Genomic DNA, 72,089 nt, shown 5'->3' with positions numbered 1-72,089 from the left:
CAATCAACGCATGTGACTGTCAAGTCACTATCAACTGCTCTTTTAAATTTGAACATCCGTTGAAGCTTCAATGAATCATCCGTTGAAACTGTGGTTGATCATCCATTGAAGCTTTGGATGATCATCCGTAAAAACTATATGAATCATCCGTTGAAGCTTGAGTTGATCATCCGTTGAAGCTATGTGAATCATCCGTTGAGACTATCTTCTTGGCAGTTAACTCTATTTCATTTATACAAGATTACAAGGCATATAATATTTACAATTAACCAACCTATCTTGCATATCAAAGTAGTAGTCAACATGACTTAAACATTGTGCAACATCTAGTTCACAAAGGAATTATAATATGCAGGAATACGCTACTAAACTTATTATTACATAAGCTACTCTTTCAACGGATGTTACTCTTTCAACGGATGTTGAAATGATCATCCGTTGAAAGCTACAAAATCACTTAAATAAAATCTACTAAGTATTTTGTTCAAGTTATCATCAAGTACACAATATATTCCTAATATAAAACATTGATTGTTGAATTCTCAAATAGGAACCACACACATACGATACTACTCCATAAATACATATCTACCACATACTGATTCTTGATATGGAATTGTTTAACATACGAACCGTTAAGCCTTGTATAACAGAAGACCAATATTTATAACCATTGAACCCTTGGTCTTCTACATCCTGATTCTTTCCTTGGTTGAAAGTCGATCTTCCTGTTTACCTTGTTATACCTTCATGGTATTACGAATCACCCTATGCTTCAAGATAAATGTTGTTAATGATTCAGCTTATTAATTTACATTGTTTATCATTATAGAATTAGATTTTTTTTAAATATGGACCAGATTTATGGTCGGACCAGATTCGTGGTCATGATAGGCCAATGTGTGCCTTGGATCCAATATAGAGAGCAAAGTTGTCATGCCCCCAACTTGAACAACAAAATAAATATAGCTATTACAAAATTTTAAAAGAAATAATACAACCAAATCCAAGATCTTATAGTTTAGGGTTTGGAACAGCCCAACACTACCAACTATTACATCTGATTTTAAAAACTGAGTCCTCACACAAACTACTATCACTTATTCTACCTGAGCTCGAACATAAGCATCAGCATCACAGGTCTTACGGGCAGTCTGCTTGAATCTAACCATAGCTGCTAGCTGTAATATCAGGATAAAGCAAGGAGTGAGTCAAATGCTCAACAAGTGCTAACAGTACGATACAAAACATAAATCGAGATATACATTAAAGAATGACAATGGAAAGACATAACCAATGATAACGAGAGATAAAACTATGCGCGATGGCATCATTTTGCTTGTATCAAAACAATTTTAAAATCATGTCTTAATCAAAATCATTTTATGACGCTACGGATTACAGCCGGTGATCAGCCGCGAAGTAATCCCGAACCTCGCTGGGTTCTAAAACATTAATGGGAATCCCTAGGCAACTTTTAAGCCTAATATAAGTGTGGAAAGGACTCGCGTCTCAGTCCAGATCCACCATTCAAAGAAAACATTTATCCCCCTTTGGGACTGAAAACCCACATTTTATTTATTTCAAAAACACTGATGCCGAATTATAACTAAAATCTCTTTTTACAGTAAACATTTTTATCAAGGGATTATAGATTAACTCGAGACACGGGGAAAATGATACTAACTCTCAGGGCCATGATTCACAAAACTTTACTCTATTATGGTAACTAAAAGGTTTTCATATGTCAAAACTTTGACAAGAAAATTTAGTGAGGCTAATGGATAATATGAAGGGGTAATGCCAAACTGGGCTTAAAGCAATGGTTTCTCGTCAAGGTACAGGTGTTGGATCATCAAGAAGATAAGCTTCATGAATACTAAGGGTGTTAAGGTATGAAGAAATGATCTTTAGCTCAGGATATATCAGAATTGTCAAGCTTTAGGATAAGAAAGAGGGGTATCAATCAATGAGGAATCACTTTGATAAATATTCTGGCTTTCGGGATTAAAGGTAAGTTTCTATAGGGATTCAAGTATCAGGATGAGATATCAATACTTAGGAATCATCAGCATGTTTATCAAGAGGATCAATTAAGTAATATAACAACTCTTCATTTTATCATGGCATTTAACTATCATGAAAAAGACTTTTGAACTACTTGCAATACGTACTCGAGGGTTCATGGCATCTCTATATAACTCAAAGATAAACAAAAGATATGTTTGATTTAAATATATCAAAATGACTCAGGATAATTGCATCGATATATATGAACTATTTACAGTAAATACGAAGGTCAAGTTGAATCACTTGCCTTGAGAAAGGCTGGTCTGGACTGACTGTTAGGAGCAACAACTGGAGCTTCACTCGACCTTTATGGCAAGTTTTCCCTCGTCTCGAGATCCTACATAAATAATAATAATCCTCATTATAATATATTCTTACGATCTTAACCTATTTACAACCCAAAATTTAACACGGATGGCACTTAGGCCTATATGCACTTAATTTTATATTCACTTTTAAATTACAAATGTTCACACATAGCCACATAATCACATATTATATATTAATAACATCATATATACCATAATGCTACACTAGGCTTGGATGATCTCGACTCACAACTTAAGTCACTTGGTCGCTAAACTAGACAAAGTCTTCTAATTTTGGCTTCCTAACTCGATGTGCCTTTACTAAACTATCCAAAACCTATTGACCCTCACTTGTGCCTTTTGCTCTACTGACCTTGTACTATCTTACAACTATGGTGGTCGACCTAATACTCACTCCTAAGTGTTCTAAAACTATGTGATAAGTGAAAGTGCTCACTGGTGCAAATTTTAGAATGATAACTATGGTTTCTTGAGTGCATTAGACACTCTTAAACTACAAGTTTTCCATCAAAACTTTTACACAAGACTCTCATGACCTAAGGTCATCTCACAAACTTGATGTTTGTCAAGGGCCTGGCTTGGGCCTTCTTGGGCCTAAGCTAAAAGTCCAAGGTTCCCCTGTTTTTCTGGGCAGAAAACGCCCTGACTTGAATTAACTTGCGACACATGGTTCTAACTCATATCCTATGAACTATGGTTGGAAAAACTTCGCTGACACTCCCTCTAACTAAGGCCCAACAGGGCCTAATGAGGGACTACCCATGACATGGTCAAATCTCCCTATTTCTAAGTTGCAACAAAACTGTCCCCTGCTGCTGGACAGATTTTGTTGTTCTACTTGTGCACCTAACCAAATGACATGCAAACCTCCAACCAACTCCTAAAACCTTTTTTATACTCCCAATACTAACTTCTGGTGTCTTGGGCCTCAAAGTGCACATCAATGACATGGTCAAAACTCACTCTAAACCTCAGAGTTCTAAACTGATTTTCTGCAGAAACTATAACTCTCCTTTCTCCAAGGTTTTGACTTGACAAACTCAACTACCAACAACTCAATACTCAAACCAAGACTTAAACATGGTAATCTACTGAACTAACTCCCTTATTCTCAAAATAACCTTGGGTGAGATCATCCTTACCTAAGGTACAATTATGGCAAAACAAAAGAAACTACACTTCACAACTCACAAATCTTCATGCCTTTGAAACAAAAAGATATGCATTTTTATTAAAAGATAATCACGAATTATTACCATGCAACAAGAAGCATAAATAAATATTAACACACTATTCCTACTGAAATTAAGGCTCACTAACAAAATCTTTCCAAATGATTAAAATCTTATAACATTCTAAGAGAAATCCACATGCATGCATGTCTTCGGGTTTTGCAAACCAAAACAACATATTTTCTACATATATTCTATCATAAAATTGACATGCAAGCCTAGCATAAGCTATACCTAGATGATCACTTAGCATGCAAAGTGTTTTATCAAATTTTCACCATAAAATTCAAGTCATTATCACATAAACATGCAAAAATTGATTTAAGCAACAAGAATAGTCTTAAGGACCATTCATTCGGCTCCCATATGGTCATGGCCGAATGAAATGGATGGTAATGGCCATTTAATCATCAAGAGTTTCCCTCTCAAGACTTGGAATTTCTCCATTCCTTGTAGTCCTCTCAAAAACAACCCTAAACTCACAAGAATCAAGGTTGTATTTTGAGTTTCACTAAAACCTTTACATGCAACCTTTAAACTTAAACTTTTCACTCAACACTCTTTGAATTATGTATGATCAAGATATAGGAAGTAACATTTACTTGATTGGAAAGTGGGAGCTTGAATGAAGAATGAAGAAAAGGGAGGGGGTATGGCTTCGGCCAAAAAAACCGAGAGGAGAGGGGAGAGCCGAGAGGAGGGGGGAGGAAAGGAGGAGTGTGGAAATGGTGGGGTGAAAGTGGAGTAATAATCATGTTAGTTTGGTTTTTATTTGACCAAAAGTGAGTGGATTTGAGATTTTACAAGAGTAACCTTTCAACATAGTTAGGTAGATTTGCATGCAAGGACAAAGTGGTAATTTGGTTAGTAGAATGAAAGTGAGTGGGGTTGGAAATGTCTTCCTTGCCCCTTAGTTGAATTGGAAGAGTATTTGCATGCAAGGGTAGCCATGTAATTTGCTAATTATAACAATTAACATTTATAAAGATTTAGTTTTATAAAATAAAACACAAGTTCAAAAATTATAAAATTTATACTATAAAATAACTTGGATTTTTAGAAATTTTATAAAATCATTTTCAAAATTTGTGAACAAAATACCTTTTAAAGGAAAATTTTTCCAAGGCTTAGAATATTCCTTATAAATTAGAAATAATGTAATTAAATAAACTCTTGCTTTGAAAAATCATATACTACATAAAGCAAATTTATAATGCAGAAATTTTTCACTCACACCAACGTACAATCATTGAATATATATGCATTCGGCTTTATAATTACACCAAATTCACAATTAATATTACAAAAAATGCCGGTCGTAACATCCTCTCCCCCTTAAGGGATTCTGTCCCCAGAATCTAAGAGAACAGATGAGGATACCGGGAACACATATCAGACTCTAATTCCCAAGTCGATTCTTCGACCTTAGGGTTCCTCCAAAGTACTTTCACTAACTTTACCGACTTATTCCTAAGACTCTTTACTTGCCAGTCGAGTATTTTGACTGGTTGCTCCACAAATGACAGGTCTGCCTGAATTTCTACAGGTTCATATTCTATCACATGGCTAGCGTCAGGATTGTACTTCTTAAGCAACGACACATGGAACACATTATGTACATGCTAATACTGAGGTGGTAAGGCCAACTCATAGGCTACCTTTCCCACTTGACTTAATATTTCAAAAGGACCTATGTATCTAGGTGCTAACTTCCCTTTCTTGCCAAATCTAAACAACCCTTTTCTTGGTGACACCTTCAACAAAACAGCTTCGCCAATTTGGAATTGAACATCCTTACACGCTGGATCCGCATACTTCCTCTGTCTATCTTGAGCAGCAAGCAACCTTTTCTGAATTAACTTGACTGTGTCATGCAGCTGTTGTACTAATTCCGAGCCGAGAATTCTTCCTTCTCCTACTTCATCCCAACTTGTTGGTGATCTACATTTTCGCCCGTACAAAGCTTCGTATAGTGGCATGCCGATACTGGAATGATAGTTGTTGTTGTAAGAGAATTCAATCAATGGCAAGTGATCGTCCCAACTACCTGCAAAATCAATTGCGCAATTGCGCAATATGTCTTCGATTGTTTGAATTGTCCTTTCACTCTGGCCATCAGTCTGCGGGTGGTACGTCGTGCTCATATTCAACTTTGTGCCCAGACATTCCTGAAATTGCTTTCAAAATCTCGAGTTAAATCGGGGATCTCTGTCTGAAACTATTGATACGGGTACTCCATGCCTCAGTACGATTTCGCGCACGTACAGATGAACCAACTTGTCCAATAACGACTTCTCGTTTATTAGAAGGAAATGCGCTGACTTCGTAAGACGATCAATTATAACCCATATTGCGTCATGCCCGGATTTCGTTCGCGGTAGTCCTACTATAAACTCCATAGTGATATTTTCCCATTTCCATTCTGGAATCTTCAGGGGCTGAATTAATCCGCTTGGTCGTTGATGTTCTGCCTTCACCTTCTGACAAGTATAACACCTCGCAACCCATTCTGCCACGTCTCGCTTCATATTTGGCCACCAAAAGTTCTTCTTTAAGTCTCGATACATCTTGGTGCTTCCCGGGTGGATTAAAAATTTCGAATTGTGGGCTTCATGGAGGATCTCATTCTTTAATTCAGGTACATGAGGAATCCATATTCTGGAAAAGAACCTTAGTATCCCTTGCTCATCCCTTTGAGTATTAATCTCCTCTCCAGATAACTGATTCTTCTCTTCTCCATTACTTTTTTTTGACATTTCTTTATCTTTTCCACTAGTGTTGGCTGAAAAGTCATTGCGCGACAAACTTCCTCAACTTTTCCACAATCACAAAGTTCCAGTTCAAATCTCTTGATTTCTTCAGATAACTCCTTTTGTGTTGTCATCTTATTCAATCTCTCCTTCCTACTCAGAGCATCGGCCACAACATTCGCCTTTCCAGGATGGTAATTTATCGAACAGTCATAGTCCTTGATCAATTCCAGCCATCTCCTCTGCCTCATATTGAGCTCTTTCTGAGTAAAAATATACTTTAAACTCTTGTGATCCGTGTAGATTTTACATTTCTCTCCGTAGAGGTAATGTCTCTAAATCTTAAGTGCGAACACTATGGCGGCTAGTTCCAAGTCATGCGTCGGGTACTTTAACTCATGCGGTTTCAACTGTCTTGACGCATATGCGATCACTTTACTGTGTTGCATCAACACACAACCCAAACCCTTATGTGAAGCGTCGCTGAAAATTACAAAGTTCCCTTGATTGTCTGGAAGTACTAACACCGGAGCTGTTACCAATTTCTGCTTCTACTCTTGAAAGCTATCATCACATTCTGCACTCCATTCAAACTTTTGATTCTTTCTGGTTAACTTGGTCAATGGCGTGGTGATTTTCGAGAAATCCTTGACGAACCTTCTATAGTATCCGGCCAATCCTAAAAAACTTCGCTCTTCCGTAGGAGTCTTTGGCCTTTCCCAACTCATAACTGCCTCAATCTTTGCTGGATCCACTTTAACTCCTTCATTTCCAATGACATGCCCCAAAAATTGAACTTCTTTTAACCAAAACTCACATTTGGTAAACTTGGCATACAACTTCTCTTGACGAAGTATCTCTAATGCTATCCAGAGGTGTTGCTTATGTTCTTCTTCCAACTTAGAATAAATAAGGATGTCATCAATGAATATCACGAAAAATTTGTCCAAATACTTCTTAAATACTCGATTCATCAGATCCATAAATGCGGCCGGAGCATTGGTCAATCCAAACGGCATTACTAGGAATTCATAATGCCCATATCTGGTCCTGAATGCGGTCTGGGGAATATCTTCTTCCTTGATCTTTAATTGATGGTATCCCGATCTCAAATCAATCTTCGAAAAGCATTTTGCTCCCTTTAACTGATCAAAAAGGTCATCTATCCTTGGTAGTGGGTAGCGGTTCTTGATCGTTACCTTATTCAACTCCCGATAGTCTATGCATAATCGCATACTCCCGTCTTTCTTCTTTACAAACAGAACGGGTGCTCCCCATGGCGACGTACTTGGCCGTATCACTCCCTTATCCAACAATTCTTGTAGCTGGCTTGCCAACTCTTTCATTTCTGCTGGTGCCATCCTATATGGGGCCTTTGAAACTGGTTTCATGCCTGGAGCAAGGTTGATCTCGAACTCGATTTGTCGATCTTCTGGTAAGCCTGGTAATTCGTCGGGAAACACATATGGGAACTCGTTAACTACAGGGATATCTTCCATGCTGGGGCTGCCTTTTTCCGAATCCACTACATAAGCTAGGAATGACTCACAACCTTTTCTAAGTAGCTTCTTGGACTAAACAATTGTAAGAAATAGTTGCTCTTGCCTCTGCCCCTTAAATACTACCTTCTTTCCATTCTTCATCTTTAAATACACCTTCTTGGTCTTACAATTAATCTGAGCGTTATTCTCTCCTAACCAATCCATTCCTAAAATTATGTCAAACTCTCCCAACTTGAAGAGTATCAAGTCGGCTGAAAACTTATACCCCGAAATATCGATCTCACACTTTGGACAAAATTGGTTCACAAGAATCTTCTCTTGCTTCGCAATTACCACATTTACTACCTCACTCATAATCATTTTATCACATTGGAGCTTATCAACAAAAGTTTCTGATATGAAAGATCTTGTTGCTCCCGAATCAATCAATACTTTAGCTTTAACATTATTGAATAAAAGTGTACCTGCTATCACCTCCGAATTCTGAACAGCATCCTTCATCTTCAGATCAAATGTCCTTGTTGTTGCTTGCGGGGTTGGTGTAGGTGGTGGAGGTAATGCCAATACCTCGGCTGGCACGCTTGCACTAGCACTTGCCACATTCATCAGAGCTTTGACTGGTCCGGTTGCCTTGCACTCCCTAGCTATGTGTCCATTCTTCCCACACTTGTAACACGTAACTCCTGGCTTCGGCATCTTGCACTCATTCGCCAAATGTCCCTTCTGATTGCACCTGTAGCATGACATGCTCAGCTTATTACACACTGCGGGGTGCCTTCTTCCACAGTGCTTGCATTCAGGCCTCTGGAACCTGTTTTCTCCAACTTGCCCTTGGCTTGCCTGATTGTTCCCCTTCGATTCTTGCCTTTTACCCAAATTTCCTTTCTTTTGAAAATTTCCGCCCTTCTGGAAACCAATCCTCTTTATATTCCGATCTTGTGAACTTCCTGCTTCAGACTTTTTTCCAAAAAATGGAACCTTCCTCTTCTTGTTATCCCTTTCCTTCCTTGACTGCGTCCCATTATTCTCAATCAGAGCAGCTTTCTGCACTACTCCCGCGTAAGTTTCAAGCTCAAACATAGCCACTCTATCTCTGATCCAAGGCTCCAATCCTTGTTGAAATTTCTTTGCTTTTTCCTCCTCAGTGCTGGTATACTTCGTCACAAACCTTGACAACTCAGTGAACTTCTTCTCATACTCCAATACAGTCATGTTCCCTTGCTTCAACTCAAGAAATTTTAGCTCCATCTGATTCTGCATGTACTTAGGGTAAGACTTGTCCAGAAATAACTTCTTAAATCTCTCCCAAGAAACCTGCTGAGTGACTTCCATAGCTTTTACTGATTCCCACCAATAGATGACTTCTCCCTTCAAGAAGTAAGTAGCATACGGCGTCTTCTGATCGTCTCCTAACTGTACCAACTCAAAAGCCCTTTCCATCTCCTTGATCCATGTGTTAGCTATCACTGGATTAGTGGTATCATGAACTGCAGGTGGATTCACATTCTGAAAAGCCTTGAAAGTGACAATCTGTCTAGGTGGTACTGGTGGTTCAGGTGGTTGGTGTGGCTCACGGTTATCTTGGTTTTCAATTCATTGTTGAAGAGTTAGTTGTTGTTGAGCTATAGCATTGGTCTGCTGTTGCAAGGTTTCCAGTAGTCGAAGAATGTTTGGGTCTGTGGTGGATGTGGTTGTTGGGTTCTTCTTTTTGGGAGGCATGATCCTGAAATAAGAGTTGTGTCAAAAATAGATATGAATGATAAAATGATTCGAGGGTATCGCATGGCATTCTTATTTTACATATGGGGTCAAGTTTCCAAATTAAGCAGATATGATGATAAAAACGTAAAATAACAGTTGAGAGCAAATGGAACAATAGCACATAATTATTAAAATTTTAAAGGTCACAATATATAGGATTAGGACAAAGTCTGATTTTAGGAATAACAGGCTTATTTAAAGGAAACAACGGAAACAACTGGGGATTCCACAGAGTTTGATGGTACAACAACATGAAAGGTGAACGGAAAAAACTAAGGCTCCACTCCATCTGAATGGGGCTTGGTAGTCTTTTCCTCTCGAAGTGTCTTCACAATGCTCTGGAGCTCATCCGCCACCATCTGAATGACATACTGGATGGTACGGTCCCGGTGCGCTGGCATCTCCTCAAGCTTAGTATTGACATACTGAACCAAGGTCTCAAGTCTTGTAGTCATCTGCTCCTTGGGCTTCCCTTCGTAGTATCGGCTGTCCGGATACACGTTCTTCAGTTGGTCTATCAGTCGGTCGTACTTGCCCTGAAGCATGTCGAACTCGCGTATCAACTCAGCATACACCGTGAAAGCAATAGTGTCGTCCGAACCAGAGGATGACGAGGAATGCGCCCTTTACTGATAACCAATAAGAGGAGTATTAATAATAAATTTACTTATCCTACTCTCTCGCATATTATCTATATCCTACACACATAGCCTATAACCTATTTGGGCTGTCCAGGGACTCTAAACCGTAGCTCTGATACAAAAACCTGTCACGCCCCCAACTTGAAGAGCAAAATAAATATAGCTATTACAAAATTTTAAAAGAAATAATACAACCAAATCCAAGATCTTACAGTTTAAGGTTTGGAACAGCCCAACACTACCAACTATTACATTTGATTTTAAAAACCGAGTCCTCACACAAACTACTATCTCTTATTCTACCTGAGCTCGAATATAAGCATCAGCATCATAGGTCTTATGGGCAGTCTGCTTGAATCTAACCATGGCTGCTAGCTGTAATATCAGGGTAAAACAAGGAGTGAGCCAAATGCTCAACAAGTGCTAACAGTATGATACAAAACATAAATCGAGATATACATTAAAGAATGACAATAGAAAGACATAACCAATGATAACGAGAGATAAAACTATGCGCGATGGCATCATTTTGCTTGTATCAAAACAATTTTAAAATCATGTCTTAATCAAAATCATTTTATGACGCTACGGATTACAGCCGGTGATCAGCCGCGAAGTAATCCTGAACCTCGCTGGGTTCTAAAACATTAATGGGAATCCCTAGGCAACTTTTAAGCCTAATATAAGTGTGGAAATGACTCGCATCTCAGTCCAGATCCACCATTCAAAGAAAACATTTATCCCCCTTTGGGACTGAATACCCACATTTTATTTATTTCAAAAACACTAATGCCGAATTATAACTAAAATCTCTTTTTACAGTAAACATTTTTATCAAGGGATTATAGATTAACTCGAGACACGGGGAAAATGATACTAACTCTCAGGGCCATGATTCACAAAACTTTACTCTATTAGGGTAACTAAAAGGTTTTCATATGTCAAAACTTTGACAAGAAAATTTAGTGAGGCTAATGGATAATATGAAGGGGTAATGCCAAACTGGGCTTAAAGCAATGGTTTCTCGTCAAGGTACAGGTGTTGGATCATCAAGAAGATAAGCTTCATGAATACTAAGGGTGTTAAGGTATGAAGAAATGATCTTTAGCTCAGGATATATCAGAATTGTCAAGCTTTAGGATAAGAAAGAGGGGTATCAATCAATGAGGAATCACTTTGATAAATATCTGGCTTTCAGGATTCAAGGTAAGTTTCTATAGGGATTCAAGTATCAGGATGAGATATCAATACTTAGGAATCATCAGCATGTTAATCAAGAGGATCAATCAAGTAATATAACAACTCTTCATTTTATCATGGCATTTAACTATCATGAAAAAGACTTTTGAACTACTTGCAATACGTACTTGAGGATTCATGGCATCTCTATATAACTCAAAGATAAACAAAAGATACGCTTGATTTAAATATATCAAAATGACTCAGGATAATTGCATCGATGTATATGAACTATTTACAGTAAATACGAAGGTCAAGTTGAATCACTTCCCTTGAGAAAGGCTGGTCTGGACTGACTGTTAGGAGCAACAACTGGAGCTTCACTCGACCTTTATGGCAAGTTTTCCCTCATCTCGAGATCCTACATAAATAATAATAATCCTCATTATAATATATTCTTACCATCTTAACCTATTTATAACCCGAAATTTAACACGGATGGCACTTAGGCCTATATGCACTTAATTTTATATTCACTTTTAAATTACAAATATTCACATATAGCCACATAATCACATATCATATATTAATAACATCATATATACCATAATAAAACACTAGGCTTGGATGATCTCGACTCACAACTTAAGTCACTTGGTCGCTAAACTAGACAAAGTCTTCTAATTTTGGCTTCCTAACTCGATGTGCCTTTACTAAACTATCCAAAACCTATTAACCCTAACTTGTGCCTTTTGCTCTACTGACCTTATAATAACTTACAACTATGGTGGTCGACCTAATACTCACTCATAAGTGTTCTAAAACTATGTGATAAGTGAAAGTGCTCACTGGTGCAAATTTCAGAATGACAACTATGGTTTCTTGAGTGCATTAGACACTCTTAAACTACAGGTTTTCTATCAAAACTTTTACACAAGACTCTCCTGACCTAAGGGAATCTCACAAACTTGATGTTGGTCAAGGGCCTGGATTGGGCCTTCTTGGGCCTTCTTGGGCCTAAGCTAAAAGTCCAAGTTTCCCCTATTTTTCTGGGCAGAAAACGCCCTGACTTGAATTAACTTGCGACACATGGTTCTAACTCATATCCTATGAACTATGGTTGGAAACACTTCTCTGACACTCCCTCTAACTAAGGCCCAACAGGGCCTAATGAGGGCCTACCCATGACATGGTCAAATCTCCCTATTTCTAAGTTGCAACAAAATTGTCCCCTGCTGGACAGATTTTGTTGTTCTACTTGTGCACCTAACCAAATGACATGCAAACCTCCAACCAACTCCTAAAACCTTTTATATACTCCCAATAATAACTTCTGGTGGCTTGGGCCTCAAATTTCACATCAATGACATGGTCAAAACTCACTCTAAACCTCAGAGTTCTAAACTAATTTTCTGCAAAAACTATAACTCTCCTTTCTCCAAGGTTTTGACTTGACAAACTCAACTACCAACAACTCAATACTCAAACCAAGACTTAAACATGGTAATCTACTGAACTATATCCCTTATTCTCAAAATAACCTTGGGTGAGATCATCCTTACCTAAGGTACAATTATGGCAAAACAAAAGAAACTACACTTCACAACTCACAAATCTTCATGGTTTTGAAACAACAAGATATGCATTTTTATTAAAGGATAACCATGAATTATTACCATGCAACAAGAAGCATAAATCAATATTAACACATTATTCCTACTGAAATTAAGGCTCACTAACAAAATCTTTCCAAATGATCAAAATCTTATAACATTTTAAGAGAAATCCACATGCATGCATGTCTTCGGGTTTTGCAAACCAAAATAACATATTTTCTACATATATTCTATCATAAAATTGACATGCAAGCCTAGCATAAGCTATACCTAGATGATCACTTAGCATGCAAAGAGTTTTATCAAATTTTCACCACAAAATTCAAGTCATTATCACATAAACATGCAAAAATTGATTTAAGCAACAAGAATAGTCTTAAGGACCATTCATTCAGCTCCCATATGGTTATGGCCGAATGAAATGGATGGGAATGGCCATTTAATCACCAAGAGTTTCCCTCTCAAGACTTGGCACTTCTCCATTCCTTGTAGTCCTCTCAAAAACAACCCTAAACTCACAAGAATCAAGGTTGTATTTTGAGTTTCACTAAAACCTTTACATGCAACCTTTAAACTTAAACTTTTCACTCAACACTCTTTGAATTATGTATGATCAAGATATAGGAAGTAACCTTTACTTGATTGGAAAGTGGGAGCTTGAATGAAGAATGAAGAAAAAGGAGGGGGGTATGGCTTCAGCCAAAAAAAACCGAGAGGAAAAGGGAGAGCCGAGAGGAGGGGGGAGGAAAGGAGGAGTGTGGAAATGGTGGGGTGAAAGTGGAGTAATAATCATGTTAGTTTGGTTTTTATTTGACCAAAAGTGAGTGGATTTGAGATTTTACAAGAGAAACCTTTCAACATAGTTAGGTAGATTTGTATGCAAGGACAAAGTGGTAATTTAGTTAGTAGAATGAAAGTGAGTGGGGTTGGAAATGTCTTCCTTGCCCCTTAGTTGAATTGGAAGAGTATTTGCATGCAAGGGTAGCCATGTAATTTGCTAATTATAACAATTAACATTTATAAAGATTTATTTTTATAAAATAAAACACAAGTTCAAACATTATAAAATTTATACCATAAAATAACTTAGATTTTTAGAAATTTTATAAAATCATTTTCAAATTTTGTGAACAAAATACCTTTTAAAGGAAAATTTTTCCAAGTCTTAGAATATTCCTTATAAATCAAAAATAATGCAATTAAATAAACTCTTGCTTTGAAAAATCATATACTACATAAAGCAAATTTATAATGCAGAAATTTTTCACTCACACCAACGTACAATCATTGAATATATTTGCATTCGGCTTTATAATTACACCAAATTCACAATTAATATTACAAAAAATGCCGGTCGTAACAAAAGTTGTGAGCCTTGCTCGGGGTTAGTGCGTGACTGATCAGCAGCCTAACCTTGGTTTTTAAATATGAAAGTGAATATCCAATTCTAATCATTGCTTATCAGGAAACTTGATTCCTTATATCGTTTCAGTTGATCATTGTTAAATCTCAGTATTGTCATTATGACTTGTTGAGCTAGTTAGCTCACTCTTGTAAATCTGTTTATGTTATTTTCCAGTTAAAAAGGAAATTGGTGGTAGCGAGGATCCCCAGACAAGTGTACGAGCTAAGTTTCCAGATTGAGATGGAATAAGCTAGCGGGGGATGTTTGTCTTAGTTATGTTTAAAGTTTGTAAGACTGTTTTAACTTCAAGTGTAAGATAAATAAATTGGGAAGTGGTACGTCGTAAAATAAATAAGGTTGTAGCTTATGGGCAAACATTGAACTATTTCGATCCATGGTTATGGTAGGTAGGGTCAGTGCATATATTATTTTCATAAACAGGTTTAATATGGTGTGTGTGTGTGTGTGTTTATGTATTGTGGACCCCAAACTTTTGACCCGGGTTTAGATGGGGCCACAAGATCCACGACCAAATTCTCTCAAAATCGAAACACCACACACACAAAACTGTCCAACAAATTCTCTGGATGTGGTAATGATCAACACATCAATTCCAGATTCTCCATCTCTCAAATTCATGGAGGAGCCAAAATTTCAAGCAAGTGATCATCATCTAATTCATGATTTGTTAGATCACTTGCCATTTCTTTCTCAAACTATTGAAGGGTCTGTGTAACAAAATTTAAAATCAATCTCTGCAGACTATTGAAGTGATCATCATCTAATTCATGATTGTCCTTCAACGGATATGCTTCATAGCAGTTATCTGTTGATGACCACAACTTCAACGGATATCCCTTATTCATTGACAGTCACTGCACCACTTGATATTTCTAAATTAGTTACAAGTGCAGATGATTTAGTAGTCGTTCAATCACTCTTAAGTTTGAGTGAAGGGAGTGAATTGAGTGAGAGGTTGGGTTGCTCCCAGGCAAAAGGAAAGGAAAAGAGTGAAAATATGCATGTTATTTCTTCCAACATGGAAAAATAGATTTAGAGGAGTCCCGCCTTAGATGGTGAAGGTGAGGGTGTGAAGGTGGTGAGCCAAGGGGAGCCCTTGATGCAAGAACAGAGAGGTAATGAGAGAAAGGTAGGTAATGGTGATACAAGGATGGAATTCATTGCAAGTGAGTCAATGATTGTCAGTGATGCTGAAAAAAAGAGGCTATATCAACAAGAATATCAAGTTGTTATCGATTCTATTTCTTTGGATGCTGAGACTTTTACTCACCCTATTACAGCCTATCAACAATTGGCTGCTCAGGGAAATGAGGAGGCTGAGAGGGCACTCAATCTAGTACACACAACAGCATCGATGTAATGGGCTAAAGATGCTTTGTCCTTTCTACCTCCTATAGTTGGTGACAATTTTATGTATGATGATGGTGACAGTGATGGTGAAAGCTATTGGGATAAAGGTGATAGGAACCTAGGGGAAGATGAAGGCCCTAGTTCTTCTAATCAAACTCCAATCTAGATGCTCAGCAAGGAATGCAACTATCATCATTTTACCACAACTATGTTCAAACTCATCAACCAAACTTAGTCATCCATTCAAGCCACTACAGATACCAGCACCAAAGCTCTACTTGAATCCCATCTTAAGTATTTACAACTGCACAAAATTCAAAATCTTAATCATACTCAAGATGTGGATAATATAAAGAATAATATGGATGATGTGAAGAAAAAGCTGTCTAAAAAGATTAAAGAAAAACTTTCTGAAGCAACAATAAGGGAAGTACAACTCAAGTTGAGAAAGGAAATTGATTTGTCAAGCAAGGTTGAGGCCCTCACTGCAAGATTATCTAAAGTTGAAGACTTTATGGCCAATATATTGGAAGGAAAAGATAAGCAAACTCAACTACTTCAACAGCTGGTGGCTGCTCAAACTTCAACCCCTGCTCTACTTGATGATAACAAAAATAGGGAGAAAGATGTGCACATTCAAGTCAGTAAAGTAATATTTTCAGTTATTACTATCTCAAAGCCACCATTCTTGGACAATATTGATCTAATCAACCTAGCAGCAGATGAGTTCAAGATAAAAGAACAAAGGCAAAGGATAGTTCAAAGAATCTCAGAGGTATTTGGCTCAACTACTACTCAAGACAAATTTGTAAAGAACTCTACGTAATTAAAGCCAATTACTTTCAAAGAGATGAAGCTAGGGAATTGTGAAAGAGGACAAAATTCAATAAAAAAGCAACAACCTTCCATTATGGTTTTGAAGCCCAAAAATCATTCGTCAAAATTCTCAAGTAAAAACCCAATGGACCAAGCCTATTCACCTCCTAGACCTAATGAAATGAAGTTGTTGGGGAAATCAATTGAAAGCTTCAAAACTACCAAAGACTCCATACTGAGGAGAAGGATGGAAAGGATCTATAGACATATAAAATTGATCTGTATAATGAGTGGTCACCCTCAGTTTGGAGAAGCCAAAAAGGAAAAGAAGCTAAGACTAAGAAAAAGCAGGCTGCTAAAGAAGCTCAACAGAAAAGTGAGAAGCCTGCTACCAAAACTGAGAGTGAAAAGTAATTGAATGAAGAAGAACCCAAGCCAAAGAGGGCTAAAGGAAATAGAGTCAAAGTCAAAGATAAAATGCTAAACAGTGCTACTAAAAAGGAAACTGAGCCAGTTCACCCTACCACTTCAAGTCAACCAATTGTGCCCACTGTGGATCTAGTTGAATTCAAGATTCATCCAGATATCAACTTTTATGGTGAGCCAATTGTACCTAAGGATGAACTCATCCATAACATCCCACTTCCCACAAAGAATAGAAATACAAGAAGGAAGAAAGTAGGAATCAAGTCAAACCCACCTCAATTCAAAGCCATCTCCAAGCATGAGCCTACATTCAACAAGGAGGATCAACTCTTTATATGTGACCTCAAAGAATTCTCAGATATCAATCTTTATCTGGATGATCTAGAAGAAATAAGGGGGATTGATGCTTCATACAAGCTACCAGAAACATTGATATTTAGATATAAGGGTGGGAAGGAGATTACATGGCATTGGATATAGAAGGAGTTGAAAATTAAAGATAGATTCATCTATGACAACAATGCAGAGGATGATAACTCAATATAGACAGGATTTGCAAATAATCCTATATCCATTGAAACCAGTACGAAGATAGAAGACTTGACATATACACAATGATCTGGAAAGCTACAGTGAAGAAGTCGTCAACAGAAGTTCGAAGGAAGTTCATTAATATGTTCATTCATCGAAGGAATAAGGTTAAAGATATTCGAAGTAGCAATCTGGATTGGTGTGAAGGTCATAAGGGTTTAAGTGAAGCTGATTTGATATGGTAGAAGACTTGACAGTGAATTATATAGTCTATAGTATGAAGGCCTGAGAGCGGAACTAGTCATCTATGAACCAGACCATTGCACTAGGCGTCAGTGATCCGTGAAAGGAAACTAAGTACTATCATTCGAAAGACTGTCAAGTGAGATTCGTATTCAAGAAAACTGTTCGAAGATTGAAGACGAAGCTCAGAAGATAGGAAGACATGAAGTGGTATGACTCAGGAATTTGCATAGATCAAGTTTAAGAATGTATAAGAAGTCAAGTACAAGCTCAAAAGGAATCCAAGTCAACTTCTATGAGTTGCAGGACAATCAAGTGGAAAGAATTGCAAGAAGAAAGTCTTTACTATAACTTGGAGATTGTTCCAAGGAAAATAAACAAGAATTCGACTTCTACAAGCTTGGAAATTGACTTATGCATCTAGAAGTCGATTCTAGGAAATGCTAGTCGAAATTAAGGAGTTGCAAAATGTTTCTAAGTAAAGGAAAAGGAAGAAATCGACTTCCATGGAGACAAAATCGACTTGCACAAGTGTGATGGGAATACTAGTCGATTTTTCTTCCTAAGAATTCGACTAGTGGAAGAAAGCTTGAAAAATCTAAGTCAAATGTCTCCTTGTATAGCAATTCGACTTCTAGCTCTAAGGATTCGACTTGTACAAATTCGATTCTTGCAAAGTCGATTTCTAAGGAGTCTAAACTACTACTAGTCGAATTGTGTAAGAGAGTAATTCAACTTCTGAGGTGTTGGATTATAAATCAAGGTCATTTCCTCTCTTGAACTCCAATTCGACTACTGAAAATCAAGGCAACTTCAATTCGACTTGTGGATTTCGACTACTGCACATGTTCAGATCTATTTACTTGGACGAGAGCTTGCCATGTCTCCCAGTCTATTCACCTACCTATGTCTATCAGTTCAACAGTGAATTGAATAATCAATCACAATCAGAAACAGTGGCGTTGCTCTCGCTTTTTGGAGATTCTTTCTATCAAATCATCAATTTGTAAAGTGAAATGCTGCTGAATTATATACAGAATTCTAGTCTTACATAGGAACACTCAAAAGCATTAAAGCCTTGTATTGATAGCTTGTATCCGATAGGTTATATTGCATTTTAGAGTGATAGTGATACACACATTTGATAAGTTATCTTTTGTAGTGTATAGAGTTATTGTTGCTTTGTTTACGTTTGTAACAAAGTTTGTAAGCAACCCACTCGGAGATTTTTCTTAATAATATAAGATCAATCCCCCAAAGCTCTTGTGTTTGTGTTTGTTTTTCATAGTATCTTTATCCGCTGCGAATTTATTTGAAAAACGAACGATAATACATTCACACCCCCCTCTGTATTAACCTAGTGGACCTAACACATGGCCTCTCTACTGGGTTCTCAATGAAGATTATAATGTCCTAGTAAAGGTGTTCTCTGTAATGAAGAAAAATTTTGGATTCACCAAAGTGTCCAAATCAGAGGTACTCAGCAAGATCAGCCAAATCAGACAAAGCTGGAAAGATCCAAATACACTACCTAGCATTTTGACTATCCTATATACTGGTGATAGAGTGCATTTGAGACCGTACTGGATGATGGAATTTAGAGATGAAAAGTCTGTCATAAGATTTTTCAGACTTAAAGACCAGCTGTAAATATCAAGTAATTATACACTCAAGAAAATGTAGGAGATGCTGGATATCAATAATGAAAATGAAGCTGAATTCTTCAGAAAACTTTAAAACCAGATTGAGGAGAATGATAAGAGGCTGTGAAAGAGGATAAGGGATTTAAGAAGAAAAAAAGATAATCAGCACAGTCTAGAGGAGCACCTTGAAAAATGACATGTAAATACTCTCTACTTTCTTTGTTCAATTTTCAATTGAAGTAATTTGCAATTTATTTACTGTTTACTGTTTTCTTTTTAATAGAGTGTTTTTTATCATCAAGTTAACCTGAATTTACGCTTATAATTCTATTAGACATAAATTGGGAGAGATTGTTAGGAATATGTTGCAGGCTTGATGATAACTTACCAAAATATTCTAAGTAGATAAATTAAATAAGTTTGTAACCATCAACGAATAACCATAGTTCTCTCTCCGTTGATGGAGTAGCTTATAGTCAAATAAGTTTGTAGCACATTTCTGTATACAACAAACAGCTTAGATGTTTAGAAGTTGTAGTGAGTTTGAAGTCATGTTGACTACTAGCAAGATATACAAAATAGGTTGGCTAATTGTAAATAGAAGATGGCTTGTAATTTTGTATAAGTGAAAGAGTATTAACTGCTAAGGAATTCATCTTCAACGGATAAACTTAAAGCTTCAACGGATGACTCAAGACACCTTCAATAGATAAGCTAATCAACTGATATTTGTTAAATCTTTAACAGATATTCATATGCAAGCATCAACGGATGACACTATTACAGCATCAACGGATAACTGAACATGGTGTCAACGGATGATGGTGAAGCTTCAACGGATAACCAATTCAATAGCAGTTGACAGTGACTTGACAGTCACATGGGTTGATTGTATACAAAAGGAATGTGGCAACCTAGATTCAGGTTTTAAAAGATAATTAAGCATTTCCATTTTTATGCAAAACAAGGACGTTCAAAGATGCAGTATCTAACTGGATTGCATTGGATAGAGAAACAAAGAAACATGTGATTGGATCTAGCTGTTAGGTTTTATATTTTTATCTTATTTTATATGTAACTTGGTGATATATAAACCAAGTGTAGCAAGTATTTAAAATTAAAAATTGCAAGCAATTTTCTAGAGAGACTTTGTAAGCTATATCTTTGAGCACTCTCGGTTTTTGGTTGTAATACTTGTAAGCAGCTATATGCATTCTTGCATCATAGAGATCTTCTCAATATATATATAGATATATTTGGTGGAAATAACAATCCACCAAAAAGTTTTTAAACATCTGTTTATTTACTTTATGTTCTCGAATACTATTATTGTTAATCCGCACTCAAGCATATTCAAACACAGTTATATATATTTTAGTAAGAATTTTTCAAGGTGTCAAAATCGAACCAGAATTTAACCCCAATCTGTAATTCTGTTGATTCATTTTTAGGGTATAACATGTGACACCAAAGAATTTTTGGATATTCAACTCTTCTTAGAAGAATTAGAAGAAGTGATAGGAATTGATGCAGGAATTGATGCTACTTACAAACTTCCAGAAAGTTTGGTTTTCAGATACAAGGGTGGTAATGAGATAACATGGCTATTATATAGGATTCTTGAGACATACTAATAATTATGAAGACATACAAAATTATGAAGAGAATAATCGACAGAACATAAACATTAATAATCAAATGTCTTAAAATAAAACATTATAGTGTTGTCTCTACGACACAAACACTAACAATCTCCCACTTGCACTAGAGCCAATCACCCATGTATTTAATAATCATGGAACTAGTACGACCATCGTGCTTCTGCTGCAACAAAGCCTTAGTCAGTGGGTCTGCAACATTATTATTACTATGCACTTTACATGTATATTTCCTTGATTATTAATCTCATTATTAAGGTGATATTGCCTAAGCACATACCCAAAAAGTCTCCTTGGATGTTTTGAATACATCAATATATTCGGATTCCATTATAGAATCATTATTGTTCTTGCTATGAACTATTCCAGCTAACATCACTTATATCTAGATAAAACACAAAACTAACATAGACACATTATCATCCTTGTCTGTCCAAAAATTAGGTTTCGAAACTAGCATCAGTGTAACCCGTGTAACCCTTTACAACCAGTTCCCTATCTTCTCCATACAGATAAAATAAATCTTTAGTCCTCTTTAAGTACTTAAGAATATTCTTGACAACTATCCAGTGACCCTCACCTGGATTAGACTGGTATTTGCTCATCATGCTCAAATCATACGAAACATCAGGACAAGTACATATCATTACATACATTATAGATCCAGTTGCTGAAGCATATGGAACTTTTCTAAGACGGCCCTTATCATCTAATGATTTAGCGCAGTTATCCTATAATATCACTATCTCATGAGACATCATGACGTATCCCCTATTTTCCTCTTGCATTCCAAAATGATGCAACACTTTGTCAATTTATGTATTATGACTTAGGCCGATTATTCTCCTTAATCTATCTGTGTAGATCTTGATTCCTAATATATAGGCAGCATCGCCTAAGTCTTTCATCAAGAAAGTATTTCTCAACCAAGTCTTAACAGCCTGTAGAGAAGGTATGTAATTCCCTATTTGTTATAGGTCATCTACATTTAATACTAGGAAGGTAACTTAAATACCATCTTAGCAAACTTTGGATCAACAAAACCCCCAGGTTGTATCATATATATATCATATTCAAGGCTCCCATATAAGAAAGCGGTTTTGACATCCATTTTCCAAATCTTATAGTCAAAGTAAGTAGTTATTGCTAGCAAAATCCTGATGGACTTGACCATAGAAAGTAGTGAAAAGGTCTCTTCATAGTCTATACAATGAATTTACTTGAAACCTTTTTCACTAGTCATGCTTTTAGGTCTGTACTTTACCATTCACGTCAGTTTTCTTCTTGAAAATCCACTTGCATCTTGGTAGGTGAAAGGCTCATCATTATCCGTAAGCATCACATCACCATCTTGAGCCAAGAGAAATCCATAATTTCTCTCGGGTTCATGGTGAATCCTATTAGATCTATGAATAACATGTGTTTTCTGAACATAAGTACTTTCAACATTTTGATGTACATCTTGATCTTGTTCCAACTCTGCTTCAATGTTATCATGTGGTTCTCGATCTTCATCGAGATATATTGTCCTCCCACTGGTTTTCTTATAAAGTAGTTCTCCCTCAAGAAATACAGCGGTCCAAGTAACAAATACTTTATTCTTGGAAGGATTATAAAAATTATACCCTTTAGTCTCAGTTGGGTATCTCACAAAATAATATCTATCTAATTTTGGTCCAAGCTTGTCAAAGGCTAAACGTTTCACAAATGCTGCATGTCCCAAAATTTTTATAAATGACATGATATGACATTTCTCAGTCCATATCTCATATGAAGTCTTTTGAACCTCTTTAGTCGAAACTTTGTTAAATATATATGCATCCGTTTCTAGAGCTTAACCCCAGAAAATGATTGGAAGGTCCGCTTGACTCATCATCGACCGTACCATGTCCAACAAGGTATGATTTCTCCTCTTAGAATCGCTATTCCATTGAGGTGTTAAAGAAGGAGTAAGTTGTGATACAATATCACACTCCTTCAAGAAACTCTTGAATTTGAGGCTTAAGTATTCTCCTCCACGATCTGATCATAAACCTTTTATATTTTCCTCTTTTTGCTTTTCTACTTCGGCATTATATTCTTTGAACACTTCAAAAGAATCGGATTTGTTCTTCATAAGACATACACATCCATATCTACTGAAGTCATCAGTAAACGTTATGAAGTGGTATAAGCCATCCCTTACCATCATATACAATCAACCACATACATCATAATGTATAAGTCTTAATCGTGCGGTGGCCCTTTTACCTTATCGGGTACAAGAATCTTGAGTCATTTTGTCAATGAGACAAGGTTCTCATCTTTCGTATGATTCAAAATCAAACCTATCCAAGTATCCATCTATATGCAACTCATAAATACGTTTCTTAAAATATGGATTAACGACAATGCTAGAGGTAATGTTTGATTTGAGTCATCTTAGAACATATAAATTGTTAACTAATTATGCAATATTATAAGCCTTATCATTGAAATAGAATAAACAAACTGTTGTTTATTTAAATAAAATGAAAAACATTTCTTGTCCTGACAAGAAATCAATATAATGTCTCTGCAAAAGGCAAGCACGTATTAACAATTTACCAAGTTCTCAACTTCGCCTTATAAGAAAAATTAGATACCGTGTTACTCCAACTAGAGCAACAACTTTTGCTCCAATTCTAACCCGATACATGAAGATTGACCATTGATGGTTTTCCTTCTTTATATCTTCCAACTAAGCTCGAAAGTTTAACTTCCAATCATCCAGTTATTATCATAGAAGTGACAATTGTCTTCTTTAGTAACACCACTAATAGGCTTCAAAATCCCTTTTGGGATTGGACTTCTGTTTGACACTGAATAAAATCAAATCTTAACATTTCCTGTCCAATTTCCTTTCCCATTTACATTCCATGTGTACACCATCAATATGGACGTAGTTCATGCCTTTACCATGTTGTTCTCAGCAGTTTTAAACATGCCTCACAACTCAATGGGTATTTTTTCTATCTCATTCATTTTGTTCATAACAAACTGAGAATAGAAGTTGTTTAAATATTGCTTGATCAAATCAAGTTGGGCCTCTAGACCAATCTTGAAACCCAAAATATTAAGGTACGTAACTTATCATCTTTAAAACATTTGGTCCAACCGGATGTTATTCTCCCATTTATAGAAATTTATAGTGCCTTATTATTGTCAAATCTTTCTTGACGATCCTATCCTTCAAACATCCTTTGAAGGTGCTCAATCACATTATAAGCATCAATATGATCTTGTTGCTTCCAAAGCTCATCACTCATAATTGCAAGCATGAGACATGAAACATAAGTTGCATAATCAATTTGCGTCCGGTAAGCATTTTGTCCAGCACATGTTTAATTCTCAGCTAGAAGAAATAAGGGAGGGGTTTGAGTGACATCCTTGAACCTGAGGATAATCCTCGAATTCCCATGTTAGTTAAGGAAATTATTTCATGTCAGCTTGTCCTTCTCAAGGTCTATTACATAGAGAAGTTATTTGTGTTATTTGTCATTTGATATCTACAATATTAAAGTGCATAAAATGAATTAGTCTACGAGTGACCAATTAAATTATGTTCAAGTGATTATTCAAATATATTTACAATATATATTTCCCACTATTTTTATCAAATTAATAGGCCTAACTATTAATTCGGAAAAAATATCTTCTATATTCTTTCGAGTGAACCAAGATCCATATTTCACCATGCATTAGGTCAGCTTTGGCTTTTCTCCTTAAACATGATTATTTAGGTAGACAACATTTGTCAATTATATCAACCATATAACTCTTGGATAGTTTGGTGGAACAATATTTGTTCATATTTATTTAATAAATCTCGCCAAACTCTATGCCTCTAAGTTCACAATCCTATTGTGGTAACTTAGTTAAGTCAAACCCAATAGTCAAAAAGTATCAATATACTTCAACACATCTCCCACGATAGATAGGAATACTTTGCTTTGGAGAACCCACTCCTTATCAATCTAAGGGTTAACGCATTGGACTCATTGGATGGCATGTGATCAACTTAATATTAATTTTGGGATCTTGTTAATATTTCGTGAGCCCGTGGGGTTTACCCAGTGCACACCCAAATGGTAGCGGTTGCGGATTCCCAACGATAAAATAAATAAATTAAAACGATCATGATCCCATCATAAAGAGATTCCTAATTTTTTCTTGAATAAAATACTTCAAATCAATATTCGTCAATGGTTTAATTTCCAGGTAGTGAGGGAGTCACAACGGTCTCACTTAAAACTAACAATCTTACAAGTTCAATGAACCCGCTTTTGACAAAATCGCCCCATATCAGAAATAAATAAAAATCATATTTTATTATGTATTTCATAAACACAATAATCCTATAATCGTTTGTTCATTTTAAAATCTTGAATGGTTACAGATTTTATCTTGTTTAGCAAGCATGGCATGAGTGTCCTATCTAATATATACATCCTTAATCTAATTAAGCATGCATCATTAAACTACTCTACACATACATTCATCATATGAGCATATATATGTAAAGTGCAATAAAGTAAACGTGGTTGGCTATGGCTTCATTCTTTGTGATCTTTATCAAGCTAATGACAAAGATCTAGGTCAATCTAAGGTGGAAAATAAATACAAGCTAACTATTACATGTCTTCTTTCTTGAGATGTCTCTTCCTTGTATTTCTTCCTTGGATGGCCTCCATGTGAGATTACCCTTCCTTGATATTTAAATTTTCATGTCTTCATGTACATTACAAGAATGAAATATAAAAACTAACCTAATGAACTTACAAGAAGAACTCGAGTTACATTCGAGATTTAATAATTACAAGATCAAATGACATGCAAGCCGTGTTTAAAAAACCAAAACCATTAACCTAAGGTCATAATCCATAACCATACACCATGCTCAATTATAATATTTGTTCAATAACACACGTTTTCCTTTATGAAAAGGTACTCGTTTGCGAAAATCGGACACCAGACCCAGATTTTAGCAAATTTATTGTATCCGATTCAGAATCATATCAAATATGATTCTTATAATAAGAACAAACACAAATCATGTAGATATTATTATATATACATATTATATAATCATCATATGATTATACAACTCACATGAATATCATATATTAAAAACATATACATATATACATAATAACGTGCAAAATATACAAAATTGCATACATAACAGTCATGGCAGATTGTATACATGTTATAATCGTAAAACCAATCAACAAATAAAAGAATTAAACATTTTTCACAAGTAGCTCTGATGTCATTAAAGGGTTTCGAGGAATAAAACGCAACGGAAAATTTCATTAAAAACATGAAAAACCAAAATTTTCAAAACCCACTGCAGGATCCATGCGAAAAACAGATATTTAATTCGTAGATCAGATTGTTTACCTTAAGAAGCTTTACAAATTGGTTGACTAATGGAGATCCAAAGCTTGTTCAATCACCATGCATCCCGCTCTCGCGATCTACACTCTATTGGTATCCACACGAATGCTTGAACTTAAGGATTGGATGTCTACTAGCACAAAATTATCTCTTCTTACTCTCCCTCTCCATCTTCTCTCTTGGTGGCTAGGGTTTTTAGTAAAAATCTAATGTTAAAAATCAGCCACAACAAATATTATATATAGAGCTAAAAAATGAATTATAACTCTTAACTAATTATGAGTTATTATTAATTTGAAATTACTATTTGTTTAATAATTAGGTCACACTTAATTATTTAGCAACTGAATTTCATAATTAAGAGTAGTAAATTCGAATATCATTATTTATAATATTAATTAAGTCATACTTAATTAATATTATAAATAATTCGAATTACTTTAATTTAATTTAATTTATATCCAATTTAAATTAAATAATCCTTCAAGCATTCTTTGTGTTTGACCCTATAGGTTATTATTACGTTGGCAACGAATATTAAATCTAATTTAAAATCGTAAATAATGAGCGTCATCTAGTAATACACCATTTCTGCCCAAGTAATAATAACTGAATCGGTGATCGATTAAACCTTTCGTGAATAATGTAAAATGTAATATAATCCTTTTAACCACATATTATAGATTAAACTAGAGGCATGTAATGTATCATCATCATCATAGTTTAATCTCGGTTTTCTTGATCAATCAGTAGACTATCACATCAAATCAATATTTGAGCGTGGCCACGCATTTCCTAGCTCACATAAGAGGCCAATAATATCACTCCTAAAATTAGGAGGGTTAAATCCTTTCTAGATAATTCATATTTCTCATATGATTCATAATATACCCGAAATACACTTTTTTCATTACCCAGTCAAAGGTAACTTTTAATGGAATCCAAGTATATTAATTCCCATATAAAAATATAATGATTTCAAGTCTAAAGATTATTACATCATTATCACATTGAGAATTACTTATCACATAACACACATGTAGAATTTCACATTGGGTCTGTCCAGCACTATGTACATTTATAGTTGCCTGTGTTTTTTACTTTAGTATCACTATACCTATGATCAGTAAGATATGATCATCAGTCAACAAACACACTAGTCTTAATGCATTATTATTGTCCCTTAATAATAATATACGACTAGGGGCATTTAGGAATATTGATACTATTCTCATAATCTCATTTCTAAGTCACGTATTTAGAGATATAGAATTCATATCATATTTTAAGGATATTTATTAATCTAACATTTGTATCGTAGTAAATTAAGATGTAATAAATTATAAAGGGAATAATTGATAGTTAATAAACATTAATAATCCAAATGTCTTAAACTAAAATATTATAGTGTTGTCTCTAGGGCACAAACATTAATATTGATATTGCTAGCCGATGACGCTGTATCTTCGTTTAGCAGTTGGTGGTTCACTTTCACTTAATTAGAATTACATGGCATCGAGTATTTACAATTAATCACCCTATTCTAGATTATCCATTGAGTCAACGTGACTTTTGAATGAAAAATAAAATTTCTATTTAAAACAAAGAATCTCATAAGAAAGTGTTGCAAAATCCTCATCAGTTGATGGAAAACTCCTTCAACGGCTATCCCTCAGGATGTTTAACCGTTGAAGGCTACAATTTGACTTAACATAATTATGCAATGTGATTTATTTATCATCAGGATTTAGGCTTGATTCCTAATAGAGTGGTCTCATGTTCGAGTCCTCATCCCTTCAATCGTATTAAAATACTTAACGTGATTATGTTTGTTCAATCGTATGACTACGTCTGTCGTTGATATCTTAAAGTACATGGTATCAGAGCTCGGTAATTAGAAAATTATCTTGGGTTCGAGTCTGGCTATTTAACATAATATAAGAGGTCGGTTTATGGAGTGGTCTCATGTTCGAGTCCTCCACCTTTAATTCATATTGAGATACTTAACAGGATTATGTTTGTTCAATCCTTTTACATTAAGGTTTTAGACGGACTATTACTTAATATAGTATCATAATTCGATTTTGGAAGTTAATTCGGGTTTGAGTCACCAAAAAAGAACAAGGCTAAATACAACTGGATAAATTCAACCGAGCTAAATTCGACCGAATGCTGTTGAATTTACGGTCAACCTGATTATTTGACCAGGTACGGCTAAATACAACCGCCAGCGGTCGTATTTAAATCTTGTTGAATTAGTGCGGTTGAATTTAGTAATAAATGTGACCGGTAATTTTTACTGTTTAATATGACTGATTTATGTAAACGGTTGAATTTGACCCTGCCAAAAAAATGGCGAGATTTAGTATTAATACAATCGACCTACTAAATATCAATCCCGTATGTACGACCGATTCCAAAATTGATCGTATTTAGTCGAAATTAGCTAAATGCGACCGATTTTTGACCATTAGTATTTAGTCATTTTCCTTGTAGTGAGTTTTGTTACTATAATTTATGAAGTGGTGTCGGGTTTGAAGTGAAGAGTATAAGATCATCTGGGTTGTTCTGATACTGACACCTTAAATTTTAGAGAAAGAATTTTCTTTGCGGGATCGCCTAATTGGTTGGTTACTCACAATCAACTTGATGTTATCTATAATGTATTTGAAAACCGATGTAGGTGGTATCTTAATTTGTCTTTTTATCTTATTGAATTACTCTGATCTGAAATAAGAAAGCGGGTAATCACACTTTAGTCTATAGCCACTTGAAACAACTACTTGGACATCATGGATCCAACAACACCTGCAACAAGTGTAGTAGGATCTCCAAGAACTGCAGACACAATTAACTGCAAAGCCAATCCAGCCATCTCATAAAATTTCTTTACTTTCCCATTGTTTTTCTTATGATGGTTCTAAAGAGTTCCCTTCAAACTCGGAATTCATGTTTCCAACTTCATATATGTTGGAAAATGTGGGTATTGAGCCCCACATTGTCAAGTCATTTTGAGTCGTTCTTGAGTGGGTGACGCTTGGAGTATGTTCTCCTCCGTGAGAGCTTTCCGAGGAACTTTGAAACACTCAAAATGGTTAAGGGATGAATGAGATGTGATCATCTAAAGTTGGTCACTTGAAGGTGAAAATGTTGTAAATAAACTTGTATCCCACGTTGAAATGGAAAAGGGGTTTCCATTGCTTTATATAGCTTAACACTTTAGTAGTGTCTAAAAGTGTTACTAAGGTATTGCTCCATCTCCTACGTGCGCGCGCAGGGGGGTGCAAATTGTGGGATTTTGAGGGGTAATCCGAGGCTTGCGAAGCCTTCGGGCTTGCCCGCGCGTGCGACGTGCAGACACGAATATAGCATAAAATGGGCCCGAATAATCACGGACTAGTTTTGCTAATTTTATTTCCACTGGGCTTGGGCTCAAATAATTATTCCAGTTTTTGATACGGATAATTATTATAATTTGATTTGACGGAATAATAAATTTGATTCAATTACGGATTTGATTTATTAATCGATAATTAATTAACGCGTTTAATTAATTGTAAAGAGTAGCGCACAAGTCATCCAAAGTCTGTATATAATATCTTTATAGGGATTAGGGTAAATCATCTCATACGATACCACACACTGCCGTCTCTAAACACAAACTCTATCCTTCTCTCTCTGCTCAGTGATAGTTTCTTGCTCTGTTCTAGCTCGCCGAAGGTGCTATTTGTATAATGACACAGTATTCTCGTTTTATTCTGGGAGGTTGTCGGCTCGCACATACGGTGAGAGGCGAAATAGCTTTAAGGAGACAGTTCCTTTCAACTGGACTCGAGAACTCTCTCATTGCCTTATCTCTTTCGCTTATTTTATGTTTGTCACAGTTATACTCGCGCACTGTTATTCGCACACACTGTTTTAATTGCATGTATTAATCACAGATCGTATTAACAATCTTAAAGCTATTTATTTTATACATCTGTGACTGATACATAAGTATCTGCTTATTTTGTTGAATAACAGATCGATGGAGAACCAAACTGTGTTTAACGCTGGAAATGTGACGGATGATCCCAACGCACAGATCGCTGGATCTGATGGGGTTCACCAGCAGGCGATTAACCCTAACGCATAGATCGTAGGATCTAATGGGGATCAAACACCTGTTGGACATGTGCCTTCAGGACATGTGCATGTGGGATACACTGTCACTGGACAGCTTAGTGTTCCTCTTGGATAGATATCGGCAAGATTCACTCCTCCAATTATACCTGCGGTGCCTACTGGTGTGCATACACCTGTAGTACATACGCACGTACCATCTATCCCACATGCAGTGCCTGCTGCACCTGTTATGCCAACTGTGCCTGCTACACACGCTCAAAAACCTGAGAAGTTCAACAGAACGAACTTCAAATGTTGGCAACAAAAGATGCACTTTTATCAGACCACATTACATATGGATCGCTTCCTTAAGGAAGAACTACCGTTGCTCACTGCTAAGAGTAACGTGCAGACTGTGTATGCTGCTGATGCTTGGAAGCACTCCGACTATATCTGTCGGAACTATGTGCTAAATTATTTGTCTGACTCATTGTATAACGTGTACAACACGAAGCCAACAGCTAAGGCCTTATGGGAGTCACTTGACCATAAGTATAAAACCGAGGACGCTGGGGCAAAGAAGTAGATTGTTGGCCGCTTTCTTGATTATAAGATGGCAGACTCTAAGACTATGGTCGGTCAGGTTCAGGAACTGCAGGTGATCATTCATGACATTCATGCTGAGGGAATGGTCATAAGTGAGTCTTTCCAAGTCACTGCTATTATTAAAACGCTTCCACCTGGATGGAAGGATTTCAAGAACTATCTTAAGCATAATCAAAAGGAGATGTCTATGGAGGATCTTATTGTTAGACTTCGTATTGAAGAAGACAACAGAGGGTCCGAGAATAAAGTTAATGTTGCCACTGAGAAGGCAAACATGGTGGAGCATGCTCAAAGCTCCAAACCCAAGAAGACTAGTTCTGGTAAAGGGGCAAAGCTGGCACCCAAGGGAGGGATTTCGAAGTCGAAATTTCAAGGGAAGTGCAACAACCGTGATAAGGTTGGTCATAGGTCTTCTGACTGCAAGAAGCCCAAGAAGCCCAACAAGAAGAAAGAAGCAAACATGGTTGATAATATCTCCAAGGAGATGGGTGATATAGACCTCTGTGCTACGGTCTCTGAAGTGAACCTGGTCGGTTCTAATCCACGTGAATGGTGGATTGATACTGGTGCTACTAGGCATGTTTGCTCAGATAAGGCAATTTTTTATAGCCTCAAAGCTTCTGATGCTGGTGAGAAGCTCTACATGGGGAATTCAGCAACTTCTACCATTGAGGGTGAAGGCACGGTGATCCTGAAGATGACCTCTGGGAAGAATCTGACTTTGAAGAATGTACTTTATATGTCTGATATTCGCAAGAACCTTGTGTCTGGTTCTCTGTTGAATAAGCATGGCTTTCGCATTGTAATAGAGTCAGATAAAGTTATTTTGTCTAAGAATGGTATGTTTGTAGGCAAGGGTTATTTAACCGATGGGATTTTTAAGCTTAATGTGATGTCCGTTAAGGAAGATAATGAAATGAAGAATTCTTCTGCTTACTTGCTTGAGTCTCCTAATTTATGGCATGCTAGATTAGGACATGTAAATTATGACACTTTACGACGTTTAAGTGCAAAAGAATACATACCAAAACTCACTATTGATTCAAAACATAAGTGTGAGACTTGTGTTGAGGAAAAATTAACGAGATCATCATTTAAACGTGTGGAAAGGAACACCAAAGTGCTAGATCTAATATATAGCGATATATGTGATTTAAAATTTGCTCCAACAAGAGGAGGAAACAAGTATTTTATTACATTCATTGATGATTGTACAAAATACTGCTATGTATATTTGTTGAAAAGCAAAGATGAAGCTATAGATAAATTTAAAATCTATAAAGAAGAAGTTGAGACACAACAAACTGAGAAAATCAAAACGGTACGAAGTGATCGTGGAGGTGAATATGTTGAACCGTTTAGGGAATTCTCTTCACAACATGGTATAATCCATGAGGTCACTACACCATACTCCCCTCAGTCACATGGTGTGGCTGAGAGGAAGAATCGCACTCTGAGAGAGATGATGAATGCGATGTTGTTAAGCTCTGGGCTTCCACAATCGATGTGGGGAGAAGCCATCTTAAGCGCAAATAATATTTTAAATATTACGATGCGCAAGAATAAGGATGTAAGTCCTTATGAAATGTGGAAGAAAAAGAAACCAAGTTACCAACACCTGAAAGTGTGGGGGTGCCTTGCAAAGGTACTGATCCCTACACCAAAGAAGGTGAAGATAGGTCCTAAGACTGTGGATTGTATCTTCATCGGATATCCTCCATACAGTACTGCATATCGGTTTCTTGTTCATGAATCCAAGAATCCTGACATTCAAAAGAATGCCATTATGGAATCAAGGAATGCCTCATTCTTTGAGACGATGTTTCCCTGTAATCCAGGAAACCAACAGCCTACGACGTCTAAACGATCTCATGAGTCTGTAGATGATGATAAAGAGAGTGACGACAGTGAAGATGAAAATGTGGGGGTACTGAGAAGGAGCAAAAGATAATGAATGGAGAAATCCTATGGGTCTGATTTTATGACCTATTTGCTCGAAGAAGGTGATCCGAAAACCTATAAGGAGGCGGTTACCTCACCTGATGGGCCTGTGTGGAAAGAGGCCATCAAGAATGAAGTTGATTCAATTATGCGGAATCATACTTGGGAATTAGTGGACTTGCCAACTAGTTGCAAACCATTAGGTAGCAAGTGGATTTTCAAAAAGAAGTTGAAAAATGATGGCACTATCGATAAGTATAAGGCTAGACTTGTAATTAAAGGATACAAGCAACAAAAAGGCCTTGATTACTTTGATACATATTCTCCTGTAACGAGAATAACGTCCATAAGGATGATGTTTGTTGTTGCAATGCGTAATCTAACTGTGCATCAAATGGATGTGAAAATAACTTTCCTAAATGGAGACATAGACGAGGAAATCTATATGGAACAACCTGAAGGGTTTGTCGTCCCAGGAAAAGAAAGGAAAGTCTGTAGATTGGTGAAATCATTGTATGGTTTGAAGCAAGCGCCTATGAAATGGCATGAAAAATTTGACAAGGTCGTGCTGGCCAATGGCTTCAAAATTAATGAATGTGATAGATGTGCCTATTACAAGGATAATGAGAACAGCTATGTCAAGGATAATGACAATGGTTATATCATGATGACATTATACGTAGATAATCTACTTATTGCCGAAAGCAATGATAAAGTGATCAAATCTACAAAGGACATGTTGAAATCAAGATTCGACATGAAAGACATGGGACTAGCAAATGTAGTTCTGGGAATTCAAGAACAACAGAGGGTCTCACATTAAGTCAACCACATTTTGTTGATAAGATCCTTGAGAAGTTTCTTAAGGATGACTTTGAGAAAGCTAGGACACCTGTGGATATGACTTTGCACCTATCCAAGAACAAAGGTGTAGTTGTTTCCTGATAAGTGGCATTTTATACCACTTAGAACGTCTTAAAATGGCTTAAATTGGTGTCTTGAAATCAAGTATTTTGTGTATTTGATGCGTTTTTCTAGTGTTTATGCATTTCAGGGTATTAATTGCATTTCGGGGGAGGAATCATCAAGAATAAGCCTTGGCATGTGTTCACCATTGCGAGAGGAAAGGAATGGGCAGATTACGGCGAAGAAACGGAGCAAACCTGGATTTTTTCCAGTAGAGGCCTGCGCGCCCGCGCAGCAATGCTGAGCGGCCGCGCAGCAACCTGCGCGCCCGCACAGCTATGCTGAGCGGCCGCGCAGGGTCGGGGGAAAAGATAAATTATTTTAGACTTCTACTTCTGTTTGGCTTCCAACTTCTATGTAATTTGAGTTTTATGGGACTATTATATAGGTAGATTTGAGACGTTTTACAGAGAGTATTAAGGGGATTATGTTTTAGATTGTGTTTTACGCAAGAAGCGAAGGAGATAAGGAAGAAGACCGATTTAGCACACCGCAACGAAGAGGAAGCATATATTCTTGTGATTCTTGTTTCGTTGTAACGTTGGATGCTAGTTTTCTTGCTTTGACTTATTTACTCTTGTGACGTACTCTGTTTTAATATAATTAGTTTAGTTATTATTTTCTTGTGTTTGTTTGTCATGATTTCATATGAACCCATGATGGCGATAAGTTCTATTATGGGCTAATCGTGATCATGGGGTTGCAACGGATTTATTATGGAATTCTTTAGTTAATTGTTTAATACTTTAGTGTGTGATGATTGCATGATATCTAGTATTGGTTGTGCGTATTCGTCTTATGTGCGTCGCGAACATATAAGATAGGGTGTTAATCTCTTGTGAAGCGACAGTGGATCTTGAGATTTAGAACTTGCCATGCTAGCATAGGTTCATGTACGTTGAGCATGATTAGTGGGTAACTCTAACAGTTTTATTTGCCCTATGTAATCAAAAGGGATAACTTGTGCTTAAATCGTTGTGTTGTCAATTTCTGTAGACATATAGGAACTCAACATAATTGATGACTATTCAACTTCTATCTTAATTGTGGATGCTTGGTAGAATGGTATTAGTACAATGAAAGTTGGCTTTTATCAGTTTCGTGTTATTCGATTAATATCATCACTGTCACATGCTAAAGGTAATAACAATGGCTATAGAAGGAAGTAATAATAAAGTTGTGATCTCATGAGTGTTTTATTATTGATAAATTGAAGTATTAGTTAAGTGGTTAATTGAGTAGTTAATTATAGTTAATATTTAATCAACAATTTTAAGTGTTATTATCTTAACATTGAGAAGTAATCATACATTGGTGAGTGAGTTTAATTAGACAATAATTTAGTCTGAGTCTCTGAGGGAACGAACTAGAAAGTATTATATATTACTTGCGAACGCGTATACTTGCGTGAATATTAGTGCGTGTTTTCGCCCTAACAAGTTTTTGGCGCCGCTGCCGGGGACTCGGCGTATTTGTTTAGTTTATGTACTTACCATCATTGGTCATTAGGACTCAGTGATTAGGACATAGTAGTTACTTACTCTTTTCGGTTGTGTTTCAGGTACTTTAGCAAGCGTTTATGCAAACTCGTTCTCGTGCTCGCAAGAGGACTTTAGATACAGCTGAGGAGACAGACGAAGTTCTTGATATTCCGGAGAAGTTAGATTTTGAGGATTCGGATTCAGGAACTGAGCAGAAAGAACCAGTAAACATGGGAGATCGTATTGTTCAAGCTGATCCAGCTCTTATGGATTTTTCTCGGCCTAAAATTGATGACATTCAGTCAAGCATCCTTCATCCGGCTATTCAAGCTAACACCTTTGAAATCAAGCCGGGCACTATTCAGATGGTGCAGAATTCTGTTTCTTTTGGAGGAGCGGCAACTGAAGACCCCAACATGAACATAAGGAATTTTGTCGAGATCTGCAGCACTTTTAATTATAATGGCGTGACTGATGAGGCTATCAAGTTGAGGCTTTTCCCATTCTCACTGAGGGATAAGGCTAAAGACTGGTTACATTCTGAACCAGCTAGGTCCATCACTACGTGGCAAGATCTTGCGCAAAAGTTTCTGGTGAAGTTTTATCCAATGGCAAAGACTGCTGCTATGAGGAGTGCTCTTACTCAATTTGCGCAGCAACCTACAGAATCTATGTGCGAGGCTTGGGAACGCTACAAGGAAATGTTGAGAAAATGTCCACATCATGGAATGCCGGATTGGATGGTGATCACTGGTTTTTATAATGGTTTGGGGGCCCAATCTCGGCCCATGCTCGATGCAGCAGCTGGAGGAGCCTTATGGGCTAAAAGCTATACTGAGGCGTATAATCTTATAGAGACGATGGCTGCAAATGAGCATCAAAACCCAACTCAGAGGATGACGTCAGGCAAGGTCGCAGGTATTCTGGAAGTTGATGCAGCCACCGCTATTGCAGCCCAGCTCCAAGCGCTATCAATGAAGGTTGATTCTCTGGCTACGTATGGAGTTAATCAAATAGCTATGGTTTGTGAGCTTTGTGCAGGTTCTCATGCTACGGATCAGTGTTCTCTTGTCAACAAATCTGTTCAGTATGTGAATAATTATCAGCGACAACAGCAGCCTGTGCCAGCGACCTATCATCCTAATAACAGAAATCATCCAAATTTCAGCTGGGGGAATAATCAGAATGCTATTCAGCCACCATATCAGCAAGGAGTGAGTAAACAGTTTAACCCACCTGGATTCCAGCAACCACAGCAGTATGCTACAAGGCAATCATATCCTCAACAGGGAAGTGCAGCTGCACCTACTAGTGCTGATTTTGAGGAACTTAAGCTGTTGTGCAAGAGTCAGGCGGTTTCTATCAAGACCTTGGAAAATCAAATCGGTCAATTAGCCAATGCAGTGCTCAATCGTCAACCTGGCACTCTTCCCAGTGACACGGAAGTACCAGGCAGGAAGGAAGCTAAAGAGCAAGTCAAGGCTATTACCTTAAGGTCTGGAAAAGTAGCTGAGGCTGAAAAGGCAAAAGAAGTAGAAGCTGAAATTAGAGAAGAAGAATCTAAGCAAAAGGAGAAAGCGGCGGAACCACGGAAGACTACTGTTGAACACACTCTGCCTGAGGCTAATACAGGGGAGAAACGGCTCTATCCTCCACCACCTTTTCCTAAGAGATTACAGCAACAAAAGCTGGATAGACAGTTCGGGAAGTTTCTGGAGGTGTTCAAGAAACTTCACATCAATATACCTTTCGCTGAGGCTCTGGAACAAATGCCTAGTTATGCGAAGTTTATGAAGACTATTCTTTCAAGGAAGGTGAAACTGGATGACCTTGAAACCGTTGCTCTCACGGAAGAATGCAGCGCTGTTCTGCAGCAAAAGTTACCACCAAAACTGAAAGATCCAGGAAGCTTCACCATTCCTTGCACCATTGGCAATCTAACTTTTGACAAGTGCCTTTGTGATTTGGGAGCAAGCATTAATCTGATGCCGTTGTCGATCTTTAAAAAGCTGGATCTGCCTGATCCAAAACCCACATACATGTCGCTACAATTGGCGGACCGTTCCATTACTTACCCAAGGGGCATAGTTGAGGATGTGCTCGTCAAGGTGGATAAGCTCTTCTTTCCAGCAGATTTTGTTATTCTGGATTTTGAGGAAGATAAGAAGATTCCCATAATCTTGGGAAGGCCTTTCTTGGCTACTGGCCGTATCTTGATAGATGTGCAAAAAGGTGAACTTACTATGCGGGTCCAAGATCAGGATGCGACCTTCAATATATTCAAGGCAATGAAATTCCCTACAGAAGATGAGGAGTGCTTAAAGGTGGATGTGATTGATACTGCGGTTACTTCGGAACTCGATCACATGCTAATGTCTGATGCATTGGAAAAGGCCTTATTGGGGGATTTTGACAGCGATGATGAAGATAGCAATGAGCAATTACAATATCTGAATACTTCTCCATGGAAGCGAAAGCTGGACATACCATTTGAATCTCTTGGTACTTCTGACCTTAAGAATGCTGAAGGGAAGCTCAAACCATTAATAAAGGAAGCACCTACCTTGGAGCTCAAACCATTACCTGAACACTTAAGGTATGCTTTTTTAGGTGATTCATCTACGTTACCTGTTATTATTTTATCTGACCTTTCAGGTAGTGAGGAAGACAAGCTCTTAAGGATTTTGAGAGAATTCAAATCGGCTATAGGATGGACCATAGCAGACATCAAGGGGATAAGTCCTTCATATTGTATGCATAAAATTCTGCTAGAGGAAGGTAGTAAGCCAACTGTGGAACAGCAGCGAAGACTGAATCCCATCATGAAGGAGGTGGTGAAGAAAGAAATTCTGAAATGGCTAGATGCAGGCATCATTTATCCTATTTCTGACAGCTCGTGGGTGAGTCCCGTACAATATGTACCTAAGAAGGGAGGTATCACTGTGGTCGCAAATAAAAAGAATGAGCTCATCCCTACTCGAACAGTTACAGGATGGAGAGTATGCATGGATTATAGAAAATTGAACAAAGCCACAAGGAAGGATCACTTCGCCCTTCCATTTATTGATCAAATGCTTGACAGATTAGCGGGTCATGAGTATTTTTGTCTTCTGGATGGTTATTCCGGGTATAATCAGATTTATATTGCACCAGAGGATCAGGAAAAGACTACCTTCACTTGTCCATTTGGCACATTTGCTTTTCGCAGAGTTTCGTTTGGGTTATGTGGCGCCCCGACCACTTTTCAGAGATGTATGATGGCTATATTCTCTGACATGATTGGAAATAACGTCGAAGTGTTCATGGATGACTTCTCCGTCTTTGGACACTTATATGATGAATGTTTGAATAATCTGCACGCCATACTCAAAAGATGCATGGAAACTAATTTGGTGCTTAATTGGGAGAAATGTCATTTTATGGTGCGTGAAGGCATTATCCTTGGGCATAAGGTCTCTAGCAAGGGTCTGGAGGTGGACAAGGCCAAGGTGGGAGTCATTGAAAATCTTCCCCCACCTAATTCTGTGAAAGGAATCCGTAGTTTTCTTGGTCATGCGGGTTTTTATCGGCGATTCATCAAGGACTTTTCAAAGATATCTAAGTCGTTGTGCAATTTTCTTGAGAAAGATGTGCCGTTCAAATTTGATGATGAATGTTTGGCAGCATTCGAGACTCTCAAGAAGAGTTTGATCACTGCACCAGTTATTACAGCACCAGATTGGACAGAACCGCTTGAGATGATGTGTGATGCGAGTGATTATGTGGTAGGTGCAGTTCTGGGAAAGCGCAAGAAAAATCTCTTCCATGTGGTCTACTATGCGAGTAAGACTTTAAATGGTGCCCAATTGAACTACACCACTACTGAGAAGGAGCTTTTGGCTATAGTCTTTGGCTTTGAGAAATTTCGATCTTATCTGCTTGGTACGAAAGTAACAGTATTCACTGATCATGCAGCTATTCGCTATCTGGTTTCTAAGAAGGATTCGAAGCCGAGACTCATTCGTTGGGTGCTTTTACTTCAGGAATTTGAGTTAGAGATCAAAGATAGAAAAGGTACTGAGAATCAAGTAGCTGACCATCTCTCTAGGTTGGAGAATCCCGATTCTACTTCACAAGATAGGACGTTAATCAATGAATCTTTTCCGGATGAGCAGTTGTTTGCAATTCAGGAGGAAGAACCATGGTTTACAGATATTGTAAACTATCTTGTCAGCAATATAATGCCTCTTAATTTGACATCCGCTCAAAAGAAGAAGTTTCTGCATGAGGTGAAGTGGTATATGTGGGATGAACCATATTTGTTTAGACAGGGAGCTGACCAGATCATCAGGAGACGTATCCCGTTCTGTGAGACGGAGGGGATATTACGAGACTGCCATTCCACGGTTTATGGTGGACACTATGGAGGTGAGAAGACGGCAGCTCGTATTCTGCAAGCAGGTTTTTTTTGGCCTACTTTGTTCAAGGATGCTCATCAGTTTGTTTTAAGGTGTGATCGTTGCCAAAGAGTGGGAAATTTGTCAAGGAAGGATGAGATGCCTTTAAATGTGATGCTTGAAGTCGAGGTCTTTGATGTATGGGGAATCGATTTCATGGGGCCTTTTATCGCGTCTTGCAATAATCAGTACATCTTGCTGGCAGTCGATTATGTCTCAAAATTGGTCGAAGTTAAAGCTTTACCAACAAATGATGCAAAGGTAGTGCTAAATTTTCTTCATAAGCAAATTTTCACAAGGTTTGGAACACCTCGGGTAATCATAAGTGATGAAGGATCGCATTTTTGCAACCGTAAGTTCACTTCTATGATGCAGCGTTATAATGTGAATCATCGAGTAGCTACTGCCTATCATCCGCAAACAAATGGTCAAGCGGAAGTGTCTAACAGAGAGATAAAGCGCATTCTAGAGAAGGTTGTTTGTCCGTCAAGGAAGGATTGGTCTTTAAAGCTCGATGAAGCTGTTTGGGCTTACAGAACAGCATACAAAACTCCACTTGGGATGTCACCGTTTCAGTTGGTGTACGGTAAGGGATGTCATCTACCGGCGGAGCTTGAGCATAAGGCCTACTGGGCATTGAAGAAATTGAACCTGGATTTAGATGCAGCTGGTAAGAAAAGAATGCTTCAGCTTAATGAACTTGATGAATTTCGACTTCAAGCATACGAGAATAACAAAATATATAAGGAAAAGGTGAAGAGGTGGCACGATAGAAAGTTACATCCTAAGTTATTTGTGCCAGGGCAACAAGTTCTTTTATTCAACTCTCGGCTCTGACTTTTTCCTGGGAAGTTGAAATCAAGGTGGTCTGGACCTTTTATTGTCAAAACTGTGTTTCCACATGGAGCGGTGGAAATTTTTGAGAATGATTCGGACCAAGCATTCAAGGTTAACGGTCAGCGGTTGAAGCACTACTATGGGGACATGGAAAACCGAGAGGTGGTTAGTGCCATTTTGTTGACTACTTGAGAAAGGTACGGAACGTCAAGCTAATGACGAAAAAGAAGCGCTGCGTGGGAGGCAACCCATGAATTGTTGTTACAGGAACCCTTAGAAGTTAATAACCTATCCAAAAACACAAAAAAATCAGAAAACAGGGGCTGAAAATTTTTTTTTCCAGAGACCCTCTGCGCGCCCGCGCAGCTATGCTGAGCGGCCGCGCAGCTTGCTGCGCGCCCGCGCAGAAATGCTGAGCGGCCGCGCAGGGGTCGAATTCCAGAAAATTTTTTACAGTTCAGAAAAAAAAAAAACAAACAAACAAACAAAAACACAAAAACAGTTTTAGCCCATAAACCCACGAATTGTTCCCACTACCCCATCATTTTAGCCCTTAATTCCCAAACCCTAATCTAATCCACACCCTATATATACATACACCTATCCTACATATCTCCCACAAAACTTCCTACACTTAAACCCTCTCACAAACATCAAAAATCAGTTCTTACACACTTTTATTCACGAATCAATGGCACCCAAGAGAGCATGCACTATTGACAGCAGCAGCACAGTTCCTACTGCTGATTCATCGAGGGGTACTGCTGCAAGGCCTCGGTTAACTGACAGAGCTGCAGAGGAGGAGTACACTAGGCTGTTGGGGAAGCCGATTCTGAAGGAGAGGGGGTTTTTACCATCAGGGAGGGATGGTGAGTTGTTGCCCATGATTGCAGAGAAGGGGTGGATAGCTTTTTGTGAGTCACCCGAAGCAGTACCGATGAGCGTTGTTCGCGAGTTCTACGCGAACGCGAAGGCTGAAAAGAATGGGTTTTCTGTAGTCCGTGGGCTGACGGTTGATTATCATCCTGCGGAGATTCGCCGTGTGATTGGACAGCGAGAGAGGAAACCCGAGGAGGAGAACTGGAATGAAAAGACTGCTGAGGATTTTGACTTGGATTTGATTTGTGCGACTCTCTGTCGACCGGGCACAGTTTGGAACCGCAGTCCAGCCAATAATGAGTATCGTCCCTTTCCGGCGATCGCCATGAACAGGTATGCCCGTGCATGGAATGCATTTATATGTGCTAATATTTTGCCTTCTTCACATGCACACGAGGTCACAGTTGAGAGAGCACAGCTGTTGTGGGGAATTCTGAATGAGGAATACTATGTGGACCTTGGTGAGTTTATCTACCAAGGAATTCTGAAGTTTTTGAGGGGAGCAAAGCATATGAACATCCCTTATGCATCCACGGTTACGAAGCTATGCCGAGCAGTGGGAGTGAACTGGCCGGCTCATGAGCAGTTGCAGTTGCCAGCAGCTCCGATAGATTCTGGCACTCTGAATGGGATGCAGGAGTGGACCGGTGGTGAGCCTGAGGAGCATGGGCTGGGTTATCGTCTTCCAGGAGGGCGTCCAGCACGAGGTGCTACTATGGCTAGGCCAGGGCGTGGTGAGGCTGGTTCGTCGAGAGCTCGGGAGGGTGCTGGGATGGGTGATGCCCAGTATAGGAGGCTTTCACGGCGGATGGATGTCATGTATGAGACGCAGAGCAGGTTTGCTCAGGAGCTCACCCTTGCGTTAGGGACTGCTTTTCGAGGCCTTGGAGCTGATATCCAGTGGCCAGTTTTTGGTGAGGACTCTGCATACCCACCGCCTGATACTCCACCCACTGAGGGTGATGATGATGATGACTCCGAGTAGGTATACCCTGTGTTCCTTTCTACTACTTTCACTGAGGACAGTGAAGATTTTTAGTTTGGGGGTGGTAGTTAAGGAATATTGTGTGTGTGTCATTTAGTTGCATATTCATGATAGTTTAGTTCATATAGTTGCATAATTTATGCCATTTAGTTTTTTTTTATGAATGTCATGTAGCTCATGCATTTACCATGATCCCTTTTGCAATAAGTTATCGACTGAATTGTGATATTGATGCAAGTGTAGTGATAGCATTAAAGTGATATTAAGTTGTGTAGGTTGATATGCATGCTAGAAACAATTGTAAGTCCACTAAGTCTTAAAGAGTGCGTAAGGGCTAGATTGTTGTTATGATTTGGTTGTTTTCAAGGTCAATCTACTTATTATGCTTAGAATTCGATTATAGGTTCTTAGTGATAAAGACATGAAAAAAGAAAAAAATTTGGAGAAAAAAGTATGGAAGTTGTTGCTAGTTGTGGCTAGGCGTCAAATGGCTAGTAGCCGGCTCGCATATGTTGCGAGTAGTCTAGGGTTGAGCAAGATGGAGCGAAACGCACTTGCTCAGAAGTTATAAAAAATATATATATATATATACATATTTTTTTTTTGCATAATTGATCAAGAGTGGGCTCTTTGGTATTCGAGTTATTAAGTTCTTAGGGGACTTTGTGCCTAGTGACCTAAGGCTTTTAGAGTCTGGGATCCGCTAACCTAACGCTCGTTACATGGATACCATTGTATAAGTCTTTTGTTGACCTCACTCATTGCACGGTCAAATAAGCATTTGAGTTGTAAATAAAAAGCACGATTCCGTAGTAAGCTCCAGAGTTCTTGTAGTGTTGTATATCACTTTGTGCCTAGAATTTTTATTCTTTGTATAATCGTAGGATTGCCTTGAGGATAGTCTAGTCATAGTAATTGGTCTAGTTCCGAAGCATATCTGTTAAGCATTTGCACACACCATGTTTCTGGCTGTATGTCCGGTTGCATGAGTTTATTGATCTTTAATTGTCTAACTGCATTCGTTGAGATGTGACAATTTGGTTGGTTAATTGTAGTAAGGGGGATCGTTGCATTTTCATATAGATTGCATTCATGCATATTTTTATTTGTTTTTTATTCTGTGACGCTTGAGGACAAGCATCGATTTAAGTTTGGGGGTGTGATAAGTGGCATTTTATACCACTTAGAACGTCTTAAAATGGCTTAAATTGGTGTCTTGAAATCAAGTATTTTATGTATTTGATGCGTTTTTCTAGTGTTTATGCATTTCAGGGTATTAGTTGCATTTCGGGGGAGGAATCATCAAGAATAAGCCTTGGCATGTGTTCACCATTGCGAGAGGAAAGGAATGGGCAGATTACGGCGAAGAAACGGAGCAAACCTGGATTTTTTCCAGTAGAGGCCTGCGCGCCCGCGCAGCAATGCTGAGCGGCCGCGCAGCAACTTGCGCGCCCGCGCAGCTATGCTGAGCGGCCGCGCAGGGTCGGGGGAAAAGATAAATTATTTTAGACTTCTACTTCTGTTTGGCTTCCAACTTCTATGTAATCTGAGTTTTATGGGACTATTATATAGGTAGATTTGAGACGTTTTCACAGAGAGTATTAAGGGGATTATGTTTTAGATTGTGTTTTACGCAAGAAGCGAAGGAGATAAAGAAGAAGACCGATTTAGCACACCGCAACGAAGAGGAAGCATATATTCTTGTGATTCTTGTTTCGTTGTAACGTTGGATGCTAGTTTTCTTGCTTTGACTTATTTACTCTTGTGACGTGCTCTGTTTTAATATAATTAGTTTAGTTATTATTTTCTTGTGTTTGTTTGTCATAATTTCATATGAACCCATGATGGTGATAAGTTCTATTATGGGCTAATCGTGATCATGGGGTTGCAACGGATTTATTATGGAATTCTTTAGTTAATTGTTTAATACTTTAGTGTGTGATGATTGCATGATATCTAGTATTGGTTGTGCGTATTCGTCTTATGTGCGTCGCGAACATATAAGATAGGGTGTTAATCTCTTGTGAAGCGACGGTGGATCTTGAGATTTAGAACTTGCCATGCTAGCATAGGTTCATGTACGTTGAGCATGATTAGTGGGTAACTCTAACAGTTTTATTTGCCCTATGTAATCAAAAGGGATAACTTGTGCTTAAATCGTTGTGTTGTCAATTTCTGTAGACATATAGGAACTCAACATAATTGATGACTATTCAACTTCTATCTTAATTGTGGATGCTTGGTAGAATGGTATTAGTACAATGAAAGTTGGCTTTTATCAGTTTCGTGTTATTCGATTAATATCATCACTGTCACATGCTAAAGGTAATAACAATGGCTATAGAAGGAAGTAATAATGAAGTTGTGATCTCATGAGTGTTTTATTATTGATAAATTGAAGTGTTAGTTAAGTGGTTAATTGAGTAGTTAATTATAGTTAATATTTAATCAACAATTTTAAGTGTTATTATCTTAACATTGAGAAGTAATCATACATTGGTGAGTGAGTTTAATTAGACAATAATTTAGTCTGAGTCTCTGAGGGAACGAACTAGAAAGTATTCTATATTACTTGCGAACGCGTATACTTGCGTGAATATTAGTGCGTGTTTTCGCCCTAACATTTCCCAATTAGAATACTCGAGGATAATTGGCAGTCTGATGTACATCATGAGCTATACAAGACCAGACATTGCATACTCAATTAGCAAGTTGAGTAGGTTTACGAGTAATACGGGAGCTGATCACTGGAAAGCGATCATAAGGGTACTAAGGTACTTGAGGGGAACTCGAGACTATGGACTGTACTATGGTAGATACCCAGCAGTATTAGAAGGATATACTGACGCAAACTGGATATCTAGCAAGAAAAAACTTAAGTCTACGAGTGGCTATGTGTTTACATTAGCTGGAGCGGCAATATTATGGAAATCCTCGAAACAAACGGTGATAACTCATTCCACGATGGAAGCTGAGTTTGTGGCACTAGATAAATGCGCCGAAGAGGCTGAATATCTATGTCAGTTTCTGGAAGATATTCCAAGATGGCTTAAGCCTGTAACTGCAATAGGGATTCACTGTGATAGTCAATCCGCTATTAGCAAAGTACAAATCACGATGTATAATGGAAAGTCTCGGCATATACGACGACGACATAGTTCCATTAGACAAATCTCAACCGGAATTATCACTATTGACTACATACCGTCAAAAGATAATATCGCGAATCCATTAACCAAAGGGTTATCAAGAGAAGTGGTTGAGAAATCATCGAGAGGGATGGGCCTTAAGCCTATTGCTTAACGTCATCATGGTGGACACCCAACCATTGCTGACTGGAGATCCCAAGTACTTGGTTCAATGGGACAACTAAATCATGATGACCAAATCACTGTGGGGATAACCCCTGACATGTTCCTATGATGAGGAAACAGTGAGACCCGTAAGGTACGAGGTTAAGTTTTGAGCTTTTAATGATCTTTGATGAATACATGGAGTTCAGGAGTGAATGCATGGAATTCAGTTGAGTAAACGCGGGTTACTCTATAAGATAAAGATCACCTATGTGGGAGAGAAGTGGGGCCGCTTCAAAGGAGAATTGCGAGGCACAATTCTTTAGAAACTCCTACAAAACCAGGAAGATGTTCCATAGCCAAAATAGACATACTCATGAGAGCTGAACGAGTCAGAAATGATATAGTGATAAGTATATCATCGTTTACACAAACGGTCGAACAGTTCAAGGACAAGCACGTCTACTGTCTACCAGTAAAGTCAATATGCTTATTCGAGCGAAGGTTCAAGGAGCATTTTCTACCTATCGTATGTTATATCTTATCGAAGAAACTATCACCAACTCAAACTCTGTGTCTGTCTGTCTGGTGTGTGCTACTGAAATATCAATCTCATCCATGTGGGGGATTGTTGGAAAATGTGGGTATTGAGCCCCACATTGTCAAGTCATTTTGATCCGTTCTTGAGTGGGTGACGCTTAGAGTATGTTCTCCTCCGTGAGAGCTTTTCGAGGAACTTTGAAACACTCAAAATGGTTAAGGGATGAATGAGATGTGATCATCTAAAGTTGGTCACTTGAAGGTGAAAATGTTGTAAATAAACTTGTATCCCACGTTGAAATGGAAAAGGGGTTTCCATTGCTTTATATAGCTTAACACTTTAGTAGTGTCTAAAAGTGTTACTAAGGTATTGCTCCATCTCCTACGTGCGCGCGCAGGGGGGGTGCAAATTGTGGGATTTTGAGGGGTAATCCGAGGCTTGCGAAGCCTTCGGGCTTGCCCACGCGTGCGACGTGCAGACACGAATATAGCAGAAAATGGGCCCGAATAATCACGGACTAGTTTTGCTAATTTTATTTCCACTGGGCTTGGGCTCAAATAATTATTCCAGTTTTTGATACGGATAATTATTATAATTTGATTTGACGAAATAATAAATTTGATTCAATTACGGATTTGATTTATTAATCGATAATTAATTAACGTGTTTAATTTATTGTAAAGAGTAGCACACAAGTCATCCAGAGTCTGTATATAATATCGTTATAGGGATTAGGGTAAATCATCTCATACGATACCACACACAGCCGTCTCTAAACACAAACCCTATCCTTCTCTCTCTGCTCGGTGATAGTTTCTTGCTCTGTTCTAGCTAGCCGAAGGTGCTGTTTGTATTACGACACCGTATTCTCGTTTTATTCTGAGAGGCTGTCGGCTCGCACATACGGTGAGAGGCGAAATAACTTTAAGGAGACAGTTCCTTTCAACTAAACTCGAGAACTCTCTCATATCCTTATCTCTTTCGTTTATTTTCTATTTTTCACAGTTATACTCGTGCACTGTTATTCGCACACGCTGTTTTAATTGCATGTATTAATTGCAGATTGTATTAACAATATATTTATCATTAGTACTCCCACTATTCTTAGTAATATTAATCCCACCCTCAAAATACAAGTGATGCCAAGTATCTAGAAGCAACTCATTTACACAAGCCACATGTAAATTATATTGCTTACAAGATGACCTATAACTCCAACATCTACTTTTCCTCCTGGACACACCGAGCTCACCTTGCTATACAAGTCAAGTTTCACTTGTCCATCACCCAGCACCATTGGAAGCTTTGCGCAGCACGGATGAAGATCAAATCCACACGATTTGTAGTGGTACATGAACCTCGAGACGTTCTTCTGGCAGGCGTTGCAGTAGCGGTCCACGTGGCCAGGTGGTTGCTCCATGAATCAGAAAGAACACCAAAAGTAGAAAGGATGAATAATTGACGCACAAGGTATGGCACTGTACATGTGCAGATGATAATCACAAGTTATGTTGCACGGGGACGCCGACTAGGTGGAGTACAGGAGTCTGGGGACGCCTACTAGTTTGGGGACGTCCCCAGGACGGGGGGACGACTAGGGGACGTCTCCAAAAGCTGGGGACTGCGGGTTAATATTGGGGATATTTCTTGGGGACGTCCCCAAAAGCTGGGAACTGTGAGTTGATATTGGGGATATTTCTTGAACTAAAATGGTAAATAGTCGTCCCCACTTAAATAAAACATACAAAACCATGATCTGAGCCGCTTCTGACGAGTTATATGCACAAACTCTTTATAACGTTTTTTCAGGAACTTCTGAACATTATGAAACAAAGAAGAACAAGATGTAGGATGTTGCCGGAGATAATTTTGATTCTTTAGGGGATGTTCAATTCTTGGAATTTGCATAACTTTCACTTGACGAGCCTGAAATGGAGAATGAATTGATCTCTAATGATTTTAATATTTGAGAATGTTGCATCTATCCTATTAATATAAAAAATTTAATATTTTATTAATATATTACTTGTCTTCCCCGTAATCTTAAATTTTAAAATTTCCGTTTCATGTCCCTGTACTCTCCGTACTGATATATGTTCCCGTACCCATATCCGTGCAACATAGATCACAAGTGCTGCATTTGTATATTGATCCCATTCCAACTCGTTTGCAGCCATCACACTTAAATGGCATATTTGTGTACTCAAATTTGAGATTGTGTTGAGGATGGCTAAAGTGTGAGGTGATGTCATGGCTATACTTCATGGCTTGGTAAAAATAATCAAGTTTACACCACATACATTAATGTATATAATATGAAGTAAACTAAGAATATTGACGGTGAGTATTTTGATCAGGAATAGTTGTAAATGCCGAATATTTTAATGTAAAATGGGGTTTATGAGATGGCATAGGGTTGAAGCACATAGGGGATTTATGCTAAAAGAGTAAAGCATGGTGCTAGATGGCGGAATAATGAGTGGAATTTTTTTTAGTACCTTTATATTGATGCACGCGCAATAGATGCATGATAAAAATCAAAGAGAATTCGTTTCACGAAACTATGACTCTGTGACCTCAAGCCGTTGGTTTGTTAACTGTATGTTAAAAAATTTGAGGTCCCAACTCTGGAAGACAAACCTGAAATGTCTTCCCTTAACCCGAAATGACCTGACGCCTACATTGATGGAGAAACCCTGTCCCCCCTCAAAGCTTAAAGGTATGACTATCCGAAACCAGCATTCACGTTGTCTGCGAAATGGCTTGATTTTGTCACAATAATCTACTTAAGTATCATTAACGGTGGGTGTTTAGTGGTGCCTTCTTCAGTTCGATTGTTGCCGTGGTCAGTCACCAGGACTGTTATAGAGGTTGATCAGCAGTAGCTTTATGGATTACCAGGGCTCTTGGTCTCAGAGGACACAGCATTCATTGCCCCATAGAACAGAACTGTTAGCATAGCAGCATCCCGCACTTATGTGATACAGTTGGCACAGGATCTAAGCAATGGTGTACTTTTATACATGTTTACTTTAAAGAGTTTAAAGAACCCATTCGCTAAAATTTGGGGGATTTGTTCCTAATTCACATCTTTTTTAATGCAAATAGAACTTGCAATCCAAACAATAAAGTTCACCATCTGTGAGATATAGCTAATCTGTAAAGTCTCGCGCATGTCAAATACACACAATCCAAAAATGAAGTACATCTGCGAGATACAGCGTTGCTCCTTGCCTACCAACTCTTAAAATTGTACAATTTTTATTAGAACTGTCATTCCCAAGTGCACAACTTCAGATGGTTTTATAACACACTTACAAATGTGACATTCTAAACATTAAATTACTTGGATTATTTTACGAATGACAAAATTTTGAACCATTTGTTTCATCTACATTCCTAGTTCTACAGACATCAGAATATAAGAGTGAACTTGAACAAATTTTAGTTCTTTTGACCACATACATGCTCAAATAAGTTAGTACTTGGTAAGTTTTACATATATAATGATTACAATCCAAGATTTAAATTCCACAGGGTGAAAAGGATCCTGCTACATGCCATCCTTTAACATAAAATTGGAATATAAAATCGGTTCTCGAAATTATCATTTTCCATCGTTTTGAGTACATACCATATCCCATAGAAGCTGCGGCCTGTGTGCATCTACCCGATCAGTCTAGAAGAGAGACATGTCTGGAGGTGGTCCATAGACACTTTGCCATGAAAAAGGAATTGTCCATTTACCACCTTCATTGCCTGAAATAGTAAATGATAAAAATTATTTATCAACTTGAGAAAAAAAACATCAATAAAAACTTAATTCAGAAAAGCACAAAGTACTTTTGGCCCAATGATCCAGTTCAATACAGGTACAACTACTACTACAATCTTTTATAATATAATTATATTTAGGTGGTCTCTCCTAAAGTACATAAAAATATTCTTGCAAGACTAGTACAAGCCTGCTAACTTTTGTTCTTGATTGTAATTTGAATACAGTTACTCTTACTCCACAAAATCTTAATAGTCTACTAACTTTCATATCTTATGAAACATAATTATTTTTTCTTGTTAGTTAAATAAGCAAAATGATGATGAAGCTTATAAATGAAAATATAACAAAATTTGATGAGTAAATTATGTCATGAATTTGGTTACCTACTTTTAGATCACTTACCACTAAACAAAAAATACAACTAATTATAATACACATAGGGATTCTATTAATTTCATTTTACTTCTTTTTCACTTTACCTGCTTATAGATCAGTTACTATACTTTTTGGTGGCAAAAAAAAGTTACTATACTTTTGGGGCTGAAGGGATGTAAAATATAAAACATTTAGGGGCCCTTTTAATCATGTGATCCTAACCCCGTTATTTGTGTTCAAAAAGCCTGACTAGCGTCAAGCAATCGTTTTAACGACTGATTAGGGGGAACTTGGATGTCCATGCCATTTTATCAGATCAAAAGATCGCTACAGTTAAGGGAGCGAGCGAGGAGCAATGCTATCTAGACTATTTATCTCGGCACAAGTACCCGTGTCAGACTCTCAAAACTTAAATAAGGATACCTTAATATTCATGTTGAGCCAAAATCATGCATATAAATATTGACTTTAAAGCATTCTCAAGTCGGACACTTGTACACATATTGATGCATGACAAGATTGTAGAAGCAAAGATTTATTAAGCAAATACGAAGATTTATCGATAAGCAATGAATTATACGATCCCAAGAATAACTAATCAATATTATTCCCAAGAAAGTGTATAATTAAAGCTAAGTAATAATGTGGGGATTACATTGCTTATACAATGAATAGAAACTCTAATAAAAAACCTAATGGACTAAGACCCGTAACAATTGGGCTTTATTACAAATAACCTACTTATTTAATAAAGTACTAGTCCCACATATAAAACATAGATAAATACATTATTTATCTTCACACTAAATAAATATAAACTAATTAATATCATATATATTAATTGATTATTCTCGTTCCTCATCATTCTCCCCTTATTAGAGAAAACTCGATCACGAGTTTTGTAAGAACCAAGAATCACGCAAGGATGAACTGAACCAAGATAAACTTCATGCTCTTCTTCTGAAAGATCGGTTGAGCTGCAAAGGACTTTGAAAATTGGAAAACGAGAGAAGAAAGTTTAAGCAAGTACTCCGGAATTATGAAGTCGATATGCTCAACCTCAATAATATCATCAATGACCTGCTTTTCCTGAACAACCGAAACTTGCTCCACATGAGATTTTGCATCAAAAATATCTTTTTGAACATTTTCTATGTAAGTCAACGAATCTGGTACAATTACATCATTCTCGTTTAACTGATTTTCTGTATCACCATCTTCAATTTGTTCGACTTCAATTTTCCCTTTTACCTTTTTCTCATTCTCCAAATGCATGACATTCCGCTTGAGATTTGAGAGTCTTAAGAGTCCTCGTCGCTTCCTCAAATTCATGTTTTAGTTCCTCGTGTGCATGTTTGCGCATTCCTTTACTCAACTCAATTTTGTACCTCTTTTCCAATCTCATAAGTTCATCATATTGATTATCCGATTCCTTCAACGTAAGCTCATATTGAAGTAACCAACGTTCGCGACAACAAACATAGACTTCATTGTAGAACTCATCACGTTCACGCTTAAGGAAATAACTGTTATCTTCCACAATATCAATTTGACGCTTGATGTGAGCAGACATGCTTAAACAATGATTAAGAGGGCTGATCTTGATGAATTCTGGAGGTTAAGAGGCTGAAACATTGAAATTCAGAAATAGCAAGGACTAAAATATCAAATATCAGAACTTCAGTGGTATAACTGTTTAACTTATGAAGTTCAGGGGCTGTTTGGAAAGTTTCTGCAGAACTCAGGGACTGTTTCACAAATTTTGGGATGGCAGGGACCAGATTTGGAACTTCTGAAGCCTAGCGGCCCTCGAACATAAACTTTAAGCAGATAGTATAACTATAACAGGCTATTGTTACCAACTTGGGCTGAGTAAACACAGACTAGTGGATTGGGCTTTAAAATTCAGGGTTACCATTTTTTCTTCCAAACACAGCACTGCTAAAGAAATTCAGGGAAGAGGCAGCACCAAACACAAACGACAGTGGATGTGGCAGCAGTAACTTCTATGAAGCAGCGAAGAACAAAGGACAATGACTTCTGGGAGCAACAGCGGCTTCCATGTCTGTTCCTATGCTCCTTTTGATCGGCTGCTTCTTCCCGTCTTCCTGAATTTTCGCCGAGTGAAACTGCAACCACTTGTGATTTATGGTTCTGATCAGAGTGTAATTAGTTTTTTTTTATTTGGGGAATTAGGGTTCGTATATGGGTAGGATCAGGTACGATTACGAATTGGGAATTTAGGTAATTAGGGTTCTGTGTACTCAAGTAGCAGCGGTTTTGGGTGCTTTCTGGTGGTTACGGCGGTGTTGTAGTGGTGGCTGGTATAAGGGATGAAGGCTGGTGGTTGGGGCTGTGAACAGTGATTATGAACAGATACGGCGAATGAACAGTGACAACGGGTGAATAGTAAACGCGTTGAACAGTTATCAAATTCAGGAATTAGGCTCTGATGCCAATTGATGCAGAACAAGATTGTAGAAGCAAAGATTTATTAAGCAAAAACGAAGATTTATCGATGAGCAATGAATTATAGGATACCAAAAAATAATTAACCAATATTATTCACAAGAAAGTGCATAATCAAAGCTAAGTAATAATGTGGGGATTACATTGCTTATATAATGAATAGAAACCCTAATAAATAACCTAATGGACTAAGCCGCGTAACAATTGGGCTTTATTATAAATAACCTACTTATTTTATAAAGTACTAACCCCATATATAAAACATAGATAAATACATTATTTATCTTTACACTAAATAAATATAAAATAATTAATATCATGTATATTAATTCTTTATTCCCGTTCCTCATCACATATCCATGATGGACACTCCCGGCCAAGTTGAGGTACCAGGGAAAGGAATAAGAGGTGAGAGTAGATGTGGATGACAATTTCTTATTTAAAGAAATTATGAACAAATATAAAAAATGCTTGCATCTGAGAGTAGCTGCAAAAACACGTTTAACATGTTACACTAGTTTACTATTGCCTTTTCTTTCTTTACAACAATTCTGACTTAACTTTTCAGAGCATAGATGCATAGAGTATGTAAAAATTTCAGTAAAGTCAAATTTTGGATATCTAATGCATTTGGATATCTTATGCATGAAGGAGCCTCAATGGATTATGAAAATGTAACAAATACACCTCCGAATAGAAAAAGGGAATAACTTAAATATAAAAGTTTTTAAAAAAAAAAAAGCAACTCACCTTGAATATTACTATTCCTTAATCCCACTACTTTGCTTGCTGCTTCCGCCAACTGGAAAGAATCAGGCATGTTGTCCCCTTCTGAACAATAGCATAATAAGCAAGTGACCTTCAAACCTTTGGCCTGATTAGGCACACAGAAAATAGTTAGATACACAATTAGAGAATATTGTTCTTACTAGGTAAGACAGCTTAAAGACTTTTGGATATATTAAACTAATATTTAGGTCATAAAAACCTATAAAACTTAATATATATATATATATATGCAGTAATGCACTGTTATCATTGTTGTTTCCATTACTTCAACTACAGACTCAATTGACTAGAGATAAACAGTTCCAGAGTATAATTAAGTTAAAGGATTCTATGGTATAAACAGTATGATGGTACATAAAGTTCCAAGCTACAGTTCGCATTCTAATAATTACCAAAATTCAGGATCTCATGTTATATTAAATGCTACCAAACTATAATATGAAAGTTTTCAATACAATGTGATCAAAATGAACAGATAACAACCAAAGGGCTCTAGGCTCGAAGCCTAGCAGTATCAATTTATCCCTTTTACGGGAGGTTTAAGGTTCAAACCTTGTCAAAGTCAAGAAGAAACTGTGAGTTTGTTATAAAAAAAACGAACAGATAATAATTACAGTGGCATATTAAACACAGGAAATAAGAAATACTTAATCACAAGGACATTTTACTCTTTCGAATGCTTTGTGTAAATAGCTTATTACCTTAAAACAAGAAAACATTGCAGCAAAAGGCAAACTTGGAAAGTAATCTTCATCTTGCAACTCATCTTCAAACAGCAAAGTGTCTTCCTGCACCATCTTTCCTTGGGCTAAATCGTTTAGATGTTTCCACCTTCTCTGAGCAGGATTATAATCTTGGAGTCTTTTCCATCCAAGTCTTTCGCAATCATCATCTGTTCCATCCATATTGGCACTAGAAAGGTAGTATATCTGCAATCCACTGAAAGATATCACATTATCATCAAATTACAGTTACACTGAGTTGACTTGCTTTGTAAAATTACGAGCTATTGAAGGTATTTACAGTAATACACCACAAACCCAACCCCCCCCCCCAAAAAAAAAAAACTTATGCTCTGTCATTTCATATAATTCCACAAATCTAGAACCTTTATCCATCACTAAGTGTAATAGTTGACATAGAAAGTTCAGTAATTTGTGAAATGAATTACAGAAAATTATTAACTGAAAAGGCAAATGTTGCACTACCTTGACATATCAATTGTTTGCCACCGCCCAAAGTCTAAGCTGGAGAGTACAACAACATGTTTCTTGCCGTTAGCAGCAGCGAAATCAGCAAGATTCTTTGCATATTCAAGCATCATTCCCTGTTAAATTAAGCATCTACAGTTAACATCCAAAGCTTGATGACACAAGGACATGAATGTCTCAACAGACTACATAGACAACCAAAACAATAGCGTGTTTCAATAATATAAATAATTGATAACAAACAAAAAGTCATCCAAAAAATTGTTTTCCATATGATAGAAAACTCTGTACCGTAACACAAAAAACCAAACTAGAGACACAGTGAATACCTTAACAACAGGAGATCTTTGCTGGATGAAACTGAGTGAATTAGTAGGTGACTCATAAGCTGCAAGGAAGATCCCAAAGTTATCTAATGCATTGCGAATAATCGAAAGGGGGGGGGGGTATGTATGTTTATAGAAGAGAGACCTTCAAGAGAAAGAGCAAGTTGGGGAATGGAAGAAGGGAAAAAAGCATCATTCCCAACGCAAGGAAGCACATTCGGGTCATCCAAATACCCGATTCTTTCAGCTGTCGTACAACTTATTAACAAGTCCACGCCCAACTGACCCACATTTCCAATTGACAGCGCTGGCTGATTCAATACACAAACTGTAAGCATATATCAAAAACAACAAAAGTTAAATTATTGTGTTTAGCAACAGACCAGAACAAGAGTTGAACATTCTTGGTGTAAGATTTTGCCTTCTTCAGATATGAATTCCATCATGTTGATTATAGGGTTTATGAAGCTTCTCAATCCTTCTTTCTACAAGTTGCTTCTACTAGCTTTGTACCCGGCTATTTGTAAATTGTTAATATAAATATTTTAATTCTAATTTTATTTAATCTAAAATATTATTCTAACTAAATTTCATTACAGTTAATTTATAAATTAAAATTAATAATGTATCTCATAAATTACGTGTAATATTTTATTTTATATTGTTATTTTAAATTGATATTTTTTATTTAAAATTTTAAATTATTTTGTCGATAGTTATATTTCATATATTTATTTATCTTTTAGTTATTTCATTTTTCTAAAATATTATTATAATTAAATTTCTTGCATTAAATGCTCAATGTGTATTTTGTCCATTCAAGTTTTTAATTTATTTTTTGATGGAATGTTTGTTTATTTTAATATCTAATATTTTAATTAATTGATATAACTTATTTTGTACTTTTTTATACTTTTTTGTTTATGTATTTGTTTTTGTTATTTTTTTCTATTATTTTGTATATTTTTTTGATATTTGTTTTGAGTTTTTATTTAAAATAATTTCATATCATAAATAATTAGAATGAATTTTATTAAACAAATTACATATTTATTTCTTGAATTTATTAGGCAAACTACTTTTTAAAAAAATTAGTTTGTGTTGCACTCTGAACTATGTATTAGTTAATTTATGTAGCTTGTTTGCACATTTTTTTATTTTTTTATTTATATATTAGTTCTTTATATTTATTTGTGTGTTTCTATAGATTTTTGATATTTATTTAAGGTTTTTATTTAAAATAATTATATATATAAATAATTAGAATGAGTTTTATTAAATAAACTATATCTTTATTTCATTATTTAAGTGGTTTATACTAATTATATATATGATATAATTATATAATTATTTTTAAAAAAAAATTATAACAAATGTGATTATTATTTTACCAAAAAAAGTGTAATGAAATTTATTTTTACATTTTTATTATTATTATTTTCTCTTATTTATATTTTTCAAAATAATATTTTATGAAATATATTTTTAAACATGTTAATTAATTTATAATATATTTTCAAGTTTTTTTATATCTGTTTTGTAGTGTTTATGTTATTTTTTTTACTAATCAACTGTATTATGTTTTTCATGGATAATATATTTTTTAAAAAATTTTACTTTTTTACTTGTATATTTAGTTCTTATTGTATTTTTATATTTGACATGAATAACCTAAATATAACATATGTGTTATAATTTATTTTATTTCTTGGTTCTCTTATTTTTTTACATTACAAATTTATATTTTCTTTCGAAAGTTTGAAAGTGGGTTAAATGTATTAATATTAAAAATTATATTATCTAGATTTCGTTTTATAGTAAAATAATATAATAAATGAGATAAATATAGTCTATAATTATATTTTAGCATGTGGAACCCAATGTGTCACGATGTATATATACACATATAATTTTAAAATATATTTTTGAAGTTTTTGTAATTTTGAAATTAACAAAGTTTATAGATTTTTATTTTTTTTCTTAGTATCATTGTTAAACCATATAGAATTGTTTTTCCGTTTATTTTAGTAAAATTAATTAATTTAAACTTATATACAACTATATTTTTTAAAATATTAACTTCAATAAAATTTAAATATGTACTTTTTTATAATTTTACATTATATTTATTGATTTGTGTTTCATTTTATTCAAAATCCCGTTAAAAGTTTTTGTTAACATGTTTATGTGGTGATTATCATTAACTAAGGGCGGTAAAATTTATTTTTACATGTTTTTGTTTAATTTTATTCAAAATCCCCTTAAATTGTTTTTTATTAACATGTCTGGTGATTATTATTTTACCAATTGTGGTAAAATTTATTTTTACATGTTTATAATTATTATTTTCTCTTATTTATATATTTTTAAATTATATTATATAACATATATCTTTTTAAATTTTTTACAATTATATTTTTGCAAAAAAATAATTTCAATAAATCTAAATATCTGCTTTTTGTATAATTTACATTATATTTGTTAATTTATTTTATATTTTTTAGGTTGGGAATACATGTGTAGTGAAATTTGTAACTAAAATTATAATATTTTAAATTAAACTAATTGTTCTTTATTGTCCATACTTATGCATTATAAATATATCAGAAATAATTAAATTTTATTGTGAAAATTATTTTTTACCGTGTATGCCTTGAAAATAGGGGTGCAAGAGTTTTATATGATTTTAATATTTTTGTGAAATAACACTCTTAGTCATAACGCCCAAACCACATAACACATTACCATATTAACTGGTTTACACCAATTATATATATATGATATAATTCTTCAATAACAAGCTTCTCTCGTATATTTGGGGATTTTCTTTTTCTATTCGATAGTCTTTAAATTGTTTAAATTAATTCAAAATTAGCAAAATTACTATTTTTTCTAAATTTGTCATTTTTGGAAAATAATTACATATGCAATTTTCCTCAAAAAGTACTGAAATTATTTTTGGTTACCCATTTGATTGCAGCGGACTGTAAAATCGTATTTTGATAAAAAAAAACTCGTATTTTTGTAAATTATAATTTAAAAAAATTATAATTTTACAAAAAAACTTCGAAAATACGGTTTTTTGAACTCTAAAATAATCCATTTGTTTTGACTATTTTATTTTGTAATTCAAACTCCTGGTTTTGGACTTGATTTGACACTTTAATCTCCAATTTTAAAAATGGACGAAAATAAATGTGAAGGAAAACAAGTTTCAAATTTTTCAATCTATTCGTGCAGTTACGTTCCCAGTTTTTTTAAATTAGAAAAGTAGGCGAATAGAAGTAAAAATGAAAAAAAATATAACTTTTAAATCTAAGAAAAGAATTATAATTGAGAAGTACTTGTATGGTTTACTTCTCACCTGGGAGAATGTTAATATAATTCATTTTACTTTATAGTTTTTTAATTTTAGTAGCAAGTGAGTGTAACATATTATTTCTTATTTACTTCTTTATATATTGAATTATTTTATTCCCTTCAAAATTTGGGAAAAATGCGTAAGACAGGGCCATGACCGAGTTGTAACAATTAATATGTTACAAAGTTTCTAAATTATATCGTAAAATTGAAAGAAAAATTAACTGAAATTAGGCTACTTTTATTTTAATTGAAAATTATTCACTTCCATATCATGTTGGTAAAATGAATAAAATACATCCCCTAAAAATTTAATTATAAAATACTGAGAACGGGTAAGTCCGGAAGGGAGCGGCATAAAGTATTTTAGAAGAGACTGATATAAGGATCACGGTTCGGGTTAAATCATATAATCTGCATAAATTGATTTGATATTAAACTGAAACTGAAATCTAATTTGCGGTTCCGGTTTAACTACTTTAAAAATTCGCGAATTATGGGTTAATTTTGGTTTGACCTTAACCCAAACCGCTTTCAATCCGAACTGCATCAATATACCTATATATATATCTAACATAAACATTATATGGTCCCTCGTTAGGGTACTCTATCGGATTCATAATCTGATCTCCAATATGTAGTAAAACATCTTCGTGTTGTGACTCACAAACCTCAAGGTTCGGTGCCCCTCTACCCTATATGATAATGAACTATATGTTATTATCATGATATCCATAAGGGTTCCCGTAAGGATTTTAACTGTCATTACTACGTTAGGTAGTCCGACTATGAACTTGGCAAGAGTTCTTATTATCTTAATGAATTTATTATTTTTAACGTCGCATCGTCTCTTAGGTTTATAACGCTAGGCTTTGATATCATTTATGTAACACCCCCAAATTCGGGGTCGGGGATCCGGGTTGTCACGAGTTCTATTTCCATTAATAACACTTAATCTTAATAAACAACTAACTAATGCGTATTGTAACCCCATAATATACACACACACCACAAGTTATAATCTCAGAGATGAAACCGAAAATAGTACAAGTCATATTATCCACAAATTATAAGTTCTTACACCTCAAAAGGGCTTCTGAATAAATTTACATGTTCCTTGCTATTATAACAATTCATAAATATACATAAATCTGGTACATCAAAAAGTTGAAAGTCTAGCCTATTGGTAGTTCCTACCTCATCCACAGCGGCATCAACGCCTACAGGAAACTGGGGAACGTTTCATATCCGTTCGCTAATTAGGAGCTTGGTCATGTTCATCTTGTCTAATTGTTGTTGTGTGATAAAAGAATAAAGTAAGGGTGAACAACACAACCCACCAAAATAACATATAACTGATTAATAATATATGAGCATTCTCATAGTATTTCGGAAAGTATTGGTCATAACCAAGTTCAATATCTAAATGCGACGAAGTCGCAAAATACTCAATATATACTTTTTGTTTTAAATCTCTGAAATCATACGTGATGCATAATATACACAGAGTTCCATTAAATAGACTATATAAAAATATTGTTACAAGGTGATCCCATATATCTAACCTTACCTTAACGTTTTTCTGAAAATCTTTGTCATGCTAATGCAACATTTACTAGATATATGTTGTAAATGATGAAGTTACGAGATACTTCAATATAATCATATATATTATCCACGAAACTCTTTGAAACTACTATTGTTCAAAGTATCATTAGTTTTTGAAAGTCTATCTTATAGATGAAGTTACGAGATACTTCATTTGATGAAAATATCATTTTGAAAGCTCGACACTGCCAATACTCATCAGTTACCCAGTCGTAGCCTTCTTATCGAAGTGCTCTGGGTAGTGATAATGAACTAATTACGGAAGTTTTCCGCGCCAAAAAGACAACTTACGATGATCAGTCGCAGTAGTACAACCCAATAATTTTCTACATGTAGAGGAGAATGGTTGGATTTATTTGTCGACCGAACGCTGGACTCCTAAGAAATGGACCGTATCAACGGAACTTCCGGGCCATTTGGGCCAATAAAATAAGGTTGGGTCGGCGCTACTCGTCCACTTACGCTACTCCAAGTTCGGATGAACTTCATGACTCTGAAACGTAAAGCTCGTCTCCCTTTTCCTCAAGTATAACTTGTTGATACGGCTCCACCAAGAAGACGTATCTAGTTGGAAAGAAAAACTCACTGATATTTCCCATGCGATGCCTGTTAATGGATTAAACTTGTTTCAAGGATTTACTTCTCGAATGTTGGGTAAGTAATAAAAAACTTATTTATCTATTCAGCAACTTCGTTGTGAATATAAAATACAACACTGAGCAGGATCCCCTATTTTTGAGCGAATATTTAAATCCACTTCATAAAGAAGATTTAAACTTAAAAATGGGGTTTGGGGTCCTCTCTATTCTTTTGAATATGGTTTTGATCAAGTTCGAAAATAATCTCTGAAAATATTTAAAGTAAGGATGATTTAAATAATATCAATCATTTTCAAAATTATTAGGGGAATATCGTAATATTATTCTTTAAGGAAATAAAAAATATTATTTAATAAAATAAGCGGAGTCATAAATCCGCGAATGAATATTAAAAACTAATATTCATTTAATAAATAAAATAAGTTTTATAAGTAGAATCTTTATTCGAATAATTAAAATAATCTTTGATCGTAATAAAAATCTTAAATGTTACTCATAAAATAATATTCACATATAATTTAAAACTATCGAATAAGTATTATTCGATTAATAATTTTGAAAACTATATATTATATACTCGAAAATATCGACTCCCGGTTTAAGTACAATGTTCAACTTGTATGCCCTACTCTAAGGGGATACGCAAAATATCGCTAAATACTAGCATAGATATTATGTAGCTCATAAGCTCTACTTTAAAGCAATTGTATTTGATAATGAAATATCACGATTTCAAAACATGCATGCATATATGTAGCAAGATTTTGCTAATAATACTCATGCAATTATCTCAAGATAACGTATATATATATATATATATATATATCATCACAACAACAGTAATACAGATAGAAAACTTGTCTGAGTGTCTGCATGTGGTAATGAGCTTAGGGTGGGTCCGATAACCTATAAACAATAACATAAACCGGAACTAATCCTCGGTCGCTTAAAAAATTAGACTTTACTCATACATACCCGAACGCTCGCTTTCACGCTTAAAGGTTTACATTAGTCGCTCGCGTACCCCCGACTCCACCATTTTTATAAAATTGATCGTTAAATATTTTATGGCGAATCCTTTGCAAGAACTTTACTGACTGCCTAAGCAACTTTACATAATTGTTATGTGTTTTGATAAGTCTTTTAGGGTCCTTAAACATGGTCTCAAAGTTACTCGAGGGATAGGGATTCATTCGCGAAAAGCCATTACTTAAAACGGTTGTTTCTCCTAAACCGTAAATCCGATTAAAGCGATCCACATATCAAAACGAATCTAAAATCATAACCTATCTAAGCATGGCAGTGGTGAGTTCTTAACAGTAATTTTTCGGGTCCAAATGTTAAGCACAAAAATAGTTTCAAAAAATTGGGTATTACCACAGCTATACGTTAACAATTCCCAATTTTAACTATGCTAATCTACACCAATTTAATCACAATCCATCAACAACTCAACCAAAATTCAAGATCCACTCAAAAACCATTATGTTACCATTAATCTAAGTCAAAACAAGCACAAGAACATCAAATCCAAAAAGTTTCATTCATATCTTCATAATCAACAAGACAACTTAATAAACAAAGCTCTAAACATGCTTAAACATCTATTACACTTAATCCATCATCCAAACATCATTAAAACTCAAACCAATCAACATAATACTAAGGGCTTGAAGAGTTATACCTTCTTTGGAGATTCTAAACAATGCAAGAGCCTTGAAATGCCTATGGGAGCCTTGATTTACTCTTAAACAACCTTGATCTTTCCATTAAAATGAAGAATTCAAAATTAGTTTCTTAAAAACACTATTCATCATCTTCTTTGATGAATTAATTAACTATGAAGGAAATGGTTTCTTGAGCTTAAACTCACGGCTTGTCTTAATTATGAAATATAGGTACCAAAGAAACAAACCTTGAAATTTTCCATGACCTAGAGCTTGAGTTTTGAATTTCTTACTCACCATTTTCATGAAAAAGTCGAATGTAAAGAGAAAAGGGGGGGGGAAGAAGAAGCTTGCTTGTTGCCTTGGTTTTTGTGCAATGAAATGCTTGGTTACGAATTAAACAAGTGATTTCTTTGTTATATATCTTGATTAAATTGCTTGCATAACTTTGCTTACATCATCTACAAGCCACATGTCCTCTCCTTGTGGTGTGATGATGTCACATGATTCTAATCCACTTGTTTAATCTCCCTTGCTTCTTGTACAAGCTTGTTCCTCGACCGTTTATTTGTTTTACGGTTCACTTAACTCTCGTTCTTGTTGATTGTTCGAGGAATCATATCCGGAATCTTATCATTTGGGTTTCCCTAAGCCCTTTTTAATATCTCTTATTCCTTTACTGATCCTTTTCTATAATTCTTGAATTTAATTCCTTTTAATCTTATCACCTTATACTTAATTCCTTCGGCATCTGGTGAATTTTTGGGAAAAATTAAAGTGTCCGAATTCGAATTCTAATAACTTTTACACACACTCATTTATATTATGGAATACTAATATGATCTCAGAATTTCCATAACAGAACTCCTATATAACGTGGTATGATAATTTTCCACAATCAACAAAATTTACTATTCATCAAGGTTTCAAAAATTTTAAAAATTGGGGTTATTACAGTCTCCCCTCCTTAAAAGGATTTCGTACCGGTATCAGATAGAAAACAGTTGGGGATACTTTTCTAGCATTGTGCTTTTTAACTCTCAAGTCGATTTTCCCACATTGTGGTTCTGCCTCAAAACTCTAACTAGTTTGATAACTCTGTTCCGAAGCACTTGTTCCTTTTCGATCTATAATCCTTACCGGTTTCTTCACATAGGTAAAGTCTGGTTGCATATCTACGTGCTCGTATTTCACTATGTGCCTGGCATCCGAATGATACTTCCTTAGCATTGATACGTGGAACACATTATTAACTTGCTACAGGTTCGGGGGTAGGGCTAGATCTTTTGCTAACTTCCTAATACGTCTTAATATCAATGTACCTTGGACTTAGCTTTCCTTTCTTCCCGAACCTCATCAATCCTTTCTAAGGGGATACCTTTAACAGTACTAGGTTTCCTACTTCATACTCATTGTCTTTCCGGGCCAAACCGGCATACTTCTCCAGTCGATCTTGTGACGCCCTCCAAATCCGGGTCAGAAGTTTGGGGATCCATAACACATACACACTATATTTAAACCTGTTTATGAATATAAGAATATATAGGTATGCAATGACCCTACTTACCATAATCCACGGATCGATGCAGTTTAAAGTATGTCCACAAGCCACAATCTTATTTATTACACAAACGTACCAAACCCAGTTTATTTAACTTACATTGGAAGTTTCAACTTTATTACAAACTATAAACACAACCAAGCCAAACATCATCTGCTAGTCTATTCCAATTCAACCTGGATACCTAGCTCGCACACTTGTCTGGGGATCCTCGCTACCACCAGTTTTCTTTTTCGCTGGAAAAGAATATAAACAGTTTTGCAAGAGTGAGCTAACTAGCTCAGCAAGTCACAAAGACAGTAACTGAGATTAACAATGATCAACTGATATGGTATAAGGAATCAAGTTTGCTGATAAATAATGATTAGAATTGGATATTCATTTTCATTTAAAAGCCAAGGTTAGGCTGTTGATCAGTCACGCACTAACCCCGAGCAAGGCTCTCAGCTTTGCTCTATATACTGGATCCAAGGCACGCATTGGCCTATTATGACCACGAATCTGGTCTGACCACGAATCTGGTCCACATTTATAAAACCATCCAATTCAAAAACAATTTAATATGATAACCAATGTAAATCAATAAGCTGAATTATAAACAACATTTATCTGGAAGCATAGGGTGACTTATAACACCATGAAGGCATAATAGGGAATTCAAAAAGATTGGCTTTCAATCAAGGAAAGGTTCAGAAAGTAGAAGACCAAGGGTTCATGGATTTCAAGATTTGATCTCCTGATAAACAAGGAATAAGGGTTGGTATGTTAAGAAACTCAATATCAGAATCAGTATGTGGTAGGTATGTATTTGTGGTGTAGTATCGTATGTGTATGGCTCGTATCTAGGAGTTCAACAATCAACGGTTGATGAAGAATAAGGCTTATGTTAGATATATTTGATAATGTCATGTCTAATATGATTTATGTTTAGTTTTCAGATCTTACTTAAACAGGACAAATCAGTACTTAACTGAAATCAGCACTTATACTGAAGTCAGAACTGAAGTCATCAGTATTTAAGGTTCATGAGATATTTATCAGAAGATAATATCAGGACTTAAAGGAAACGTTCAGATAAGGAAGGCGGCTGATTGAAAGGAAAAGAAGATCAAGACAAATGTAAGAAGAGATATGCATGAAGAAGGAATTCTATGAAGAATAGAATACTTGGAAGAAAAGATATCTGATTGATATATTTTAGGAAGCAGAATTATATTCCATATCAATTAGCGATTATCTTGTAACTGTGTAGTATATAAACACAGACATAGGGTTTACACTATAAGTGTTATCATTATCAAGAAGATTATTAATTGTAACCCTAGCAGCTCTCGTGATATTTGTTCATCACTGAGAGAGGACAGTTCCATACTGTAACAGAATTTATTGCTTTGAATAAAGTCTGTTTTCTGCTACTTGTGTTATTAGAATTCGATTTGATTGTGCTATACACTGTATTCACCCCCCTCTACAATGTGTGTAACCTAACAAGTGGTATCAGAGCCTATCTGTTAACACACAAACAGTTTAAGATCCAAAAACAATCATGTCTGAAGTAGAAACTCCAATTAAGCCCACCAAAACTGAAGAACCTCCAAAGACACAAATCCATAGCCAATATGAGGCTATTAGAGTTCCCATATTGAGACCATCTGAATATCCCATATGGAAGGTGAGGATGACTATGTTTCTGGAAGCTACAGATCCAGAATATCTTGATAGAATCAAGGAAGGGCCTCACAAACCAACCAAGCTCGCTGTTGCAGTTGCAGGTGAAGCAGCAAAGTCAGTACCAAAGGAGAAGAGTGACTACACTGCTGAAGATATCGCATCAATTGCTAAGGATGCTAAGGTACGACACTTACTGCATAGTGCCATTGATAATGTAATGTCAAACAGGGTAATAAACTGTAAGACTGCAAAGGAGATATGGGATGCCTTGGAAACAAGATGTCAGGGAACTGATACGATTAAGAAGAACAGGAAGACAATACTCACTCAAGAGTATGAACACCTTGACTCAAAGGCTAATGAGTCATTGACTGATTTATATGATAGATTTGTCAAACTCTTGAATGATTTGTCACTGGTTGATAAGGAGTATGATCTTGAAGATTCAAACCTTAAATTCATGTTGGCTCTTCCTGAAAGCTAGGATTTGAAGGCAACAACAATAAGAGACAATTATAATCTTGATGAAACGACTCTTGATGAAATTTATGGGATGCTCAAGACTCATGAACTTGAGATGGAACAAAGAAGCAAGAGGAAAGGAGGAAAGTCAAGGACAGTTGCTCTTAAGGCTGAAGAAGAATCCCCCAAGGCAGCTACCTCAAGGAAAGGCAAGAGTAAAGCGCTCTTCACAAAGTCTGATACTGAGTCATCAAGTTCTGATAGTGATGATGACTCAGAATCTGAAAGCTTGCCTGATACGGATGCTGATGAAGAGATGATGAAGCTGTGTGCCCTTATGGTGAAAGGAATCACAAAGATTGCATACAGGAAGTTCAGGAAGGGAAAGAAGTTTTCCAGGAAAGGTGCAAGTTCTGATAAGAAGAATTTCAGAAAATCTGAGGGCAAAGGAGGAAAGTCTGACAGAGGAGATTATACAAATGTCAAATGCTACAACTGTGGTGAGAAATGCCACATATCTCCTGATTGCAAGAAAGTGAAGAGTGACAAAGGCAAGACTCTTGTCACAAAGAACAAAAGCTGGACAGACACCTCAGATTCTGAAAGTGAGGAGAATTATGCCTTGATGGCAAATGTTGATAGGGCAAGTGCTGAAAGCAGTTCTGAAGCTGCTGAGTTAAAGGTACCTCAAACTACTTATGCCTTTCATACTGATGATATTAATGAGTTGAGAAGATATCTTAAAACCATGTTCATTAGCTATAGAGATCAAACTTTAACATGTGAAAGATTAACTTCTGAAAATTTTGCTTGCAAAAAGAGGAATGATTATTTAGAAAAAGAGTTAGTCATGTTCCATCAAACTCAGAAAGATAGAGATGATGCTTTCTATGTTAGGGATGAAGTGCTTAAAATGAATGAATCTCTAAAAGCTAAGTTAGAAAAGGAAAGAGAGATTATCAGGACTGGGACTAACTCTGGCAGAACAACTCAGAATTTGTTAAGTAGTGAAAACTGGAAAGAGGGCTTAGGTTATGGAGATGATAAGAATGATAAAGGAACTGTAGAAATTAAGCCTATAGTTGTTAATCAAAAATCTAAGTTAAAGCCTGTTAAGTTTGTAGCTGTAAAGTCTGATAATGAGAAATCAGAAGTTAAAAAGGAATTAACTTCTGACAAACTAAAACAGGAAAAGACAACTGAAGTAAACGTAGGCTTAATGACAAAGAAGCAGCTTAAGCATAAGCTGAAAGATGTTAAGAATGCAAACAAGGTAAAATCACCTAGGAAAAATAGGAATGGAAAGGAAGGTGTGAATAAAAACAATGATTATAAGCCTGTTCCTGATGCTCCTAGAAAAATGTGTCATAACTGTGGAAGTTCTAACCATCTGGCTTCTTTTTGCAGGAAGAATAAGAACATAAACTCCTTACCTTCAAAGTCAGGAGTTAAGAGTCAGTCTGTTAGATATAAGCCACAAAATCCTTGTTTTCATTGTGGTAGTTTATGGCATTCGATTTATACTTGTAAGGAATATCATAGTCTGTACTATGATTATTATCAAATAAAACCTTCTTTAAAGAAAGTTAGCATTGTTCCTTCTAGTATAAGTTCTGATTCAAAGTCTGATAGTGTAAATTCTGATAAGAAAAATGTTAACATAAACTCTGATGCTAAATCCGCTGCAAATGTTAACAAACTTAATAAGGCCAAAGGATCCAAGCAAGTCTGGGTCCTTAAAACTAATCATTAGTGGTCTTTGTGATTGCAGGGCAACAGGAAAAACATCCTAGTTCTGGACAGTGGATGTTCAGGACATATGACTGGAAATAAAGCCCTGCTATCAGACTTTGTGGAGAAGGCTGGCCCAAGTGTTTCTTATGGAGATGGCAACATTGGAAAAACGTTGGGATATGGCAATATCAATCTTGGGAATGTCATCATTAAAGAAGTACCTCTTGTCTCAGGACTTAAACACAATGTGCTGAGTGTTAGCCAAATCTGTGACAGAGGTTATCATGTGGATTTCTTTGAAGAGCACTGTGAAGTTATTAGTAAATCTATAGGCAAAGCTGTTCTGAAAGGATACAGGCATGGTAACATCTATGAAGCCAAGCTTTCAACAAGTACTGATGGTTCTGCAATCTGTCTGATGAGTAGAGCATCAATTGAAGAAAGCTGGAATTGGCACAAGAAACTCTCTCATTTAAATTTCAATAATATAAATGAACTGGTCAAGAAAGATCTTGTGAGAGGACTGCTAAAGTCAGTATTTGCTCCTGATGGCCTTTGTGATTCTTGTCAGAAGGCTAAACAAAGGAAATCCTCATTCAAGAGCAAGACTGAACCATCAATTCTTGAGCCTTATCACCTACTACATGTTGATCTATTCGGTCCAGTAAATGTCATATCTATTGCAAAGAAGAAATATGCTATGGTCATAGTGGATGAGTTCACTAGATACACATGGGTGTATTTCTTGCACACAAAAAGTGAAACTGCATCTATCTTGATTGATCATGTCAGGCAACTAGATAAATTGGTCAAAGATTCTGTGAAGATAATAAGAAGTGATAATGGTACTGAGTTCAAGAATTTGATAATGGAAGAGTTCTACAAAAACCATGGAATCAAGCAGGAATTTTCTGCTCCTGGAACTCCACAGCAAAATGGAGTTGTTGAAAGAAAGAATAGAACTCTCATTGAAGCTGCACGTACAATGCTTGATGAAGCAAAGCTTCCAACCTATTTCTGGGCTGAAGCTGTGCATACTGCTTATTTTACTCAGAATGCAACACTCATTAACAAGCAAGGAAAGACACCATATGAGATGGTGAAGAAAAAGAAGCCAAATCTGAAGTATTTTCATGTATTTGGATGCAAATGTTTTGTTCTTAAGACTCATCCTGAACAGCTATCCAAATTTGATCTAAAAGCTGATGAAGGAATCTTTGTTGGATATTTACTTTTCAAAAAAGCCTTTAGAGTCTATAACTTGAGAACAAGAGTGGTCATGGAATCTATCAATGTCTCTTTTGATGATAAGAAGATTACTGGACTTGAAGATTTCAATGATCATGATCAGCTGAGATTTGAAAATGAAGACTTAAATTCTGATACTGAAAATCCTGACAGTCTAAATCCTGATACTGCAAACTCTGATGGATTAAACTCTGATGTTATTGAAACTGTGGTGACTACGCCATGCACCTATGCAGGGGGAACATACTCAAGATACAACCACCTCTCAAGAAGCATCAGAACATATAACTGGCTCTTCAAGTTCTGATTCGTCAAGTTCTGATAAGCCAAGTTCTGATAGTTCTGAAAACTTAAATTCTGAAGGATCCAACTCAAAGAGCATAGTTTTAGGGGGAGCATCAGAAAATGTTGATGAAGATAGCATGGATCATGGGGGAGCATCCAGTTCTAGAGAAAACCTTCCATCTGCAAGGAAGTGGACTAATTCACATACACCTGACTTAATTATTAGAAATCCTGATGCAGGTGTCAGAACTAGAACAGCTACTTCGAGTGAATGTCTTTACAATTCTTTTGTTTCTCAGACTGAACCAAAGAAAGTGGAAGAAGCTCTTCAAGATGCTGATTGGGTGCAAGGAATGCAGGAAGAGTTAAATGAATTTGAAAGAAACAAAGTCTGGACCCTAGTGCCAAGACCAAAGAACAGATCTATTGTTGGTACAAAGTGGGTATTCAGAAACAAAACTGATAGTGATGGCATAATTACAAGGAATAAGGCAAGGTTGGTTACAAAAGGATATTCTCAACAGGAGGGAATTGATTATGATGAAACATTTGCACTAGTTGCTAGATTGGAAGCCATAAGGATATTTTTGGCTTATGCTGCTCATAAAAAGTTTACTATCTTTCAAATGGATGTGAAAAGTGCTTTTCTCAATGGAGAATTGGAGAAGGAAGTATATGTTGAACAACCTCCAGGCTTTGTAGATCCCAAATATCCTAATCATGTCTTCAGGCTTGATAAAGCACTTTATGGCCTTAAGCAAGCTCCAAGAGCATGGTATGAGACTTTAGCTCAGTTTCTTCTAGAAAGTGGATTTAACAGAGGAACTATAGACAAAACACTATTCTACCTCAACCATGGAAAGGACTTACTTCTGGTTTAGATATATGTTGATGATATTATCTTTGGTTCTACAAATGACAGACTTTGCAAGAAGTTTGCCAAACTGATGCAGTCAAGATATCAAATGAGTATGATGGGGGAACTTAGCTATTTTCTGGGCCTTCAAGTCAAGCAGAATGAAGAAGGCACTTTTATTTGTCAAACCAAGTACACCAGAAATTTGCTGACGAAATTTGGAATGCAAGATTGTTCAAGTGCATCCACTCCCATGGCCACTGCAACAAAACTGGATAAGGATACTGGTAAATCAGTAGATATTACTGATTACAGAGGTATGATTGGTTCTCTACTCTATCTAACTGCTAGTAGACCTGATATCATGTATGCTACCTGTCTTTGTGCAAGATTTCAAGCAGATCGAAGAGAACCTCACTTAACAGCTGTGAAAAGAATTTTCAAGTATCTTAAGGGAACAACTGATCTGGGATTGTGGTATCCCAGAGAATCAGATTTTAAACTAATAGGTTACTCAGATGCAGATTTTGCAGGTTGCAAAATTGACAGGAAAAGCACAAGTGGAAGCTTCCAATTTCTTGGAGGCAGATTGGTTTCTTGGTTTAGCAAGAAACAATAGTCAATTTCCACATCAACTGCAGAAGCAGAATACATTGCTGCAGGAAGCTGTTGTGCACATATTCTTTGGATGAAGAATCAGTTATTGGATTATGGGTTAACATATTTTAAAATCCCTATTTACTGTGATAATCAAAGTGCTATTGCTATGACAGGTAATCCAGTTAAACACTCAATGACAAAACACATCAGCATTAGGTACCACTTCATAAGGGAACATGTGGATAAAAGTACAGTGGAATTGCACTTTGTTCCAACAGATCAACAACTAGCAGATATCTTCACAAAACCACTGTGTGAAGCTACTTTTACAAGATTGGTAAATAAACTTGGAATGGTTTCAGGTTCTTTCTCTAAATCTGCTTAGCTTTTGTTCTGATGCATCAGACTTTATGATCAGTATTTACAGAAATTACTCTCTTTGTGTATTCTGTGCTTAATTGAAAATTGTTTAAGTACTGATTGTTGTTTGATGTGAATTTCTAAACTCTGATAGTGAACTGACTGTTTCTGTGACTATTCAATCCTATGAGGATAACTGTGCTAGATGCTGACCTAGTAGTCTTTAACATACTAGAGATCCCATGTTAGAAGTAATTATTTATGTGGAAATCAATTGACACAAGCAAATTCTGATATTGAGCTTAGTCACGTTTACTTTGTCTATCTTATTACTAAGTCAAAAAATAGAATAATGCTTCTCATCTGTTAAGTTTTGATGTTAGTAAATCTGATGGATGTACTAAGTGCTGATAAACCTCACTCATCAAAAGAAAAAGTAAAAGAAACAAGGAATAAAAATCAGGTACTCC

General features: G+C 36.3%; 1 protein-coding gene and 1 non-coding gene across 2 annotated transcripts; both read right to left on the bottom strand.

The window, feature by feature from the left end:
• Positions 1–36,312: 36,312 nt before the first annotated feature.
• Positions 36,313–36,419, bottom strand: LOC141675496 (small nucleolar RNA R71). The gene has a single exon (XR_012556145.1). It is a non-coding gene; the product is annotated as a small nucleolar RNA R71 (small nucleolar RNA).
• Positions 36,420–50,082: 13,663 nt separating this feature from the next.
• Positions 50,083–56,124, bottom strand: LOC141675226 (uncharacterized). Its single transcript, XM_074481936.1, has 7 exons — positions 55,992–56,124; positions 55,754–55,919; positions 55,612–55,670; positions 55,280–55,398; positions 54,773–55,010; positions 54,033–54,156; positions 50,083–50,419 (listed from the first exon to the last, which is right to left on the bottom strand). Exons 1-7 carry the CDS (start codon positions 56,052–56,054, stop codon positions 50,340–50,342), a joined length of 849 nt encoding a protein of 282 aa, XP_074338037.1. The 5' UTR covers positions 56,055–56,124; the 3' UTR covers positions 50,083–50,339.
• Between the last annotated feature and the right edge of the window lie 15,965 nt (positions 56,125–72,089).

This window comes from Apium graveolens, chromosome 7 (assembly GCF_009905375.1).
Source record: "Apium graveolens cultivar Ventura chromosome 7, ASM990537v1, whole genome shotgun sequence".
NCBI classification, from domain to species: Eukaryota; Viridiplantae; Streptophyta; class Magnoliopsida; order Apiales; family Apiaceae; genus Apium; species Apium graveolens.
Note: the sequence above shows the minus strand (reverse complement) of the source record. Positions and strands in the feature narration are given on the sequence as shown.

What these genes read in the sequence shown, in the direction of transcription:
- LOC141675226 (XM_074481936.1), bottom strand. Translation starts at nt 56,054, where the DNA reads ATGATGGAATTCATATCTGAAGAAGGCAAAATCTTACACCAAGAATGT. An exon ending in AATGTTCAACTCTTGTTCTG is followed by an intron (nt 55,920 to 55,991) that starts GTCTGTTGCTAA and finishes GTATTGAATCAG; the next exon opens with CCAGCGCTGTCAATTGGAAA. An exon ending in CAAACAATTGATATGTCAAG is followed by an intron (nt 55,011 to 55,279) that starts GTAGTGCAACAT and finishes GATATCTTTCAG; the next exon opens with TGGATTGCAGATATACTACC.